At 38.3% G+C, this 72,089-nt stretch overlaps 1 protein-coding gene and 1 non-coding gene across 2 annotated transcripts; both read right to left on the reverse strand.

The window, feature by feature from the left end:
- Positions 1-30,513: 30,513 nt before the first annotated feature.
- LOC130855407 (60S ribosomal protein L10-like) lies at positions 30,514-30,887 on the reverse strand. Its single transcript, XM_057739015.1, has one exon. The coding sequence runs from the start codon at positions 30,876-30,878 to the stop codon at positions 30,576-30,578; it is 303 nt and encodes a 100-aa protein (XP_057594998.1). The 5' UTR covers positions 30,879-30,887; the 3' UTR covers positions 30,514-30,575.
- Positions 30,888-30,935: 48 nt separating this feature from the next.
- LOC130856208 (small nucleolar RNA SNORA70) lies at positions 30,936-31,070 on the reverse strand. Its single transcript, XR_009054500.1, has one exon. It is a non-coding gene; the product is annotated as a small nucleolar RNA SNORA70 (small nucleolar RNA).
- Positions 31,071-72,089: the final 41,019 nt, after the last annotated feature.

Here is a 72,089-nt window from a genome sequence, read left to right on the forward strand (position 1 = left end):
GAAAGAGTTACGTGCTGAGTTAATGACAGGTGACTGTAGTGGAATTGGGATATTATAGAGCAAAAACTTTCTGTTATTTAAATGAATGTCATCTTTTTTAGTGCAAAGATAACATTCATCCTCAGAGCTACATTTTTCAAGATTGGTGATGATTGGTGTGCTAACCAAATTTCCAGAAGCTCATTTAGTTTTCACCAGTAAAAACAGAGAGTGCCTGTGTTCTCACCTATATTGTGCAAGGTGTGTTCCCATTTTCAAGTGTAAGTGAGGCTAGAGACATGCAAGGTACTTTATATGCTACTTTATTTAATAATCTAAATCTGCAAGTATTATTATACATTAGTAAGTGGCTAAGAATGCCTCAGCAGTCAGACAAGACTGGATATCAATTTGGCTCTGCTGCTATTGATTCTGTGACCTTGGGCAGATTCCTTTAAAATCCTTTAATTCTTTTGCTCATCTTGAAAAGAGTGGTAACAGTAATGCCATTCACTGGGATTGTTTTGTGAGTTAAGATAATATATGTCAAGTGTTCACTCCAGTGCCTGGCATAGGTAAAAGCTGAGAAAATGTGAGGTATTCCTATTAAAACTGTTCTTGTTTTATTGTCATAGTTGTTATTATCCATCTGTCCAAACTTTACTAAATGACCTCTTTCATATACATATGATATACATGCATATACATTTCTATATACATTTACAGATCTATGTGTGATTTAGTAGGCAAAGCAACAGCCTGGGAATCGGGGCTCTGGTATCAGATCTATTACCTATTAGGGGCTTTGAATCAGTAATTTGCATCTCTGAGCATCATTTTCCTTATATTTCAACACAGTGTTAGGCTTAAAGATAGTAGTCACGAAAAGACAACCTACCATTCTGAATGGGAGAAAATCTTTGCAAATTATATGACTGATAAGAGGTTAATATCCAACATATATAAACAGCTCGTACAACTCAACATCAAAAAAACAAATAAGCTGACTGAAAAATAGGCAGTAGAACTGAATAGACATTTTTCCAAAAACGAAATGCAGATGGCCATCAGGCACATGAAAAGATACTCGATATCACTAAGCATCAGGGAAATGCAAATCAAAACCATAATAAGATATCACCTCACACCTCAGAGTGGCTATTATGAAAAAGAACATAAATAACAAATGTTAGACAGGTTGTGGAGAAAAGGGAACCTTTGTACACTGTTAGTGGGAAGTATATTGGTGCAGCTATTGTGGAAAACAGTGTGGAGGTTTCTCAAAAAACTAAAAACAGAACTACCGTATGATGCAGCAGTTCCACTCCTGGGTATATATCTGAAAAAAACAAAAACACTTTGTTTGAATATTTGAAATACATGCACCCCATACACACACACACTGAAATACTTACTCAGTCATAAAAAAAGAATAGACTTGGAGGCTATTATACTAAGTATAATAAGTTGGACAGAGAAAAACAAATACTGCATGCTATCACTTACATGTGCAATCTAAATATACCACAAACTAGTGAATATAACAAAAAAGAGGCAGACTCAAAGATATAGAGAACAAAATGGTAGGTAGCAATGGGGAGAGGGAAGGGGGAGGGGCAGTGTAGGGTTAAGGGGTTAAGAGGTACAAACTATTAGGTATAACATAAGTTACAAGGATATGTTGTAAAACACAGGAAATATAGGCAATTTTTTTTTTTTTTTTTTTTTTTAGGCGCACGGGCTTAGTTGCTCCGTGGCATGTGGAATCTTCCCAGGGCAGGGCTCGAACCCGTGTCCCCTGCATTGGCAGGCGGATTCTTTACCACTGCGCCACCTAGGAAGTCCTAGGCAATATTTTATAGTAACTATAAATGGAGTATAACATTTAAAACTTGTGAATCACTATAGGGTACACCTGTAACATAATATTGCACAGCAATTATACTTCAATAAGAATAAAAATAAAAAGAAAGGGCTCAGTTCTAACTTTCTGGAAGACAAATTCTCCCAGAACTAAGCAGTGGTGTTGGCAACTTGACTTGTTAAGCCTTACCAAAGCATCCCAGCAACGTTTCCTCTTTGACTCTGAGCACTGGTCCTGCTCCTGTATACGTATAAATGATTCCATGGAGTAGCACTTAGTCCTCAAAGTAAGGATGTTTTCAGTTTGTCGATAAAACGTAAGAATTCTGGGTAAAGCTCTCTCTACATGCCACGCTGGTTTTACTAAGCTGGTTTTGTTTTTTAATTTAAATCTGCAAAACAATAGAATCTATAGATAGAATAGAATAACTTGAACTTCCTTGTAACACTGTTCAGTTTGTGAAGGGCCCACTGTAGTCTAAAGCTCACAGGGCCTCCAAAAAGGATACGTCTGTGTGTCAGAATGAGAGAGATGGGTCTAGTGGACTGGAGCCTATAATATTTACTTATTTACTTACTTGTTTGTTTGTTATTTTAGATTGCAATGATTATAAACTGTAGAACTGTAATGTTGCATGCACATAAATATGACAAGTATCAGCACTTTTTTTTGTTAAGTATTTTGCCATTTTGTCAACCATGGAGATCTGAACACCATCAGATTATATTACTAGCTGTCATTTAATGATCACCTACTCTGTGCCCATCACTGTGCTATACATACCCTAAGACCCAGCAATTCTACTCCTAGATATATACTTAACAGAAATGCTTATATATGTGCAGCGAAAGACAAATATGAAAAGGTTTGTAGCAGCACTTTTTGTAATCATCTCAAAATATAAACGACCCAAATGCCCATGAGCAGCAGAGTAGGTGAATTGTAGTATGGTCCCACTGTGTGTCAAGCTCATAGGAAATGTACTTTATACGATTACTTAATACAATCCAAAATTCTGCAAGTATTATTATTCTATTTTACAACAAAGCAAGGAAGTTCTGAAGGCTGGCTTGTCTAAAATTATTCACCTAGTAAGTATTGCATCCAAATAAACTCTTCCAGATTCCAAAGTCCAGACTCTTGATTACACCTCATTGCTGCTTAATAGCTGCTGTTTATTAAGCACTTTCTACTTGGCTCCTGGATGCTTTATATATATCAGTGCATTTAATCTCATCCTATTTTAACCTCACAATAACTCTGCAAGGTTAGGAAATTGAAACTCAGAGAAACAAGAAAGTGGGAAAGTTGAGATTGAAACCCAGCTCCTTTCATCTCAAAACCCACATTTGTTCTGTCATGACACGATGTCTCATAAGGTATAAGAAGCATTTTTTTTCTATAAATGAATTTATGAGATTTTTGGTGGAAATTTTTTATGTGTAAAGCCAGAGATTGTGTATAGTAAAAAGGGTTTTGTTGTATTGTAATTTTTTTGTCCTAGAGTGTAAAATTGGGACTATTAAACTTGATAGTCTATTTTGATATTTCTCTCACTTTTAATTAAAAACAGTAATGCAGAAAAAGGAATTGGGGAAGATTGATGTTTCCTTAAAATGAACTTGATATTTTAAATGTTTATGTGCAAAAAATAATAGTAAGATGGCCTGATATTTTTATCTGGAATTTGTTGGGAAAAAAATGGTGAATGTGTTCAAGGTTATTTTCATTTAAAAAAACCCCAAAAATCTATAAATTGATTAAGAGAAAGTGCCTAATATATAAAGATATGAAAATTTTAAAAACATATCTGTACAGTATTTCAAAATTGGGTCTCTAGGTAAGTAAAGCACTGTGCCATCTCTTTAGAGACCCGACAAGGACTCTCCAAAAACCATGGGAGGAATTGAGGTATCAGTTTTTGCCATGAACAGTTCCTGAGACCTTCCTGCATTTACAGCTCAGTAGGGCTGAGGATATAAATATCAGTAATAATTATACCTCCCATTTGCGTGTGATTTCTCAGGCAACACTGCAGTTTCTCAGTGAGTCAGCTGTGCAACTAATATACCCATTTTACAGGTGAGGGAGGCAGTGTTTGAAGGGGTGAAGTGACTTACCCAAATTCTCATGGCTGGTACGTGACAGAGCCAGGAACAAACCCGGATATTCTGAGTCCAACTCTTGTCTTTCCTTAATACATATTACTTATTCTTGCAATAATCCAACATATAACTGCTGATGTTTTTGTGTTTTCAGAGTTGGGGGAAAATGGTAAACATACTGTGTCCTTGATGGCATAATTATTAGCACAGAGTAACTGTAGGACTTAAATCATTTTTGATGCTACTGCTATAGGAATTGATGTATTCCATGGTATACATTAGTGAGTAGGAGATGAGAATGAAAGATAATTTTTTGCATCAATTGTGTTCTAATATCTCCACTAGTTTAGCCCCAGTTAATGGTACACTGAGTGCACAGCAAAATGGGTAGAGAAATCACAGACTATAGGATCTGAAAGGAACTTTAGAGTTTGTCAAACCCCTTACTCTACAAAAGGGGGAAACTGAAGCCTTAGACACGAAGGGAGGGGATACAGATTACACAACTTTTCCAGGGCAGAGTGAGGCAAACTCACCCATTATCTTCAACAGCGTGGGAGATGCAGCCTACCACCCGTACAGTGGATACGTTTAGGAGCTACTGAGATGAGAATCTTAAAAAATTTACTGATATGTTTACTTAATTTTTATTCTCATTGTTGGAAATATATGAAAAAATTAAAGATATTTTCCCAGTAGTTGGCCAAGCGTTGCCTCATCGAAGTCTGAACAGCCTCCATGCTTCATCATTAAGGGACTTTGGATCTGCAGCAGACTGACAATAATCACACCCCCACCCTGTCTGGGGCCATACCACAGAAACCCCAGATGCTTACAGTTTCTCATCCCATTCCATTTCCCACCTTGCTCACAAGGCTGCGTTCCATTCCTTAAATACACCAAGTGCTCTCTTACCCCGGGCCCTTTGTACATGTGATTCCCTCTGCCTGTAATACGTTTATGCCTCTGTCTACATAGCTAGGTTCTTCTTTCAATTTAGGTCTTAAGTTAAATGTAGGGTTCCCGGATAAAATATAGGCTTCCCAGCCAGACTCAAATCTCAGATCAACAACAAACATCTCTTTCGTGTAAATATCTTCCAAATATTGCATGGCACATACTTATACTAAAAAAACGCATTGCTTATCTGAAATTCAAATTTAGTGGGGCACCTTGCATTAAAAAAGTTTTTTTACATAAGTGTAGATTCACATGCAGTTGTAAGAAATAATACAGAGGGATCCTGTATACTCCTCATCCAGTTTCCCCCAATGGTAACATCATGTATAACTATAGTATAATAGCACAACTAAGAAACTGACAATGATAAAATCCACTGATTTTATTCAGATTTCACCAATTTTACAAACACTCTGTGTGTGTGTGTGCATGCGCGTGTGTGTAGTGTGTAACCACCACAGTCAAGATACATACCAGTTGCATCATGAGGTTTCCTATGTTGCTGTTTATAGCCCTAGCCACCTTCTCTCTTCCTCCCTCCCTAAACCCTGGCAATCACTAATCTATTCCCTCTCTATATATCGTTGTCAAGAGATGAGCGTTTCTAATAGTTCTATTCATACTTTAACATATGTTGGAAAAAATGAACACTTTAAAACCATGATTTCAGAGATACTGCTTAGGATGAAGGTAACTTGGGTATTTGAGTTTTGTAAAAGAGCCAATTTAAAGAAACACAGTGAGTAAGCAATAATTCCGATGATGCACAGCTATTACACAAATTGTGGAGGTGGTGGAGGAGGTGTGGGAAACAGAACATTGAAGCAGGATGGAAGAAGCAGGTTGAAGGGAGGGAGATCATCTGTTCACCCCTTTTTAATTCTAAAGGTTACCCTTAAATGTGAGCTGGGCATTCCAAGCCAGTATTTCTAATCCAGTTTTCAGGGCTCAGTTACAAAGTCAGCTAATTATCCCCATACATTTGAGCAGACATAAGTGATTAAGTACAAGATAGCTCAGATATACCCTGGCTGATTCTCTGTGAATAGAATAGAAGTTACCATGTGACAAGCAAAGTCTAAACTTTCAAAGTTTTTGTTAGGCATAGTTTTGTTTTTCCACTTGTAATTCATACTCAGTTCTTAAAGAATCAAAGGGAAAAAATAAGGTAGAAATTAGAATACCTGAGCATATTCCAACATAAGGGCTAAGGAGAAAAGTTTGCGTAAATCTACAAAACTTATTTATATCTGCGTATGCAAAAAAGGGGGAGGAGAAGAAAGGTTGAAAAGATACATGATTGTGTAGGTATTATCATTGCTTGCTTCATTCTTCCTGTAGGTGTGGCAGCAAAGGAAATACAGTTTAAAAAAAGAGCTTAAGTACAGATATTTTACCATTGTCTTCATCAAGGCAGACTTTGTATTAATTAGAATAGATTATCTAACCAGAATGTATTTATCTTCTATCTGGTAAACTAAAACAACAACGGGCAATCTGCAGTGAGTTTTCATCCAAAAGAAATGCAACATCAATTCCATTAAACACTGCTTTCTACCCTCCTGTACACAAAGTAGGCATTCAATAAATATTTGTTGTCTATTGCATTGATTTAATTTAGAATAACTTTTTACTAGTTTTTACAGCAAATCTAAAAGTTACAAATTGTTTCATATCCTAGTGAATTGAATTTTATGAAAACTGTTACCACTAGAGTTATTTTAAATTATTTGTTTTCATTTCCCATGAACTTCTCAACAACAATGAAATTGAATGAAAAATTCTCTTACTCACTGACTTACAATATTAAAAGCAAATCTTTTATTTGAACTAGATTTACTCCACAATTTCAGTATTCTCTAAAAAAATTAATTTAGACAGCTTTTACTGAAAATACACAACAGAAATGGGATGGTGCTACAGTTAGTATAATCTTTAACACAAGTTATTCTAATTCTGGCTCTTAATATAAAATAACAATTTTGTGTTTGAGACTCTTGCTGCATCCTAATTAGAAACACCATGTTACTATATATCTAGAGGCTATATCTGTAATATTTATCACTGCATTAATTCATAGGAGCTTTCCCCTGAATATTATGAAGAGAGGCAGTGCATATTCTCTTTCAGAAAAATGTGTCTGGAGTTTCTCAATGGCTATTTTGGGACAGAAAAAAACTTCATTTCATGTTCTAAATTTTATAAACCAGACTTCTGTAACATTCTTCTTATTGGAAGTTTGAAAAATGGGAAGTGGTTATTCTCCAGAGGAAAAAGTACAGTGAGAATGGCTTAAATGGTGATTTAACATTAAACAGAAGGACTATTATTAATACCAGGGTAACTCTCACTTTTAAATCTGGTGGAGGTAAGGGGAAAAACTTTACTAAGAGAACTAGTAGGGTTACTATTTTTAAAAATTTTATGCATGCTGAGTACTATAGCTATTTGTAAGAAACGAACTCATAGCATTTATTCTACGTGTAGTACCAGAACTATGTTAAGAAGGAAAATGCAAGTAAGACTCTAGTTTGATTCTTCATGGTAATATTAAAAGAAAGGAACCACAGAAAGAAATGGATTCTATTGGATAAATTTCTTGCCTTTTCTATGCTGCTAATAATATGCTAAATATAAATAGATTGGCAAGGCTGAATCCATTTCCTCCCAAGGATGGATTGAACTTTTGGCTGTGTTTATTGACAAAGCATTTGCAAGTCCACTAGACCTGCCAGGTTGTGCCCAGCCTACAGGTAAAGGGAGACTTTGGGTCACATCAACAGCTCTCTGGAGCTGTCACACCCTGCAGACATTACAGCAACACAGGCGGGGCAGTATGGACTATGCTTTTATACACACACAGAGAGACACGCACATACACATACACCCTCGAATTTACTGGGGAAGAGTTAAAAGAAAGTGAACAAGTCCTCTAAAAGGATGAAAAGGGACCTAATGATTTACTCCCTAGAAGTCTGTCAGAAGGCATAAATCAATGACACTCATCCCAATGCAGCGTCTCCCTTGCATTCAACCCTTCCACACCATTACTGTGTCAGAGCAAAAACAAGGAAATGACTAGATCAAAACAGCCAGGGCTGAGGACATTTATCTTAGTCATTAGTACACAGGAAGGTGACATTATATAAGATCAGATAGCTATGTACTCAGAAATCTGAAAATCAATTTCCTCAGATGCATGAAATAGAAACTTGATAAGCATCTATTGCATTTCTGGTCCTCAGTATTTATCCTGGACTCAGAATTACATTCACTTTCTTAAAGAGTTTCTCCATTCCCTACTCATAATAATCCTGATCCTTCCGACCCCTCCTCTCTGCAGCCCTCCAACCCTCCCCACCAACACCCTCACACACCCACCATTCATCCCGATTACCAAATCTCTGCCATTTCCCACCTTACTATATTTTTCCTGATGAGGCTAAATTTGACCTGGACAATACAAATTCGAATTTCTTTAGGGAGATTACAAACCATAGTGAGTCAGGATACTACTCTTTTTACTACTGCTTCATGAAGTCATTTTCCTCACTATTTTAGAAATTGAAATTAGTAGTTTAATTCAAAATTCTTTATTGAATGCCAATTCTGTTCATAGAAAAAATTTCTCTTAGAGTTGAATTTTTTATTGTTTAGTCCTATGCTATACTCGGAATGTGTTCTTTTAGGCCATAAAAAGTCTCCGTGTACCCACTGTACCATGTGTCCTTGGCCATGCCAGACTGCTTTCTCTCTGTAATGAAACCATAGTTAATTCCCTCAGAATGGTAGATCCATGTCCAGGCATTGGTGGAATTTTTTGTTTTGTTTTGGAAGTGGTCTGCTATTTAGCAAGTCCCTGTTGATACTTCTGTCTTGAGAATAGTAGACCAAGAAAGCTGATAAAATTTTCAATTTTTTTTTTTTTGCCAGCGTTTGAATTAGGCATTTTGATATGGAAAAAAAATGGTCTGAGGAGATCCTGGGCTTAACTACTCCTCATTAGCTAATTAGAGAACTTTGATAGTAGAATCAAGTTTCTTGAACCAGCAGCAACTTTTGAGAACATGCATCTTAGGGTCTGAAAGAGTTAAGAATCCAGAGATGCCTAATTTACTCTCTAGGAGTAGTTTGGGCCCTGGGAGAATTTAGACTCATTATAGTTTTTAACTTTCTGTCTGAAGGAGCAATTCACATGGAGGCAGACAGATAGAACAGAGCCTTCATTATAGCAGAAACATGCATTGTGAGCCCTCTTTATGTCTGGCAGAGGCCATGCAAACGAGAGAGCAGTTCTAAATTATACTTCTCACAATACTTCCCAAAGAGAACATGGCAAATGAATTCAATTCTTTAAACCAAACTGAATATCTAAAGGAAAATAAATCTGAACAACCAACCTGATTTTATGTGTTCCTTTTCCATAATTTCACTGCATTCCCATTATTTGAATTGGGTTAGATCAAATTTAAGATAAAATACCTTAACACAAATTTATAGAATGAGTTTTTAAAAGAGAGAGAAAGAGATTTTTTTGAGATGGAGAGATAGCTTTCTTATATTTGAATATCACTTGTATTCATAATGTTTCACTGTCTAGCAATGGTTGGTTTTATTCCGAAAATAAAGTTGAGAAAATCTAAGTTCAAGAGCGAGATCTCACAGAACCTAGTAAGGTATACTCAGATGCCCACATGAAAAAACACAGAGCAGACTAAGGATAAAGCTGTTTTTTCTTAGGCATTTCAAGTTTACTGATAATAATTGAAATTGTAGGGAGATGTATATTTTTCAAATAATGGATTTGGCACAAAATCTACACACACATACACACACACACACACACACACACACACACACACACACACTAGCTGGACAACCAGTCAAGATAGACTCAGGTGAGTTTTATCAATGAGAAAACAGGAACTATTGCCCATTGGAACAGATTTTTGGGGAAAAATTACTGCATAGACTAGAATGACTCAAACATCTAACCAAAGGTTATAAATGAATTCTAATGGGGGATTTTCTGAAAGTGTTTCATTCATCCTGATTTTGGAGTCAACATTTTTTTTATTTCTTTGAAGTTTTTTTCCTATTATATTAATATGCATAAAATCCTCTTAAGAGTGAGTAAATAGTATTTATTTGTTTACTGAAACAAGAAACATGTATTGAGAATGTACTGAGCATCAGGTACTATCCTGGATATGTAAGGAAAGCATGGATTAAAAACCACAGCCACTGCCCTTGGAATCTTACCTTCCAGCAGGGCCACAAGATATAATGAACTGAGGAATAATGTGAGAGTGCTGTGGGAACTGATGTGCAGATGGTCATAGAAGATCAGGTCAGGACCAACTAATTCCTCCTCCATGGGGTAGGCACAGGGGGATGCTTCCACTGGGGTGGGAGGGTGGGAGTGGAAATATTTAAACCAAACTTTGAAGGATGAGACTTGGTACCTGGGGAATATTGGTGCATGAATAGCAACCAGAAGGCAGAGTTAGAAGGGGCTTGATTTAGTTTAAAACCAGGAGCCAGCAATGGCTGCATGGAGGCAAACACAGAGCCTAAAGAGAGGGAGGTAAGAGGGGTGGGGGCAGTCAGATGGGAACTTTCTGTTGGACATGCCTGGCTGCTCCCCCATCTTTTATTATACCCAACATCTATATGGTGACCCCCATAAAGGCAGATGGAGGTGTCTGGCAAATCCACAGGACCAGTGGGAGAGAAAGGCAATCCAAGCAGAGGGAACAGCCTCTGCAAAGGCAAAACTGCACAGCGTAATCGGGAAATGGCAAGTAGCACTGATGACTTGAGTGTGGAGCACAAGCCTGAGGTGCAGTGCCACATCTGCCTGTTAAAAGACCTGTCTGTGGCAGGAATCACCTCCCCTGGATGGCAGGGGCTCCAAGGGGCCTGTGAGAGATCCAAGCCCCTAAAACAATCTGCACTTCTCAAAAAGAGCCACCCTGTTATTTATTTATTTTTGTTTTGTTTTGTTTTATTTGTTTTTTTGGCACACGGGCTTAGTTGCTCCGTGGCATTTGGGATCTTCCTGGAGCAGGGATCGAACCTGTGTCCTCTGCATTGGCAGGTGGATTCTTAACCACTGCACCACCTAGGAAGCCCCCACTCTGTTATTGATGAAACTGCTTCAGTGAGAACTTTGTTGACTTTTAAGCTTCCCAAGCAAATATTTCCCAGATTGTCAAAGACATTACCAAAAACAAGGGTTTAAAAATTGGACAGAACTACTGTTGGTATATCATATCATATAGGCTTAAAATTGTGCAATCTGTGAAAAGGCCACAAGGCAGCCTAGAAAATAGGTGAGAGATAGGTGACTAAGAGATACTAAGGTATGTTTATGAAAGGATCTCTTAGTAGAGGAAATTAAAATGTAAGTATTGTGAGTTGAAGTGTGCATGGACTTTCTTATGATATTTGAGTCAAATGTCTATATAACTTAGTATTCATCAATCTTTTAAAGGACGAGGCAAAAAAGAACATGATTATATGCTGATAGGTTTCAGAGTCACATAAAGTGGTGTGAGAATTCATTTTTCATAAGAGAAATGAGGATTACTGATCCCTTACATGTAACAGGAGTGACTCTAGTCCTTGCCTTGCCTCTGATGGGTCATGTGACCTTGAGAAAGTTACTTAAACATCTTGAACCTCTGTGTCTTTATTTTTTTAATGGAAATGATACTACTTGCCTGTCAACTTAATTGATTACTATGAAAATGAAAAGATGTCACACAGATAAAAGTATATAGTAAACTGTCAGATACATATCAAATATAGGATATTATCAAAATATTTCATATGATAACTTTAAAGTTTCCGTGGAGTTAATTTGAAAATGAATAACTGGGAATTAGAGTAGAACAAAAATGCAAGGTCAGGGTGGGGTAGCGATGGTCAGAGTCCGAAAGAAGCTTGTTCCTTAAACCAATAATCAAAGGACTGAATGCTTCTCTCAGAAAGTACGTCCTCCTTTAAAAGAACAAGTTATCTGATTCATGAGTATGCAGGTCTTATAAAGTGAAAGCAGATCTAGTCTCACACAGTTATTGTGAACAGCAAGCCTGTTGTAAAAACAAAGACCCATAGGTGTGACTTTTGTGTACCTCCCTTGTTTGTTAGCTGACAACACAAATGTGGAGGTGACAGGACAGGGCGTGTTTAATAAATGACACCTTGGAGCAAACACATATGCAGAACTTTTCACTGCCAGATAGTGCATAACTGGACAAATGTAAATATCTGGACCCAGAGGAACCCTCCATGCTTGTCTAAAGATGCTCAATACAAGCATCATAAGGAACCCCAGGGACCATTAAGCTTCTACTTTCTTTCAAATTTATGAGCACGTAGCCTTACAGCTTAGATTTTAGCAGAGCATCAGCAGTATCTTGTAAAGGGGGACTGTTATTTAAAAAATTTACATGCAGTGGTATTCAGTTTTTCCAGTGCTTAGTTCTATGAGTTTTAACAAATGCAGGGATCTTGTGACTATCACGACAGCAGGAAACAGACCAGTTCCAATACCTCTTGAAGTCAAAGTCCTCCCCTGTCCCTAACTCCTGATAATCACTGATCTGTTCTCTCTTCCTACAGTGTTGCCTTTTTCAGGTGTCATATAAATGGAGTTATTCAGTAAGCAGTCCCTTGCTGGTTTAGGTTTTAAGCTATGACAAGTTATTCTAAAAATGCACCTAGACCAGAGCATCAAAAGAAAGCTAAGCTCGGATTCGACTGGAGATGGGATTGGTTTTAGTGGACCATGTGCTTTCTCTGCATTCTTTGTTACATCAGGTTGACAGGATTATGTTCTCATAAACGCTTTTTGCCTTGGGTTTTTCTTCTCTAGGGCATCAGTAGCTTTCTATCACTGACAGAGCCACACATTATTCCACAATCTTTTACTGATCACTTGTTTTTAAATCAGGATGTGGTGTACAGCTCTGGTGATTCAGAGACGAGAGGCCTTGCTCTCTGCTATCAAGAGCCAGGAAGTTCTTCATCAGCTGCTCCTTGGTGTCCAGTGTGTGCTGTGGAATTCTCAATTCTTCTCAAACAACATCTGACTTATTTTTACTTTTACTTATTCAACATTTGAGCATGTGCTATTTGCCAGGTACCTTTCTTGACATTTGGAATAAAATAGTGAACAAATCAAAATTTCTTTTCTTAATAGAATTTCTGCACCAGCTGGTGCAGACAAATAATAAAACATTAATATAACAAACAAGTAAATTAAGTGCTGTTAGAAAGTGAAGAATGATGTGGAAGAAAGATAAAGTGAAATAAGGGAGTGCTAGAGGAAAGTAGAGTTGCTATTTAAATGATTCATTTTTAGAAAAGGTGACATTTACTTGATAAAAATGAGAGGATTAGTCATGAAGTTATTTGGGGAAAGAGCATCCCAGGCAGAAGGCATCTCCAGTGCAAAGGTCCTGAGATAGGAACATGCCTAGAGTGTTTAAGGAAGAGAAAGAAAGACAGAGCAGCAGGAGGAGAGAGAGCAAGGGGGTAGGATATGAGATCATGAAGGTAATTGGAGGATGGGGGATGGGAACATGTGGGACCAAGTATGAAATGATTGTAATGTTTCTGGTTTTCACTCTGAGGGAGATAGGAACCATCCCAGGGTTTTGAGAGGAGGCACTGCCTGACCTAACTTACATTTTAGAAGGATCTCTCTGGAAGTGTTCTGAAAATAGATTGTGGGAAGCAGTGGAGATACAGGGAATCTACTGTGGTGCTCCAGGAGAGAAATGAGGTTGTAAGAACCACGGTATTAGCAGTGGAGGTCAGAAAAGTCGGATTCGGGGTATGGTTTTAAGGTAGATCCAACATGATTCTCTAAGAGTTTGGATGTAGCTTATTTTTTTATTTTTTAAAAAGAGTATTCAAAAATGACTCCATTTACTTTTGACCTGAGGAGCTGAAAGATTGGAATTCCTATCAAATGAGTAAGGGCAAGGCATGAATATAACCTTACTTGGGGAGAGACAATCAGCACATATTGAATGTAAGGTAGGTGTTAGATATCTTTGCAGATTTGGTAGAGAAGTGTGAGCTAGACATGTACATTTGAGAGTTCTTAGCATAGAGATGGTATTTAAAGTCATGTGATTAGATCACACAGAGAAGGTAGCAGGTCATCTTCCTGTGTTGGGTTTAATAGCTAAACGGAACTAGAAACCTGGAACTAGATGAGAAAGGCTCATTCTCTTAGAAATTCAGTGTCTCTTGCAGTTTGGTCTGGGTTTTTCTGGATAGTGTTCCCTCTTCCTCCCTCTCTCTCTCCCTCCCTTGTCCCTCCGTCCCTCCATCCCTTCATCCTTCCTTCCCTTCTTCTTCCACTGTGTCTTCTTATTCACCAGTATCACCAGCTTCCTCCATTCAAAGGAAAGGAAGAGAAACAGACAGAGAGAGAAAAAGGAGGAGGGAAGGGGAAGAGGTTTTTTTATACTGCTGATTTTTGATCATATAATCCCATTTCTCTTATTTTCAAAATGAAATATATATATAGTGACTGACAATAAATATGGATATATATAGCCACAAATGTGTGTGTGTGTATGGATTAGTTAATGATGAAAATGGTTTTTGATTATTCACATATCTAAAGAGCCAAGGAGATAAAATGGACAGTTTTGTTTTTTCTTTAAATGTTTCCGCACTTCCAAATTTCATTGAAAAGCGTGCTGAAGAAATTCCTAGTCTTTGCTGTTAAAGAGAAGGCAGCCAGAGAATTTTACTAAAGAGCTTTTGTACAGCATGAAGAGACAGTTGTTTATTTTTATTGCACTTTCCAATTCTCAAGTGTTTAGACTGTTAAAGTTGCCCAATGGGGTCAAGATTCAGCAATAAGGCAGGCTTTTCATAATGTGATATATGATTAGCTACATTTTACCAAGAACTGCCTTTTTTCCACCTGAGACCAAACCCAACCTCACAGACAAGCTGGGAATCATGTGGAGAGTCTTGCTGTATGTACTGTTCTGAAGCACCTGTTCCCTCTCCACTCCACTCGGTGCCACAGGAACACTAGGGAGGCCCAGGAACAGCTCTCGCTCATAAACTAGCGCCGGGGATTCGCACATCCCACCAAGAAACTGTCACCCCTGACATGAACATGTATACGCCTCGGTCAGGGGGACCTTGACCCTCTGCTTTCGCCCTGTCCATGGCCTCTCTCCAAATTGCTCTCTCTGCATCGCTGAGCCCTGAGGGCTGACCAGTCTACAGAATCTCCCCCGTACTCTTCCTTCTCCCCCACCAGCAGTGATCTCATCACCTTCTTCTGTACCGGCGTGAGTGGGCCCTTCTGGAGAAAATTGCTCACACAGGAGCCCCGTTTCCCTCTCCCCCATCTCAGTTTCCTTCTTCCAAATATTCCCAATTACAACTCTTTTGAAATGAAACTCACACCACTCTTCTTACTTTAAGTGTATATAGATGGGAATGACCAAGGTCTGGTTTAGGGAAGGTTGACAAGGAAAGGAAATAGCCACAATAACGTTCTGTTCATCAAAAAGTGCAAGGAGTAGACTGAAGAGATTAAAAAAAGAAAATTGACATAATAAGTCAGTCATTTTAATAAATAATAGTTATTTTTATGTGGTATGTAAGAAAGTAAAAAATAATCAAGGACCTTTTCTTTAGATAGTAAGCAGAATCTCCTTTTTCATAAAGAACAGAGTGAAGAATGGATAGAGAAATGATAAATGAGCACAGCAGCTGCTACATTGGCTTGAAAGCTAGTAACGCGATAGTAATGGACCCAAAGGATGATGGGCCCTCGCAGGTTGTCCAGTAATGACATATTGAATAAATACCACAGCGATCGCTCCTCCCCACCAGACAGCTACACATCTGTGCAAGTAGCCATCTGGCAAGCTTTGGTAGATAAAATTGTCACGCTTCATTGTCTGAGTTTCTGTGAGACTCCCTAACAAAACACTCGCCAGCCCAGTCATCCCCCAAATGACTATTTTTATCTAAAAACAGGACAATTACCTGGTATCTGTGCTCCACAGAAATATAGAATATAATGTTTGGTCAGGTCATTTCAAAGGTGGTGTTTGGGATTGCAAATTGACACTGTCTCATCAGAGCTCATTTCTTCAGTGTTATTTAGTCTTATTCTGCCAGAAAAATAAAGGTATAGTTTTTGATATTGATAGAGTTCTGTTTTTCCTGGATGCTTGGGGAAGAATAAAAAAGAAAATACCTCAATCCAGGTAGGAAAATAGGTGGAAACTCTTCAACTTTTGTTTAATGAAAACTGAATTTCTTTAGATAAGCTAATTCTAAAATAGCTAACTACCTCTGATTTTTCTCAGAATGCTGCATACCTATTTTGCATGTTGCTGGTTCCAATAATAGTTTAATACAGACTTTGAGAACTTTCCAAAGGAAGGACACTTTTTACTGTTTTCTGTTGTTTGTACGTCTCCTGGTATCATCACTCTGCTTTCCACTGATCTCAAGATAAGAGTTGTATACTAGCAAAGCTGGGAAGCAGGGATTTTGAGTTTGATGCAGACTTCTAAATGGCCCAAAAACATAATATATGAAAGTATTATTTTTAGAAGTTGAGCACATAGTAAACACTCAATAAAAGTACTTTCTGATTTGTTACAAAGGATTCTGTGGTCGTAAAGAAATGGATTTCCTGGAACTATTGATATAGGATTTAAAACAGCATATAAATGATCAATGGAAATAAAATCAGGACTCACAGAGACAGAAATCTTTGTTTCTGTTCCTTGCACTGCAAAGAAGTTTGTGTCTTTAGGACTCTGTGTCTTGCACATAGTAGGTGCTTCCTGGACATTTCTTCAATGAATCTACAGCAGAAAATATTTATAATATTCTCCCTGTGGCTTTCCAAGAGGCAGGCAGTGTTTCCTCAACTCTACTGCTAGAGATTTGAAAGTGCTCTGTGGTTTGTAATGGAAAGAAATTGAATTTGTCAGTTGCCTCTGCAACTTGGGCAGCAGAAATGAGGGCTACAGCTAGTGCAAAGAGTTAGGCAGAGTGATGTGGAAGTGACTCATGAGTTCAAAGTTCATAGATCCTTCACTTGACTAATTAATCCCCCCATCATTCAGGGGTTTATGTGGCCCTTTCCCTCTAGGGTGGAATAGAATTGAGATAGTGCTCCTCAAAGTCATGGCCATCAGATACTTTTATAGCTAATATACATTTGTGCATAGGATGGGAGGTGTCCATTCATTCTCTTGAATGTTCTGGTTTGTTGATAATATTTCAAAACCATTTCACTGCAAAATGAAGCATTTTATAGGCTTAGAGTAAGATATCCTATGTATACTGGCTCTTAAATCTGGTATTTAGTCTTATGTCAAGAACTGAGCCTGACAGTGATGTTTTGGAGCGATGCCTGTAGTGTGCTGAATTCATTACCATCCACACACCCTGAAGGGCAGAGGATTTAGGCAGGTACCCAAGAGATGAGTCTTGACAGGACTGTCTTCTGATATAAAGTGTAATCGTATTGGTGTGTCTTTATTGATACTGCCCTGTAGACTGATATTCTACTTTTAGAATGTTCTGTAATAGCAACTGTACATCTCAGGTTATTACATGATGTTGCTCTGTTATAGGATGGTATTTTGAGATGTGCTAAAGTTTTTGAGAGTGAGTGAGTGCTGGGGTGTATGATGCCTATCACCACTAAGAGTCTAACATAGCATATACTCTATTACTTTCTACCTCTTTGTCTTGATCACTTTCTCATGTTGTATATATTTATTGTTTGTGGTCCCTTGCCCACGCTAGAATGTAAGGTCCATAAGGTCAGGGAGTTTGTTTGCCTATTTACCATTGTAGCCTGGTGTTTAGAACAGTTCCTGGCATGTGATGAGCACCTAAAACATTTGTTGCATTAATAAACGATGCATTCCGTGATGATCCTATATCTGAGCGTGGGTCTGTTTGCTTTAATTTCTTTTCTATGCACTGCTTCAAATTGTTTAGCTGGTTGCTTTGATCTAGAGCCATTCATTAGAATCCAGTGGTGCCATTTGGTTGAATCAGTGGCCTCTATTCTTTCTTGTGTGGCTTCTAGTAAACAACTCCATAAATAGCTCATCCCATTGCCTGTAGTGACCTCAGGTTGGACAAAAGCAATAGCTCCTGTGCTTTAGCTCCGCCTCACATTGGACAGAGTGAATTATCATCTTGTCTTGCTCACACTCCTACACTTAGCTAAAGACCCCCCTCTCCTGGTTTTTAGTTTATCTTTCTACACTGGTTCTCTTGGCAGGCTTTTCTGTACTGAGGGATTCTAACAACCACTTAAACATTATTGAAAGTTGAAATAGCACAGTGAGCAAGAACTCAAGCACTGAATTCGTGCAAAACGTGGGTTCAAATCCTGGTGTCAGCTCTTGCCATTTTGTGCCCGTGGACAAGTTACTTAATCTCCACACCTCTCAGTTCCCTTATCTGTAAAAATGAGTTAATGATAATATCCGTCTCACATAGTGGCGTACAGTAAGCATTCAATAACCATTACCTATTAATGTGTCTAGACATGCCTCTCCAGGCTTAACCAGTTGCTGACTCTACGGACCCTTCTCTCATTTTAAGCTGAGAATCACCTGGCAAAAGCTGAGCTGCATTGTCTCCTCTCCCACATCTCCCACCATGCCCATTAACCTAGGGGTTGCCCACCTGTAGTTTGCATAGGACAACAACATTCAAACAGACATTTTTTTGATAGGGAAAAAAGTTTATAAGAATGCTAATTTTTACTTAGCAATTAATGACCTTTAAAAATACCAATTTCTACTATCGCAATGATTTCACTAAAAAAGTATTTTAATTCCCCCCATATCTAGAAAGGATAAAATCTTGGAATGCAGAATGAACAGTCCTTCTCAAAAAAGAATATCTAGCACCTGTATTTGTTCTGTGCCATCTATGAATCCATATCTTTATCTGTCACACTGCTTTTGTTTTGTTTTTCTCATTTCACTGGAGACCTGTGAAAATTTTGTACAGAAAAGCGCTGGGGGATAGTCTGACATTTGAAATCCCTACTTTATCATGTCAAAACTATCTTAAGCTAATTTAAAATCTTCCAGGGAAGATTCTGTAGCCTCCTTTAAATACTCTTCTAATGGTCACTCCTACTCTCTGTTAGAAATTTTAATTTCATATGAAACCTTATGACCTATATGTTGTGATTTGCTTTAGTTCCCTTTATTACTCCTCACTGCCATCATATAATAGATACATACTTTGCTTATATAATCTACATAGAGTTGGGGCATATAGGCTATATTCCAAAAAAATTTGTTCAAAAACCAGAATTTTTTTTCCCTCTCATTTAGAATTGTGAGACTTCACTCCCACCAGCTAGCTTCACCCAAATGCCCTCAGCCCCAGAACATCCTGAAGAGGTGATGTACTCAGATAAGTTAAATACTGCAAGAGGTAATAACCTTTCAAACAATATAAAGAATGTCACAAGACAGCATATGATTAATTGCCAAATTAATGGCATTGAAAATCTATGCCTCAGTAGCCCAGAATTAGTGAGCACTCGTTGGTGCTTTGAATATCTGTGTTAACTCATTCGTAAAATAGCACATTGCTACCTTCACTACTTTTTTTTCAGATACCTCTCTTTATTTCTATTCCAGCTTTCTGATTCTTGTCTAATTCCTGATCTTACCAGCAATCTTTCTAACCACCATCTCGAGCATCTCCTCTTTACTTATTCTTGGATCCTTCTGACTCCTTTGATGAAGGCTCTCCACTTCTTAAATGTACCTGATACAGTGATTTTCATCAAGCACCACCTTATGTTTGTTATAGCCTCTATAATTTTTCACAGAATCCCAGTTATTGACTTACCTAATGGCCCTTTTCCATCTGGTTTTGTGCCACCATAAGGATGTTGCCTCTCTCTTCTTGCATGACTAAACATATCTCACAGTCAAGCCAACCTCCTAGCTTCTCTCCCCACCACATTTTCCCTTTGTTTCAGATATCTAATCATGGTGATTTTTGGTTAGCAGATTTATGGTTTTTTTAAGAACTAAATTGCAATTCTTAACACTGACATAGGAGTCAGAAGACCAAGACTTGAGTCCTGAAGAGCCCTATACTAACTAACTTTGAACAAGTAAAAACCCCAGAGTGAAATGGTGATGCTAGAAATTGATACTTTAAAAATGTTGTTGCTTAGTGAAATAAAAATAAGGCAACCCTATGAAGTAGGCTTTGTCCCTAACAGCAACAGCAAAAACTGTCTTCTAAATATCACTGATCTATGTAATCCACAGGTCTGACAACGCCTAGGTTAGCAGGTGTGGTGGGAGATGTGGGTAGGGAGACAATGTAGCTTAGCTTTTATCAGATGATGCTTAACTTTAAATCCAGTGGGGCCTGAGAGAGATGTGTCTAGAGAATCAGTGAATGATTAAGCCTGAAGAGGTATGTGTAGACACAAGCTACTAATTATAAGAATAGGTAAGTTATTGAGTATATCCAAACTGATACGTCTGTAAATGAGATGATGAATGTTACTGTTCTTTGTAACCTCTGAGCTTTATGTAAATAAGTCAGTTCTGCTATTCTTCAGATGATTACATCCTACTAATGTTTCAGTTGAGTGCCTGGTGCTTTTGGACAAGCAGTGAAAATGAGTAACAGCATCTGGGTCTAGGTCATGGGCTGATGCTGACCCACTGAAGGGCTTATCCCTGGGATTTTATATTTTTATCTGAAAAATGTGGTTCCTTTTTCCTGGTCTCAAAAATTTAATGATATCTACTACAAATAATTATATGTCAACAAATTTGACAACCGGAAAGAGAAGGATGAATTCCTAGAAACACAACCTACCAATACTGATCCATGAAGAAATAAAAAATCTGAAGTCGTAAGGAGATTGAATCAGTAATCAAAAACCTCCCAACAAACAAAAGTCCAGGACCAGATGGCCTCACTGGTGAAATTCTAACAAATATTTAAAGAAAAATTAAGGGACTTCCCTGGTGGCACAGAGGTTAAGAATCTGCCTGCCAATGCAGGGGACACAGATCCCTAGCCCGGAAAGATCCTACATGTCGCAAAGCAACTAAGCCCATGTGCCACAACTACTAAGCCTGTGCTCTAGAGCCCAAAAACCACAGCTGTTGAGCCCACGTGCTGCAACTGCTGAAGCCCATGTGCCTAGAGCCCATGCTCTGCAACAAAAGAAGCCACTGCAATGAGAAGCCCATGCCACAATGAAGAGTAGCCCCCACTCGCCACAACTAGAGAAAGCCCATGTGCAGCAACGGAGACCCAACTCAGCCAATAATAAAGAAATTAATTAATTAATTAAAAGAAATTAATACCAATCCTTCTCAAAGGCCTTCAAAAAATAGAATACTTCCAAACTAATTTTACGAGACCACCATTACCCTGATACCAAAATCAGGCAAGCATACTACAAGAAAAGAAAATGACAGGCCATTATCCCTGATGAATATAGATGCAAAAATCCTCAACAAAATTTTAGCAAATGTAATCCAACAATACATCAAAAAAAAAATACACCATGATCAAATGAGATTTCTTCCAGAGATGCAAAGATGGTTCAGCATCCACAAATCAACAAATGTTGTGTACCACATTAATGAAATAAAGGTTAAAAATCATATGATTATCTCAATAGATGCAAAAAAGCATTTGCCAAAATTCCACATTTATGAAAACCCTCAACAAACTGTATAGCGGGAACATATCTCAACAAAATAAAGTCCATGTTTAACAAGCCAACATCATACTTAGTGGTGGAAAGCTGAAAGCTTTTCCTCTAAGATCAGGAACAATACAAGGATGCCCACTGTTAGCCCTTTTGTTTAACCTAGTACTGGAAATCTTAGCCAGAGAAATTAGGCAATTAAAGGAAAGAAACATTTTCCAAATTGGAAAGGAAGAAGTAAAACTGTCTCTATTTGTATATGTCATGATATTATATGTGGAAAACCCTAAAGACTCCACTAAAAAACTGTTAGAACTAATCAGTGAATTTAGTTATGTTGCAAAATACAAAATCAATATACAAATATCCATTGTGTTTCTGCATACCAACAATGAACTATCAGAAAGAGAAATTAGGAAAACAATCTCATTTACAATTACATCAAACAGAATAAAATACATGGAAACAAATTTAACCAAAGAGGTGAGAGATCTGTATGCTGAAAACTATAAGATATTGGTGAAAGAAACTGAAGAAGACACAAAGGAATGGAAAAATATACTGTGCTCATGGATTGAGAGAACTAATGTTATTAAGATGTACATATTTCCTAAAGCAATCTACAGATTCAGTACAATCCCTATCAAAATTCCAATGGCATTTTTTCACAGAAATGGAAAAACATCTTGAAATTTGTATAAAATCACAAAAGACCCCCAATAGATAAGCAATCTTGAGAAAGAAGAACAAAGCTGAAGGTATCACAGTCCCTGATCTCAAACTGTACAGTAATCAAAGCTCAAGTAATCAAAAAGCTACAGTAATCAAATTACAAAGCTGCAGTAATCAAAACAGTATGGTACTGACACAAAAACAGACACATAGATCAGAACAGAATAGAGAGCCCAAAGATAAACCCATGTACATATGGTTGATTATTTTATGACAAAGGAGCAAAGAATATACAATGGGGGAAGTAATAGTCTCTTCTATAAATGGTGTTGGGAAAGCTGGACAGCTACATGCAAAAGAATGAAGCTGCACACCACCTTATACCATACACAAAAATCAACTCAAAATGGATTAAAGATATGAAACCATAAAGCTCCTAGAAGAAAACATAGGGATTAAGCTCCTTGATATTAGTCTTGATAATTTTCAGGATATGACACCAAAAGCAAAGAAAACAAAAGCCAAAATAAACAGGTGGACTACATCAAACTAAAAGCTTCTGCATAACAAAGAAAACCATGAACAGAATGACAAGGTAAGCTATGGAATGGGTAAAATATTTGCAAATCATGTATCTGATAAGCAGTTAATATCCAAAATATGTGAAGAACTCATACAACTCAATAGCCAAAACAAGCAAACAAACAAAAAACAAACACAAAAAACCTGATTTGAAAAATTGGCAGAGGAACTGAATAGACATTTTTAAAAAAAAGTCATACAAATGGCCAACAGATACATGAAAAGAGGCTCAGCATCACAAATCATCAGGGAAATGAAAATCAAAATAATGAGCTATCACCTCACACCTGTTAAAACGGCTGTCACCAAAAAGAGAGAAGGTAAGTGTTGGTGAGAACTTGGAAAAAAGGGAACCCTTGTGTACTGTAGATGGAAATGCAAAGTGATACAGCTGCTATGGAAAACAATATGGAGGTTCCTCAAAAAATTAAAAATACAACTACCATATGATTCTGCAGTCTGACTTCTTGTTATATATCCAAAGAAAACAGAAGCAGGATGTTAAAGAGGTATCTGCACTCCCATGTTCATTGCAGCGTTATTCACAATAGCCAAGATACGGAAACAACTTAAGTGTCCATCAACAGATGATTATATGTAAATAGGATTGTATATATAGTATTATTCAGCCATGAGAAAGAAGAAAATCCTGACATTTGCAACCACATGGAAGAAACTTGAGGGCATTATGTTAAGTGAAGTAATCCAGGCAAATACAAATAATGCAAAGTTATCACTTACGTGTGGAATCTAAAAATATCAGACTCATAGAAACAGAGTAGAAAAGTGGTTTCTGTGGGCTAAGGTTTGCAGGAAATAGGGAGAGGTTGGTAAAAGTTTACAAACTTTCAGTTATAAGATGAATAAAGTCTGAAGATCAAATGTAAAATATGTTGACTATAGTTGATAACACTATTGTATCACTGAAATTTGCTGAGAGAGTAGAACTAAATGTTCTCACTACAATAAAATAAATATCTGAGGTGATAGATGTGTTAAGTAGATGGAGGGGAATCCTTTCAGTGTGTACACCTATCAAGTCACCACATTGTACACTTTAAATATCTTACTATTTTTAGTAAGTTATTCAGTTATACATCAATAAAGCTGAAATTGTAAAAGGTTTAATGATATTGATGATAATTTTCAGGGTTTTTTTCAGTCTTCAATGAAAACTTGTTAAAGATTTGTAGCTCTTACTCTGTTTAAATCCCTACTCTGGCATCACTTTTATTTATTTCAATAACTTATGTAACCATCATCCGTGATATCTTTTTGCCAATGAAATGTTAAATAATATAAATGTGCTATTCAGAAATTTTATTTCAATAATGGCAATTTAGCAACATTATAATACTAATAATACCTCATGTTGTGTACCATTTGTCAGCTGTACAAGTGAGTATTCTTTCGCCTTTCAAAAACAGAGGTAGTATTTCAGGGAGATAAGTGATCAATGTTATGTCTATATAACCTAAACATTAGGTTGACAATCTGTAACTAAGGATCCAAATGTTGGGGACAGGGTGGAGCAAAATAAAACAAATTTTTTTGACATTACTTATGTACAAATATATGTAGGTTGTTTTTTTGTTTTTGTTTTTGTTTAGAAAGGAGTGCCATGTAGCTTTCAAATTCATGGATAACTGCCCCCAAGTGATACTTGTCATGAACATAAATAAAACTGAAGAGACCAATTTCTTATATAAATAACCCAAGGGCAGCTAAGTGAAAAATGAACAATTCATCTCACATCTAAATGTGTTGTCTGAACAATGCCAAACATAGGCACATTTTAAATATTCAGCATATGTAGAAAGTTGGGGTTATCCAGTTAAAATATCAGGATTGATTTCTTTTTCTTTTTCTTGCAAGTAATCAACTGGCCCTAGACATAATCAATGAACAATTTACAGGGAAACAAAAATCGTTCTTTTCAACCATATTCACACTTCTGAGAATTGTCTCTGGGTGAACGATGTTGGAAAAAGAACGAGACAGGCTAGGAAGCCCAAGGTCTGGTACCACATTTCTCGAGAATTGATATGACTTTAGGTAAAATGCTTTCTTCTCTATGCATCAGCTTCTCCACGTGTATATGCTTTTAATGAAAGTGATCTTGCTAAAACTCAATCAAATATGTCACTACTCTGCTCAAAACACTCCAGTGGATTTCAGTCTTTGCAGTAACCTTTGAGGCTGTGAATCTGGATGCCTGTCTTGCCTCTGACCTCCACCCTGATGGATTCTCACTAGCTCACCTGGTACCAGCCACATTGGCCTCTGACAGACCGAGAACACTCCCTCCTTCTTTCCCCCAGTTATCTGTGTGATTCGTTTCCTTCTTTCCTTAAGTCTTTACTTAAATGTCACATTCTCAATGAGGCAATCCTGTCTCAATACTCCTTATGACCTTCCCTGCTTGATTTTTCTCCATGGCCCTTATAGCCATCAAACATACCGTACACTTTCCTGGCTTGTTCTGTTGATTGTCTGTCTCCCCTCATAGTGCCACAAAAGCAGGGATTTTTGTCTGCTTTGTTCACTGTTGTATCTCCAGCACCTAGAACCATAGCTGGAACATAACAGGCATTTAACTGATATTTGTTGAATGAGTAAATGAATTGATCATTTATTTCCTGAGCATGTGTAACTTGCTGTACATCGTGCTGGCTGCTGAGGATCCAAACCTAACCCTCAGGAAGGTCAGTCTGCATATGTGAGCCAACTCTTGCCAAACAGGTTGCTTAGTTTAATGAGATACAAGGAGTATTGGTCACATGGAGGTTGGAGCATCAGACTTTTATAAAACTGGGGATGGTTTCATGGAGGAAGGGAATTTCAAGCTGAGATGTGTAGCATTCCATCAATTGAATGAAGCCAGAAGTACTAAAGGGAGAAAGAAGTCAAGTATAGGGGCACTTCTGACATCACAAAATTTTAAAAATTAAAAGAAATAGTGTGTATGGAAGTGCTTTGCAAACTAATGCAATAATAGAGTGCATGTATTATCATTATCTGCTTGTGTTAATTTTTCTTTTCCCATTGGTATGATCTCACAGAACGTTCCATGATACCATCATATACATTTGAGGTTTACTGGAATAGATGATGAAAATTGAGATATTCATATTGGTCAAAGAATATCTGTCAAAGAATATATGAAATATTTAGCATGCCTAAGCATTTTTTAGACCTGTTTTTCAGTAACTAAAAGCTGTTATCTCTAATTTCTCAGGCTGAGTACAAATTAAGTAGGACACTCTGAAAAAAATTAGTCTTAAAATAAGCCATGCTATATTTCTCAAGTGTGCAAATTGTTAATTAGAATTGGAAAGTGAACAGAAGGGGCTTAAAATAAAGACCTTCCATTTCAAATTAAAACTGAAAATGGACCATACTTGGCACTGGCATTTAAAAAACTAAGAATTATAGGGACTGAAATGGAAGTTGAGAATTTCTGAAATATTTAAATAATTTAGATTTAAAATTTTATATTTAGTGATTGAAATATATATTTTGGCTTTTATTTTAGTAGTCAATTTTTTAATATTTTAGAATAAAAATAACTAGAAAACATGAGAAATGGTTTATTTTTGTATTTTTGCATTTATTTTAATTTACATTTTCTATACTAGACTCAAACTACACATTTGAAATCAATTGCATTTTGCTTTTCAATCCTTTAGATCAGGGGTCAGCAGAGCAAATCTGCACCTGTTTTTGTAGTCTGCATGCTACGAATGTATTTACATTTTTAAATAGTTGGGAAAAAAATCAAAAGAACAGTATGATTTGTGGCATGTAATAATTATATGAAATTCTGACTTTAATGTCGATAAGTGAAGCTTTATTGGAACACAGTCACATTCATTTGTTTATGTGTTGCTTATGGCTTCTTTCACATGACAACAGCAGAGTTGGGTAGTGGCAACAGAGACTATATGACCCACAATACTGAAAATATTAACTATTTGTCTTTTATAGAAAAAGTTTGCTGACTTCTGCTTTCAATCATTCCTTTCAATAGAACACAAATTATGTAAAAACCTTGATTATAATAACATAGTGCATCTTCAAGAAAATAACTTATTTATATTTTAAATAAACAATTATCAATCATATATTTTTATTTTCATTACTCTTCTAAATATCACTGGCCCATTAATAGAACATATAAAGACCATAGTTTTACATGTATATTTTGAATTTTGGTTATTTCACTGTATGTCTTTCAATGGTGGAGGAATGAACATATCTTATTTAACAGTTTGTTTACTTGGCTTATAACATTAAGTATTTATATATGTGGTAGGTTAAGCTCCATTTGTACTCTTGCCTCCAGCTCTGCAGTGTTAGGGAAGCTGAAAAACAGAGCAATCACTGTGAAACAGAATGGGTGCAGGAAGTGAGCAGGGTGATGGCCAAGGAACTTACTTGACAGAAGACACTTTTTAAAAATTGAGCAAATTAGAGTCAAAGAAGCGTGCCTATCTCTGAACCTGGTGGGAATCTTTGGCCCTAAGAAGAAGATTAACTCTAGGAAAAGCTTTTTCTTCCCGAGTAACTCCACACATCATGAAGGAGCAAACTGAAGCACAGTAAGATTATTGATCATACTGTTACTTATGATGAGACATGACTAACTGAATCAATCTCCACACCAAGGAACTATTAAGAATCCAGAGGTTATAGGAAAATTTAACTTCAAAATTTTTTATCATAGTAACTTTACATGGAACTTTCAACCTTATGACATTAAAGATGCAATAATTAATGTTGCTTGTGCCTGAGACTCATTTGTCAGTAACATTTCTTGAGTATTTTTTGGGTTCCAGACACCGCACCAGGAGCAATGGCATACAGCTATGTAGTCCAACATGGTGACCACTGGCCACCTATTGGCTATTGAGCCCTTCTGTAGTGGTTGGTCCAAACACAATTGTGATGTGTGTTCTTTTTTTTTAAGTTTGTATCAGAGTATAGTTGCTTTACAATGTTGTGTTAGTTTCTGCTGTGCAGCAAAGTGAATCAGTTATATGTATACATATATCCACTCTTTTTTAGATTTTCTTCCCATTTAGATCACCACAAAGCATTGAGAGAGTTCCCTGTGCTACACAGTAGCTTCTCATTAGTCATTTATTTTATACATAGTAGTGTGTATATGTCAGTCCCAATCTCGCAATTCATCCCATCTCCCTTTCCTCCTTGATAACCATAAGTTTGTTCTCTAGATCTGTGACTAATTTCTGCTTTGCAAATAAGTTCATCTGTACCATTTTCAAAAAATCCACAAACAATAAATACTGGAGAAGGTGTGGGGAAAAGGGAACCCTCCTATGCTGTTGGTTGGAATGTAAGTTGGTGCAGCCACTATGGAGGTTCCTGAAAAAACTAAAAACAGAGCTACCATATGACCCAGCAATTCCACTTCTAGGCGTATATCTGGAGGAAACCAGAATTCAAAAGGATGCATGCACCCCAATGTTCGTTGCAGCACTATTTACAAAAGCCAGGACATGGAAGCAACCTAAGTGTCCATTGACAGAGGACTGGATAAAGAAGATGTGGTACATATATACAATGGAATATTACTCAGCCATAAAAAGGAACAAAATAGTGCTATTTGCAGAGGCGTGGATGGACCTAGAGATTGTCCTACAGAGTGAAGTCAGTCAGAAAGAGAGAAAAATATCATGTAATATCATTTATAAGTGATGTGTGTTCTCAGTGTAAAATACACACTGGATTTTGAAGATTTACCGTGGAAGAAAAACAATATAAGAGTTTTCATTTATAGTTCTTTATATTGGTTACATGTTGAAAAATATTTTAGACCTATTGGGTTATATAAAATATTGTTAAAATTACTGTTATTTTCCCTTTCCCTTTTATAATGTGGCTACTAGAAAATTTTAAATTACATACGTGGCTCCCATGATACTTCTATTGGACAGCACTGGCATGGAAGACAGAAGGAGTGCCTTCAGGGAGCTCATGTTTTAGGCAGACTGAGAAGTAAACAAACAATGGCAGGTGACAGTTGTAAACATGAGCTGCTCTAGTAACATCCAGGCAAATCACAGGGGTCTGTAGCAGGAGATGATGGCCGCACTGAATCCTCAAGTTTAAGCAGGAGAGGAACTTCATGCTGTATTCTTTATATTCCAGATAAAGAATACAGCATGTGCAAAGGCACAACCATTTGGAATAGTGTATCATGTTTGGGAAACTGTTAGTAGTTTGGTGTATTTAAAACTAGGATGGGTTTGTGGGAATGAGAGAAGCAAAGCTAGAGAGGTAGGCAGGGGCCACTGATGAAGGGTTTTGAAAGTAGGCATTAAGGAGAGTTTGGAGGAAATTTGGACCTGGCCTCACATCTAAAAATTTGCCGTCTTCCAATAATGTTGAAAAAGCATTTATAAACTTCAGAGTGAATCTTCTTCAAAACAGCCTAATGTGAATTCTAGAAATGATATTGATTATTCCTTTGCTGTTGATCCATGAGTCAACTAACATATGGCTAGACAACCAGAAGAGCAGTGCTCATAGTATTGCTGTGTGGTGTATAAAATATAAATAATGCTTAGAAAGGTGCTGAAAAGTCAAAAGGCCCTGTTAAGTGACAGAGAAATGGTTTTTTGGAGGATGCAGAAATTACTTAGACAAAGGCTACTTCCTTCGGTTGTAATTCACTAATTATTTATGCAAAAAGCAGGCAATATTTCACTGTCTAGGAGACACTGCAACTTTAGGTGATTTATGCAGTCTTTATGAGAGAGAGACAAGTGGTCATAACATCAACGACTTAGTAAGGAAATCATGTTCCAAGGCCAGTTCTTTACAGAGTACCAATCATCCTGGGATAACTAGCTTGGCTCCTGATGGAAGAGCCTTCTTCTGCCAATAGCTATGCCCACCTGACTCCCCAAGAAAAGCTTCAGCTCTATCCCTCATCCTGGAGCCAGTTGATTCCTAAGTAGAAAATACTTTAGGGACCCCTAATTTAGCACATTATTTGACTAAATATCACTTTATACATGTTCTGAGCTTGGACCCCAGGTCTGGACCCCACGCTTTGAAAAAGCACTTACTTTGAATCTCAGCATCTCCTAAATGGACATCTGCTGTTTTCTTTCATCTTATCCAGGTGCTGTGCTTCATATTCTTGTCTGGACCTTCTTTCTCTCCATGCCTGTGCTACTCCAGTGACCTGTCCTACCTCTCCCTCTCTGTATGCTTGTCTATGTCTATACCTGTGAACATGTCATAGTTCTTGGTCTTGTTCTACTCATGGGCCAGTGCCCAACATTTGAGGGACCTGTACACCCTCTATCTCTGCATCAATAGCTCCAACTTTAGACTCCATGTTGAAAATGCTCCCTGAGAAGAGTACAATGTTTAAGAAGTCAGGAAAGCAGAGGCTTTTGAAAAGGCTGTTTTTGAGGCTTACTATTATAGATTTTAGATGTGATATCTGATAACTTTCATGAGCTTAGACTTATTCTTCACAGGCAGACTACTCCATTGTAATGCCAGAGTTGAATTTTCAAAGGTGGTTGAACTTTTCAATTTTCACTTAATTCTTTTTTTTTTTTTTGGACAGAAAAGGAGGATTTATTCATGGGCACAAGTAAGGAGGGGACAGCGCCAAAGGCTCTCACGAGTGCAGGGCCCGCCATTTGTCCAGGGGGCCACGATTAGGGATGTATTTGACCCCACAGCCATCCAGGATGAGCCACTTTTCTGCCACCATGTTTTCAAATTCATCCGCGTTAAACTTAGTAAATCCCCACTTCTTGGAGATGTGGATCTTCTGGCGGCCAGGGAACTTGAATTTGGCCCTGCGGAGGGCCTCAATCACATGTTCCTTGTTCTGCAGCTTGGTGCGGATGGACATTATGACTTGGCCAATGTGGACCCTGGCCACTGTGCCCTGGGGCTTTCTGAAGGCACCACGCATACCTGTCTGGAGCCTAGATTGGGGACAGCATGCCAGTCATTAATGTCCCTGGAAAAGGGCTGTCTCCACGGTCCCTTAGGGCACCCTGTACAGGCAACAGGCTGCATACACTACCGAGGACACTGCTGTTTGCAGCCATTGCACGCTGGGCCCCCATGGGGAAAAGAGCACAGTTGGCTTAACTGGCTGCAAGTCACTTAATTCTTTTTCAACTCCTTAATTCCGTTGAACCAGGAAGTAGACTTGATTGTGATTGCTGGGGATTGGAGGTAAATTAACTAATTGTTCAGCTGGATTGTGGAAAGTAGCCTGAATAGTTCTGAAAGCCAAGCACTTTCATTGATACAAACAGCCCATTTTCTCCATACTCCTGCTTACTTGCCTGGTTTCCAACCAAGCAAGCTGGACAATTTTAGCCTATCACCAAAGAGCCCAGTGTCTGATCCTGGTCCTCACTCACTGCAGAACAGCATGGCTAAAGTACTTTCTTCCAAGTGCTTTCTTCTTGGTCAAACCCTGGGTTTCACAGGCTTACCTTGGTCAAGGACTGGGCCTGCTTAGCTTTTTCTTTTGAGGATGATTTGTTGTGTCTTACAGACCTATGCCCTATAAGCACGAGGGAGATAAAGTTAAATAGGAAGAATAGGCAGTCCCGAATCCATTGCTTTATTGAGACTTGGGCTGTCAGCTGCTGTCTCAGTCATCTAATTTTTGGTAGTCATTTGAGATGCTGAGTAACTCAAGGAAGTGACTGGTTTTTAAGTGATTGAAGAACAATACCTCTCAGGGGATAATGAGTCATTTACATTGGAGCGATTTTTATTTTTTCATCTGGAACTATATAATGCAAAATTAATTTTGTGTTTTTAGCCTCTCATCATCCTGTGGTATTTAAACTCTTTTGAAAAGTATATTATTAATAAGTCTGCTTCCTAGGAGAAATCTCACTGATTTAGAATTTATAAATCCAAGGAAGGGCTATATGAACCCAAAGACAGAGGAGGAGAGGAATGATAGGGGTAACCATGGCCATCCAGACTCAAGGAAGATGAACACACACTGTGTCTTCTGTCCTCTTAATCTGTCACTGTCTTTGGTCAATTTGCTGCAAGGCTCTGTCAGGTGGGGTGGACTGTGGAGCCAGAGTAGGGTTCGTTTTTAGGAATGATTAAGAGATGAGGAAGGCATGGTGCTGGGAAAATTGGACAGCAACATGTAAAAGAATGAAATTAGAACACTTCCTAACACCAGACACAAAAATAAACTCCAAATGGATTAAAGACCTACATGTAAGGCCAGACACTATAAAACTCCTAGAGGAAAACATAGGCAGAACACTCTATGACATCCATCAAAGCAAGATCCTTTTGGACCCACCTCCTAGGATCATGGAAATAAAATCAAGAATAAACACATGGGACCTCATGAAACTTAAAAGTTTTTGCACAGCAAAAGAAACCATAAACAAGATTAAAAGGCAACCCTCAGAATGGGAAAAAATAGTTGCCTATGAAACAACGGACAAAGGATTAACCTCCAAAATATACAAGCAGCTCATGAAGCTTAATACCAAAAAAGCAAATAACCCAATCCACAAATGGGCAGAAGACCTAAATAGACACTTCTCCAAAGAAGACATACAGATGGCCAACAAACACATGAAAAGATGCTCAACATCACTAATCATCAGAGAAATGCAAGTCAAAGCCACAATGAGGTATCACCTCACACAGGTCAGAATGGCCATCATCACAAAATCTGGAAACCACAAACGTTGGAGAGGGTGTGGAGAAAAGGGAACTCTCCTGCACTGTTGGTGGGAATGTAAGTTGGTACAGCCACTATGGAAAACAATTTGGAGGTTCCTTAAAAAACTCAAAGTAGAACTACCATATGATCCAGTAATCCCACTACTGGGCATATACCCAAAGAAAACCATAATCCCCAAAGAAACATGTACCATAATGTTTATTGCAGCACTATTTACAATAGCCAGGACATGGAAGCAACCTAAATGCCCCTCAACAAATGAATGGATAAAGAAGATGTGGCATATATATACAATGGAATGTTACTCAGCTCTAAAAAGGAATGAGATGGAGCTATATGTCATGAGGTAGATAGACCTAGAGTCTGTCATACAGAGTGAAGTAAGTCAGAAAGAGAAAGACAAATATTGTATGCTAACTCACATATACGGAATCTAAAAATGGTACTGATCAACTCAGTGACAAGAACAAGGACGCAGGTGCAGAGAATGGACTGGAGAACTCGAGGTTTGGGAGGGGGCGGGGGGTGAAGGGGAAGCTGAGACGAAGCGAGAGAGTAGCACAGACATATATATATACTACCAACTGTAAAATAGATAGCCAGTGGGAAGTTGCTGTATAACAAAGGGAGTTCAACTCGAGGATGGAAGATGCCTTAGAGGACTGGGACGGGGAGGGTGGGGGGGACTCGAGGGAGGGTGGGGGGGAATCAAGGGAGGGAGGGAATACGGGGATATGTGTATAAAAACAGATGATTGAACTTGGTGTACCCCCCCAAAATAATAAATAAATAAATAAAATTAAAAAAAAATAAAAGAGATGAGAAAGGCAGAATCAATGACTGTGACATTCTCCCTTTGAAAACAGGATCCATCCAAACAATGAAACCTCCTCAAAGGCAAAAGTATTTTCTTGGGTGATTTGATTTGAAGCTGAAAAAACTGCCTTCAGCAACCCCACACATCTGCATTCTTATCACCTAATTTATAGTATTTAGGGGAGCAGCCCAGGCAGCATTTAAGGTTAATCTCAGTGTCTATGTGTCATCAGTAATTTACTCTGTAGAGCTGGGGCTTGCTGAGCTTTGCCACACCAGGCGATCACTTCCAGCCACAATAAGGTGGCAAGTAGAGGTATTTGGATATAAAGAATAATTCTTCCTGAAGAGAGGTTGTTGATTTTCAGGAAACCTTTCCTGGAGGTATAATATCAAACAGATCATTGACTCCTGCGCTGGTTATTTTTGTTTGTTTTTAACTTTCAAAATACTTGAGAATTGTTACATCCCTTGACCAGTCTCACAGACAAACATTCTCTAAGGAGGAAGAGGTAGTGAATTTGCATCTTTCTGTTGTGTCATTTCCCTGATTGGTGTCAAGACATGGGGCTTGTGAGCACAACCTTGTTTTTATGTCGGGCTTATACTGCACTCTTTGAACTCCTGGCATAGCCCTCCCAGGAAACCTCTGAGCTCTCTCAGGCAGGAAAGGAGGTAATTGAAAGCAGCTCTGGAAGCTGGATCTGTTCACCATCATCTGTTATTATCACCTAGACACAGCCTCTTGTGAAGGTTTTGTATCTGAGAAGTCTGCCTCTAAAGTCATGGTGGCAATTAATAATGTCCACACCTAAATCAAAATTCCTACCACAGCTCTTGCTAGTAATATAAGATTCTTCCTGTTTCTTTCATAAATTAGTTGATAACTGTCTCAGCTTTTCTTTTGAGTGAAAGGATTTTAATTACCCAACGCACAGGAGCACAAAGCTTCGTCTCACGGGCAGCAGACAATGGAGGCTTGTGATAAAAGCACATTAAACCTTCATTGAGGTTGTTTACACATTTGTAACGGTGGCTGTGGTCGTCTGTGATAGCAGGGACGATAAATCAAAACCTTAGGATGTTCTTTTCATTAGCCAACGATTTTATAGCCTGTGGTGGCTTTTTAACTATCCATGCGTAAAATGGAGTGATATAATTTGTAATTACTGGAAATAACTAGTTTTAATTCCCTCAACGGATATTTAGGGCTTTCATATGATTTGGAAGACTCAAGTTGACTTCAAAATAGTGCATTGATAGTCCCCTATTAGTGGATACAACCCACTGTGTACTTGGGGAACTTCTGTAGGCTTCTTTCTCAGCCTTTACTGGGGGTTACAGTAGTCCTGTAACTCAGAACATGGCCACCATAGGGGCAGTGTTGATCCTAGACAGATGACAACAAGAAAAGCTGCCTGGTATCCTGGGGAAAAGATGGGATGGGAAGCAGAAATGAAATAAGAGAAGAAATGCGGGGAGAAATTTCTCTCTGGGAAAGCAGGAGAGATGTGTTCTCACCCTAGCTGTACCGAGTACCAGGTGTGTGGACTTTGACTTGTTTCCTAATTTCTCCCAGCATCAGTTTCCTCATCTGTAAAGTGAGATTGTAACATCTGCCTTGTTCCAAAGACCAAAGAGATGATGCCTGTGCCAGTGCTGTGCACAATTGCTGGTTCAGTAAAAGGTGCTCGGTATGTCTAGACTCCGTTTGTCCACTCACCTGCAGCCTGTGCCAGAGAGTGGTCTGATGTGTCCTTAACTCTTCCAAGAGACCTGTATGATACGTCAGGAGTGCTTTGGCCCATTTGAAGTCCCCAGATATCATCTTTGTATTTTCTAGCAGGGAATCACCAATGAAAATTTGCATTTCAGAACCCTAGTTTGATGCTTAGGATGTGGATTTAATTTATAATTTGAATTCAAATCCCAGTCTAATCAATCAATGTTAGAGAAAATATGGCAGAAAGGAGAAATTTAAAAACCATCCATATCTAGTTTGAAATGCTAAGTCTAGTTTCTTTGAGTGTCAGGAGGTTTCTGGAAATATTTGCATAGTTCTTTCATTGAAAAAAATGCTGTGACAGTTAGAGACAGGCAGTCCTACAATCCTGAGAGCGTGGCTGACAGCACAAATGCCATTTGCAAGTGGGCCTTGGATAGAATAATCTTCCTTCCAGCTCTTGCAGTCTCATCATTACATCAGGAAATAGCTTCCAGTTGCTTTGTTTACCATCAGTTGTTGATGTGTTTAAGGGTGACACATTTTCATTTTATGTATCTCTCTTCTCCAAGTAACTAGTGATATATAGGCCACCAAACCTCTAAATATGACATGTCAGATAGAACTTTCCTATGTCTTCTAGTAAAATATATAGAATCAATTTTGCTTTGAATCTGCCTTAGATGTCATTGTCATACTATTACTATTATTATATTAATATGTAGAACTTATTAATATAGTACTGAGAAATTAAAATATAGTAACTTTATATAACAATATATGATAGTGTACATTAATAATTTTATATTATATATTACAATAATATCTCTATTTGCTTAGCACCTGCCAAGTGCCAGACTTTATATACATTGTTTTAAATCCTCACAATATCCAAGCAAGATGGAAATTGTCCCAAGGTTACAAATAAGGAAAGTGAGTGAGGTTCAGAGAGGTTTAGTGACATTTTCAGTGCCACATAGCTAGTTATTATCAAATCTAGGATTCAAATACAGTCTGGTCTGACTCCAAAACCCAAGCCGTTTTCACGAGATTCTGCTGCATCCCTCTCCTGGGAAGTGGACCACACACTAGTAAAAAATATGTTATATATGCAACAGCAGTCTACAGCAGTTCATAACTGCTCATAACTGCTCATAAGTGTGCATAAGTGTCACTTTCATGTGGGCAAATTATAACAGCCTCATGAACTACATTTACAAGGAGATGCTTAATTTACTATGGGTTGTTTATGAGTGCTTTTGTGTGAGGTGAATCATTTCGGGCAGTTTATTTTCACAGGTACACAAGGGGTGGATTAATAAAATACAAAAAGAAAAATTCCAAGCGAAGAGCCAGCACAAGGTGGACACAGAGGATTATGAGTGCTAGAGAGCTGACCTCTGAGCTTAGCCCTGATTCCTGTTTGTAACCCTGATACAGATATCACTAGTTTGCATTCCACAGGATCAACTTTTTAGTGAATATAAAGCTTTTTTGTTCTGGAAAATCTGAACTGAACTTTATTTACTATAGGTTTGCTTTCTTCCTTGTTTTTTTTTTTTTATCATATTTAATTTAGGCCCCCAAATTTAGAATAATCTTTGACACCTTTTCCATCCAGAAACCCTGCTGGCTCACCTTAAAAATATGTCAAGAGCTTCATTTCTTACCACTTTTGCAGTTATACCCATCATTTCTTGCCTGAATTTCTGTGATAACCTTCCAACTAGACTCTTTACTTCAACCCTGTCCCCAAGGTCTGTTGTCAACACAACAGTCAGAATTATTCTTTTAAAACTTTAGTCAGCAAGTCATTCCTCTTCTTTAACCCTCCCTGCTCCCCATCTCTCTCAGGGCAAAAGCCTATTGTGCGCTGTTGGATTTTCCTGCTCTCATTGTCTTTCTGCTCTCATTTCCTATGATACCTCTTAGTCCCCTGCTACAGTCACCTGGCCATTTTGCTGTTGTTTGAGGACCCAGACACAGTCCACCCTTGGGCCTCCACATTGATTGGTTGCTCCATCTGCCTGGATGGAAGGCTCTTCCCTAAATATCTGCCTAGCCAATGACCTTACCTTTTTCAAGTTTTTGATCAGATGTCACCTTCTCAGTAAGGCCAACCTTCCATTGTCTTTAACATTGAACCTGACAATTTACTCTGTTCTATAAGGTTTTTTTTTCACGTAACAATTATCAACTTATTTATCATGCCCACTGTCTGACTCTGCCAGCTAGAATGCAGACAACATGAGAGCAGTGAACTTTGTTTCCCTAACTGTCCTACTTCAGGGGCATAGAAAAGTGGCTAGCACTTAATAGGTGTTCAATAAATGTTTGCAGAGTGTTGAATAAATAAAAGGGAGCCAGCATAATGAAAGAAAATAATAGTTCTACCTTATATTTCAATATTTGGTAGATATTTTGTAAATGTATGTTTATGCATGTGGATAATTCCATGTTAGACAAACGTGGCATTTGACTAACATTTTGGACCAAAGTAGCACTAGAATCATTGCCTGGTCTCTGACACAAATGGCCATTTAAGGAATATAGTAGACCTATGGCTGTTCTAGAATGCAGAGAACTGACCTGGCTGTACATTTGGAGGGCTTCCTGCTCTCCAAAGGTTGAATAATGTTCAAGAGAAATAGTGATTTTTGCTCCCAGTTATCCTTTTTTTAATGCCTGTGGTTTAACAGCAGCTTTTCAAAGCAGCAGTAGCATGAAATGACCAATACCAATATCAGTAGATATTATAAACACTCCTTAACAAAGAAATAGTCACAGAGGCACACAGAAGAGGTAAAGAAATACCAAGAAAAAATTTAGTCGCAGACCTATACTAAGATGCCATCAATAAAAACAGTAATAAGAGGGTCACCATTTGTAGCTAACCAATTATAAAAGATAAAAGCAAGCAGCAACAACAACAAACCCTAGTATGGACTTTACATATAATGCCTACAATCAGATTTGTTTTTATCTTTTTATATTATTAAGCTGAACTAATCAGTTTGACCAAATTGACCCAATAGTCAGAAATGTGTGCCAATATTGACTATACTCTATGTGCTTCTAAAAGGAATTAAAAATAAACACAAAAGGGGAGCAGATTGCTTTCAAAGATCCTGATTGATCAAACCAAAAAATAATAAAAATCAAGGGGAAAAGTAAAAGATAGGAAACAACAGAGGCTGGAAGATTATCATTTTTTAAAAAAATTAAGTATAAAAATGTAAAGCTAAATAACAGGGTGTATATAGGAATATGCTTTTTAAAACAATATTTTCATAAATTCAACATAACATCTAGACATCAGTTAGGGTATGCTAGGTTATGCTGCAGTAAAAAGTAATCTCAAAATATGAATGCTGAAATACAGTATAAATGTATTTCTTGCTCATGCTGTGCATCCAGTATAGTTTGAGAGTTGCCTCTGCCTCTAATTGGTACGTTTTAAGCCCAAGCTGACAGATTCCACCATTGTTTAGATCTTATCCTTAGCTTTTTTGGTTGCTACAGCCTGGGAAAAAGAGCTGGAGAGTTGACCTTTAGCAATTAATTGCTTTGGCCTAGAAGTGAATCGTATTACTTCTAGTCACCTCCTTTTTTTTTTTGGCAGGGGGGTGGGGGCATAAGAAGTCATATAGCCACACCTGCCTCCAAAGAAGCAGGGAATTATAATCTGTGTATCAGAAACAGAGAGAAATGGATATAGGTGAACATAGTAATAATATCACAATGTAGATCTAAGCTACTTGGCAATGAAGGCAAAAAACTGAAAGTGTTTCAATAGCTCTCTTTGCTTAAGAAAAGATCACACCAGTTCATTAAGAGAAAAAAGCTTTTACCCATATCACTCTTTGCTGTGTTAGACTTTGGCCCTTTTACCAAAAGATGCTGTGTTTTATTTATGGGCATCTCTTATATCAATCTTTGACAAAAATGCCCAGGGATTGTGCCAATTTGTAGTTTTGTAAAGTCCATTTTATTGAGGAGACAGATAATTCAGATATAGAGGATTCTGGCAATCCATTCCAAAGGATAACCAAGTAGAGTAAATCTAGAATAACTAATGTTTGGCATATCCTTCAAAGTGTCTCTCTAGAACGTTAACTATTTACCTAGGATTTTGATAAAATATTATTTCAGATTACTTAAAGTCTCCAAGCAGTATTTAATGATCAAGAAGGGATGTTCCAAATTGGTAGAAAACCCCTGCAATTCTGGATACATGTAGCTTTGTTTTGAAAGTTAGTTATTTCTTTTTACATATATACATAGGAAGGTATATACATTTACACACACACACACACACACACACACACACACACACACACACCCATCCCTTGAGCAGAAAAGGATCGAAGGCAAAGTACAAAAGTACAGTTTGAATATACCGAGTTCTCAGAGAATTGCTCTTTTTTTAGACTCCAGAATCCAATATCTTTGCGCATGGAAGAAGTAACTTCAACACAAAAGATTTTTGAGCATGAGTTAATCATCTACCTCTATCATAAAAATCCCTAAAATGACATATTTTGAGCAGAACTGGTTCTACCAAGGTAAATTAGTTGCAAAATGCAACCCTGAATAATAAAAAAAAAGTTGAATAGAAATGTTCAGCATGGTCTATTTGACCAAAAAATTGTCAAAGATGAAAAATCTAATTTAGCTTTTTCAAGAAAGGGTATCTTTAGAGCATTCTTGACCAATGAATTTAGATGCTTCTTAAGGGTACTATCAAATGATATGAATGATCCAATACATTGAGGTTGGCAAGCTTTCTATGTAAATCTTCAGATAGCAATATTTTAGACTTTGTAGGCCATATAGTTTTGGCTGTAACTATTCAACTCTGCCATTGTAGTGCAAAACAGTCAAGCACAATATGTAAATAAATAGGCACATGTTAATATAAAATGATTATTTACAAAACAGGCGGTGAGCTTGAATTGGCCCATGAGCTGAGTTATATAGTTTGCCAATCCCTGCAATACACCATCATTAGAGTAAGCAGTGCTTACTCTACATAATACCAGGTGATATAAGTATAGATTTTAAAGTTAGTGGACAGGAAAGTCTATTATCTCAGTCGTTGCCATTTTTCCCTAATAGAGCCATTCCTGGAAAAGGAGAGCTATTAGAATCATATAAGAAATAGTTAAATTAATGGCAAAAGATTAGAAGCATTTCTACCATCATTGAAGTAAAGAACATAAGACTGCCTAGCATCACTTCAATTATTCAGTGATGTTTTGAGAATCCTTGCCAATGGAATAGAAAGCAAAAGAAATGTTTTACGGATATTGGAAAGAAGACCAAACTATCATTATTTGTAATTAATATAATCCTTTACCTGGAATATTTAAGAAAATCAACTGAAAAACTTGTATAATTAAATAACTGACCATAAGGTTAACCTAAAACAAGCAAACAGTTGCTTTGCTATATACCAGCAATAACAATTAGAAAATGTAATGGAGAATATTTCCCTCACAAAAAATCAGAAACTAAAAATGCCAAAAAGTAAAGTAAACCTAACAGGAAATGTATAAAACCTAAATGATAAGACTGTAAAACTTTACTAAAAGGCAGAAAATCATACCCAAATAAATGAAGTGGTGGTTGAGTTTCTGAATAAAAGACTCAATAAGAAAATTTTAAATTCTCTCCAAGTATATTTATAAATTCAATGTAAATCCACTCAAAACCACTATAGGCCTTTTCCAGAACTGGACAAGGCGATTTTAAAATTCAGTGGGAAGATTAACTGTGAAAGAAGAATTACGCAAAATGTGAAGGAAAAAAAGAACATGGAGGGGGACTTGCCTTTGCCAATATTAGAACTCTTGTAAAGCTACAGTATTTAAAACAGTGTTGTATGGTTGCAAAAAAAGAAGCAAAAGATCAGTGATACAGATTATAGACTTCAAAGGTAGACTCAAATAAAAAGATATTTGTAATAAAAGTAGTATTTCTAATTGGTGAGGAACACATAAACTATTTGATAAGTTATGTTGATATTTATTTATCCATCTGAAAACAAATAGATATAAATGCATATCTTTTCCTCACACCATATACGAAATAAATTTCAGATGGACTAAAAATCTAAATATATGCCACATCTTCTTTATCCATTTATCTGTTGATGGATATTTAGGTTGCTTCCATGTCCTGGCTATTGTAAATAATGCTGCAGTGTACATTGTGGTACATGTGTCTTTTTGAATTATGGTTTTCTCAGGGTATATGCCCAGTAGGGAGATTGCTGGGTCATATGGTAGTTCTATTTTTAGTTTTTTAAGGAATCTCCATATCGTTTTCCATACACCACCAAATGTAAAATAGATGCCTAGTGAGAAGCTGCTGCATAACACAGGGAGATCAACTCGATGATTAGTGATGACCTAGAGGGGTGGGATAGGGAGGATGGGAGGGAGGCTCAAGAGGAGGGAATATGGAGATATATATGTATATAAATAGAGCTGATTCACTTTGTTATACAGAGGAAACTGGCACAACAGTGTAAAGGAATTATACTCCAATAATGATCTGAAAAAAAATCTATATAAAAATTTATAAATGCATTAGAAAAATATTTTCATAAACTTTGGTTGAGAAATATGTTTCATAGGAAATCATAAAACCCTGCCCAAGAAGGAAAATACTGAGATATTTTACCTAAATGAATGTGTACACACACACACACACACACACACACACACACGCACACACTCATTCATTCAGGACAAATATCTCAGTATTTATATTGGGCAAAGGTTTAATATCCCCAGTGTAGAAAGAGGTCCAAAAATTAATGACAATTTTAAAGCAGTTTTTTTCAGAAGAAAATGAACAAAGTCTACATATGTATTGAGCATATTATTAAATGACAAGGACTATTTTAAGTGCTTTACTTAATCAACACAATTCTGATATATTTTCCCCACATTACTAACCATCATGGAAAGCCATGTTAAAACAAACATTTTCCTCTATCAAATTAGAAAGAAATCAAAGATATATAATATTAAGTGTTAGCAATGTTTGGGGATGTGGTAAAATCCTTCCCCCCACATATTTTTTATTGGAATAAAATTAGCACCTCATTTTTGGAGAATAATATGGCTGTTTGATCACTCTTTAATGGTTATACCTTTTGACTTAGTAATTCAACTTATGGGAAACTCTCTAACATAAATACTAGTAAATATGCATTAAAATAAGTACATAAGGATAATTAGTGATGTATTGCTTCTTACAGGAAAAAAAAAAGTTGAAACAATCTAAATGTTGCATTACTCTGACAAACCAGGAGTAAGGCAGGGAAATATGATGATTCATCTTAAATTGTTTGGAAAAATTGTCCAAGAGTTGGAAATGGGCAAAAGAGATTACTAGATGTTCTTTCAATGGAGTGTAGGTATCCAGTGAACTCTCCCTGGATTGTCTGATTCCATAAGGTGTCTGCACCTTTATATTTCTATTGACTAGGCTATTTTATAACTCTGAAAGAGTAAAAGTTAAGTTGTAGAAGATAGATATTAATGCAAATGATTCTTGTCCATATGAATATAAATGAATTATGTCCCATAGAAAAGTAATTGATTTCTACCCTGTGGAAAAAGATAACCTCAAACATTACATTTAATTGTCCCATGGAATGTTAACCAGTTTTGCATCTATTAGCATGTTCATTTCACCATTCCTGATTGCATATTTATAAAATGTTTGTTTTTCAAGTTCTCCTTTGAACTGGTCTTAACACATTACTGTGATTTCCTTATTAATTTATGAGTTGAAAACAATCTTTGATGTATGATCATTTTATATTTGCATGACAGTCAGGATTATACCTTGTTGAATATTATATGCCTGCGTAATATTAAAGTCATTGCTTTTTATGAGACAGGGAGTTCTTTATTGCATGATCTTTGCTATGGTTTTAACCATCCATTCTTATTCAAAATCAAAATGAATTTTATTATGCCCCAGACAAGAATAGGATTTTACTTGGTGATACTGTGGAACTCTACATTGGGACAATGATGAGACTTATTTGTTGTACACAAAAATAAGGTGAACCAGAGAACATTTCCTGGAGGTTCTGTGTTGTCTTATCCAAAAGTCCTTCAACACAGGCTTCACATGAAATTTATGTTAAAGGAGAAGGGGATTGTGGACACCAAAAATTTCAGGAGTGGAGTGAACTCATTAAAAAAAACAACAGCTCCCATGATAATTAAAAAAATAGTAGGAATACCTCTTGAAAATTTTTTTTTAATATTTTATCCTTAACCTTTTTTCCTTTTGCCAATGTAAAATTCATTGTTGGCATTCAATTTCAACAGAAAAGAACTGTTCCCTGTTCTAATCCATGTTGCCACACGTGGGCTGCCAAAATTGGCGTTTGTTGAGGCAGAAATGAAGGCACAATAATATAGGCTTTGTCATGTAGCCAACTCATTCTTCTTGCCATGTATGCAGTGCCTCAGGGAGGGGGGACAATCAAGGTGCTTAAGGAAGGAAAAAAAAAAAACAAACAGAAGAGAACTCAATCTGTAGAGCTCTGTGAAGTACCACTTGCTTCTTCCCTTCATACAATCAGTTAATCACCTTATAAAATGCCGAAATCATCAGAGCCTGAGCTGAAACAGCGAATTCAATTTTTTCCTCTCCTTTAAATGTCTCCTTTTCAGTTATACAGTATTTTATGAAAAATTGATGTCTTGCTAGTCAACATGATGAATGTTGGGACATGCAGGGAATAGTTTAAAGAATTTGTTTTAACAGTTATGCATTTAAATTGTCCCATTATAGTGGACATGTTTCCTCTGCCAACAAAAAATCAGTTCTTAAAGGTCCAGTTCTCCTAGAATTTTTTTGCTGCCTTCAATCATTTTGATAGCAATCCTGATGAATTCATGAATTAAAATTATTTCATCCAAATGTTAGATTTCAAGGCGGCAGTTCAGGGCCTCTTTTTCTTTTATTGCAGGGCTTTAATACATAATACTGAAGCCATTTAGAGTTTAAAAATATGATACATTCTCTAAGGAAAACCTTTAGATGTCTAGGCTCAGTAGGGCATTTGTCCGAAAGCAATTAAGTTGTGCAGTACGTATCTCTATAAAAGCCATTTCTGCACTCAATGTACTTTTCTTTAAAGTCCCAGTTCTTAGGTCAAGGTCCTAGCCTCTGCTCTTACTCATAGTACATACATAATAAATATTTATTGAACAAATGAGCACATAGAAAACATCATCCATTCATCCATTACTCTATTCCATCAGTGGAAAAGCAAAGGTAAATTGTCCTTTTCTTTCCCTTTGTCCTTCTTTTTCTACTTACCCCTGAATCATGGATTTATAGAACAGCATAGCTGGACCTTAAGAGCCATTAAAGCCAATTTCTACATTTTACAGATGGAGCAACTGAGGCCAAGAATTTTGAAATGGCTGGTGCACTGCTGCACAGCAAGTTAATGGCATGACAGCCAGATAGCAAATCCAGGTATTCCATCTGTAAATCCAGTGGCCTTCTTGTTGTTCCAGAGTGCCTCTCAGATGTGTTCCCATAGTACTGGTAAAGGGTAACCTGGCCAGGCCTGTTGGCATTTCTTCTTCTGGAGGAAAAAGGGACAGGTCCCAAAAGACCTTTTGGTTTTTTTCTTTAAGGGCCAAACCCTTGGAAGCACTTCAGCGCTGGTACCCATCTCCTTGGCTGCCTGTCATGAACTCATCTATTTCAGTTCCTAGCAGGCAGTGTCATTTCTGAGGCTTCAACAAAGCAAGATTAGTAGCAATGCAGTCAGGCCAGTGTCTGAAGTACTATTCTAATAAAGACAGGTAAATACGACCGAAATTTAAGAAAATGCCCTTGACAGAACTCTTCTCAAGGAGTTCTATGATTACAGCAAGTTAGCAAAGACTTTCAGAGCCACAGTGAAGCTTCTGGTAGGTCAGGGTAGTCATGAAGGAGTTTTAACTTGGGGAGTAAAATGTCTGATTGGCTCTTTTGAAAAAGTAACATTGGAAGAGTAACTATGGCAGTTGAACGGTCACCTTGGTGAATGCAAGACTGGATGCTGGGAGAACAGTTAGGAGGGAGCAGCTATGAGCCTGGTGGTCTCTTAGAGGGGCCCCCGAGCTCAGAGATAGTAGAAATGCAGAGATGTGAAAAGATTTGAAAGGTATTTGGAGATAGGATAGTCAGGACTTGATAACTGATTGAATGTGATGGAGGGGAGCGTGTGGGATCAGAAGACTCAAAGACAATTCCCTGGTTTCTGATTTGGTTGACTGGGCAGATGTGCCATTAAAATGGAGACGTCTGGAGAAGGGCAGGTTTTGGGGGGGATGTGTTGAGTTTTTCTTCCCGTTGAACTTGAGTACCTTAGGGCACCTAGGTGGAAATGTGCCATCGGTGGTCAGATATACTACCTGGAACTTAGGCATGTAGAGGATCATCACAGAAGCGTGGAAAATATGTTCAGGCTACCACACAGCTCAGAGAACCTGTTCCTGCTCTAACCTCATTTTCTAATGCCCACCCACCCCCACTCCACCCTGGCTACACTGGCTTCATTGTTGTGGCCCTAACACAACAGGCACATGCAGCCTGAAGACTTTTGCAGTGGCCATTCTCCCTGCCTGTGATGTTCTTATCCCCAAATCTGCATGGTTAACTCCTTCAAGGCTTTGCTCAGATTTTTCAACGTGGCCTTCCCAAGACCTCACCATTGAAAATTATGATCCCAGTTCCCCTCCACACACATTACTGATCTTCCTTTTCTTGCTCTACTTACTCTTTATTCCATAATCTTTATCATTTTGTTTTATATTGTGTCATGTATTTGTTCATTATATCTCTTGGTCATTGTCTCCCTCCCTCTGCAGGAATGGAGCTTCCCTATGAGTAAGAATCTTGGTCTGTTCACTGTTGTATTCCAAATGCTCAGAATACTGTTTGAGACACAGTGGGCACTGAATAAACATTTGTTGACTGAATGAATGTTTCTGTAGCACTTACATGCCCTATCTATTGACTTTCTGAAGCGTCAGAATCTCTGTATGGGAGCCCTGATCCTCACCACTCCAGGAGTCCAGAAAGCAAGGGGGTCAGTATGGTCCAGAAGAGGTGACTGGGATGGGCCTTGAAGAGAGGAAAAGATTTGGATAGGTACAGAGAGGATGGAGAGCACATTTGGTAGGGGAGAGTACTATGCCTGTGAGAATTGGTTGAGAGGCAATTCGTTAAGAAGTATTTGCTTTCTTTCCTATTCCTAGTATCTATTACATGCCAGGTGCTTTATGTATATTATCCTAATCTTCCTATCAACCTGTAAAATGGTATTGTTCTCTCCTTTTGACTATGTAGAAAATTGTGGCTCAAAAGAGTTAAATTGCTGGACTCTTTGAGGATGCAGTAACTATTTGAAATTCAGTGTGACCCCGTCTGGCTCCAAACTCCTGCTCTTCATTTTCCAGTATCATGCCTTTCCAAAGTGACTGAGTCTGATTGTGGGGTCCTCTGCCCACCAGGTACCTCCAGCCTCAGAGTAAGTTAGAATAAGCCTAACGTGGACTCTGGAAACAGTAAACAGTTAATGGAATGCCACTTTATCCTTTGCTCTTCCATCTTTCCTCTTGAAAAGGAAAAACTCTATTCCTTTACTCTCTACTACCACCACACTCAGCAAGAGTGGTGGAGGCTTTTCTTACAACAAACAGTTCTCCAGTGCTCAGTGGGCACCAAATGGGCCTCCTATAACTTAACTCATTTTTGACATTAACTACCCATAGTGAACACAGACCTCAGAGGTTAAGGGCTCAATCCTACAAGACTGCCTGCCCCCCAGCTTCAGACTCCAATCATAAGTCCACATTGTCGGACTTCCTTGGTGGCGCAGTGGTTAAGAATCTGCCTACCAATGCAGGGGACCTGGGTTCAAGCTCTGGTCCAGGAAGATCCCACATGCTGTGGAGCAACCAAGCCTGTGGGCCACAACTACTGAGCCTGTGTGCCACAACTACTGAAGCCCGTGTGCCTAGAGCCTGTGCTCCACAACAAGAGAAGCCACCACAATGAGAAGCCCACGCACCGCAACAAAGAGAATCCCCTGCTCGCCCCAACTAGAGAAAGCTCTCGCGTGATGACAAAGACGCAATGCAGCCAAAAATAGATTCAAATACATAAGTAAATATATAAATAAAAATACATTAAAAAAAATAAGTCCACGTTGTCACCTGTGCTTCTGACCGACCAGATATAAATTGGAGGTTACCATGACCCCCTCTCAGGTTCAATAATTTACTAGAATGGCTCATAGAACCCAAGAAAATGGTTTACCTACTAGGTTACTGGTTTATAATAAATGGATGCAAACCAGGAACAGCGAGATGGAAAAGATGTATGGGGCGAGGTATATGGGAAGGTGTGTAAAACTTGCATACCCGCTTTATGCACACCACCCTCCCAGTACCTCCAGGTGTTCCCAACCTGGAAGCACCCACCCCAGCCCCATACTTTAGGGATTTTTATAGATGCTTCATTACCCAGGCATGATTTATTAAGTTATGGCCATAATTGATTAACTCAACCTCCACCCTCCCTCTCCTCCCTAGAGGTGGGGAGGTAGGGCTGTCAGTTCCAAACCTCTAATCATGTGATGGGTTCCCCTGGCAACCAGCCCCCAACCCATTATCTAGGGTTTTTCCTCATAAACAGAAACTCAGGTGTGGTTGAAAGTGGCTAGTTATGAATAATGAAAGATACTCCTTTCACCTTTCTGAAGCTGTTTCAAGGAACAAAATACCTAATATAACAGAAGATGTTCCCATCACTCTTTATTATTTAGAAAATTCCAAGTGTTTTAGGGGCTCTATGCCAAGAACTGGGACAAAGACCAAATATATATTTCTCATTATAAATCGCAGTATCACACCTCAGCTCCACTCTTAACTCACTTTTCATTTGGGGTTCCTGTGTTTGAGACGTAAGCACGTAATACGCATCTCTTGGGCATGGATGAGAGCAGACTCTGGACTTTTAGGTCTTCCCCATCCTCTGTTAGCTCTGTGACTCTGGGCCAGTTGGTTAACCTCTCCAGAGCTTGGAGGACTTATTTATTAAATGAACATTATGCTAGTATTTACCTAATAGAGCTGTTGTGAGGATCAGAAGGGATTATGCCTGCAAACTTCCTATCCTTATACCTGCAAACCTCCTATCCTTATACCTGACACGTAGTAGGGGCTCAATAAATGCTGGTGCTCACAGCCCTTGTCTTAGAGTATCTAATGTGCCTTTTGTCTGTTCCCCCACAAACAGTGGGATATCTTACACTTTAAGCAAGTGTAAGATATACATTCTTTTATTTCCATACTTAATAATATTATACAAATAAGCAAATGAACAAACTGTAATTTCACTTTCAGTAAATATCCAGAGTTCTCGTACATGCTGAGCTCTGCATTTGGTGATAAGAAGCTGTACAGAGTTAAAAATACATGAACCGTGCCTTGAGTGATCCAGACTAAGTGTGATGGTAGTTCAATGTAACCAATGTTGAATGACATCTATTTGTTGAATGAAATTATTTTAGATATTACTAATACAAATAGCTACCATTTTTTTGCCTTCTTGTTATACATCCAGTACATGCATAATTTGATTTAATCCTCACACCAACCATAGGTGATAGGTACTATCAGGTACTAAAACCAGGGCTCAGATCCAGGGCTGTATGACTCTAAAACTCATACTCCTTTAATCCTCCTTTCTGCACATATTGTGAGTTACTTATAGACACATCTCTTGAATAGCCAAACATTTATGAATGTGAGAGTCCCTCACACACATGGATAATATTGTACCTAACTGAGGAGTCATGAAAGACCAAGGGCCAGTGACTCTAAAACTGACAGAAGCCCAGTGACAAGGAGTAAAGATCCCATGGCCTACCTGCTCTATCCATTCCTTAAATGAGCAAAGAGGGCATAGGGATAACCAAGAAGTGTCTCTGTAGATACGAAAATTACTGTAATTTTGTGTTAGTTAATTAATTATAATTTAACTATACATTACAGTTATATTTAAGTTAAATATACAATAAGAGTGTGGATGATTCTTACTTTCACTGCAGCACATACCTGTCAAAGAGTATTGATTGGAAAATAACAGGTCAAAAATTACGTTGATGCACCAATATACACTGAAGGATTAACTAAGTAATCTGAAACAAAACAAATAATAGCCTTTAAAAACTGCTAATAAGAAACCCTTAATTCTTTATTAAACTGAAGTCTATGAAGTCACACGTCATTTATCTGTAACAATAAAATGAAACACCTGCATGTTTGACCTGGTTCTCAGGCCATTATCTGGACTCTCCTGATTTGGCACTGGGCCACAGATCATACACTGAGAATTACTCTCATATGACCCTGTGACAGCAATTAAAATTGAGGTCTGTGGTCATCAGACCCAAAAGTCACTTTGTAAAACTCAAGTTCTTGAACCAGACACCATTCATGAGGCGTGAAGACCAAGACTATGACACCTTTTATTATAGGGAAAATGAAGTGCAGTCGTAGAGGAAAGTCTGGAGTTGAAATAAAAGAGAAGAGCGAGATGAGGGCAAGAAGTGAGGCCACTTATCACCTAATACAACTATCAAAATCAACTATCAATTATCAGATGCTTCTTACATACCGGGGATTATGCTAACTGCTTTGCATATTTTATCTTGTTTAAACCTCAGAACAAACCAATAACAGTTACTGTTATAGCTGAGGAACCGAGGTGTAAAAAGAATAAGCAGCTCCACTCAAGATCACTTAATTAGTGAGTGCTAAAGCCAGACTTCGAACCCAAAGCTGATGTTCTTAACCACTAACATTTCCATGACTGCATTCCAGATTTAATATCCTATCAGCTAGTGTCCTATCAGAGATCGGACTGCATCTCTTAACCTAAAGGTTATTGCTCAAACAGATACTTTTTATGGTAAAAGGGGGCACTTTTTTATTTGGCATTCTCCAGGATTGTGAATTCACAGGGACATATGATCAGTTCATATCCTGACATGATACATATTTAGCAAGAATTCACACACCAGTATGTAACCGTAGTTGGGAGTACAAGCTTAGATGGCATACCACACGCACCTGCAGGGTAACCATTATGATATACAGCAGTGTGTTAACAGACCTCTAGTGCACTTGAAGAAAATCTATTTTCCTGCTTTGAAAAGGACCAATCAATTGCATGGGTCCAAAATGGTGCTTTGGGGCTATGTGGAGCACGGTTGCGCTATGAAATTTCACAGAGGCAAGAACTTTTGTGTCAGTGATGAAAGGCTGGGACCTAGTTACAAAGCCAGCTCCCAATGCCCCCGGCCCAGGAGGAAGGCAGTTCTGCTAAACAGGACAGGCACAGCTGTAGCATCTGCATGTATAGCCTGGATCCAGGCTGGACTAGGATGTCAGAGCAGAACCACAGGCAAGAGAGGTGGAGACAGAAGTTGGAATAGGGGCAGATAGAGCAAAATGAGGCTGCAGAGCTAAGCTGGGACATCCTTCATGTTAGTTGTACAGATTCCTTTCAGATATTGGTCTTCTGAAGTAATTATTTTTATGAACTGAAAAAAGAATTTTCTAAACTCTTTTACTTGGATATTCTTTTAAACCATCATGAAGCATGTGGCACTTATCTCCAGGAGCTGAAAATTTCTACATTCACTTAACAGATATTTATTGAGTGCCCATCAAGTATTTGGGAGGTCTTGTAGGAGCTAGGGTTGTAGCAATGAACACGACACATTCCCTGACCTCATTCTTGAGTATGTCTACGTGCTTTTATGGAAAATGGCACTTTACAAAGGTATTTATATAAACAATCTTTTTCCAAGTCATGATAATTATATCCCCTCTTTAGCCATCAGTTTCCTCAAGTGCAAAATGAGGGCACTGACCTAGATGCCTCCCCAGACCTCTTCTGGCTCTACAATCCCGTGACCCCATTGTCATATTCATCAGGTTGGTGTGAAGGGCAATCTCTTCAACATTTCCTTTCTTTCTTCAACTTTTCCATTCTTAATATTAAAAATCTAAATCCATCTCAAATTTGACATTTTTCCATACACTGAATACAAATCAAAAAGTTAAACACGTAAATCAACTGAGGAGTTAATCAGGAAGCATGGTTATGGATCGGACATGAAATAAACCTTTTTGCTGGCCTCTGGAAGGTGCATCAGAAAAGGCTTTTGCTTGCTCTCTGTGGGCCTTAAGTAAACCAACACCCCAGAGAAGCCATGCAGTGGCGTGGCACCACAGTTACAGGAGACATTTTATTTTCCTCCTTATTATTCTTGGTTCAGAAATGAAGAAGTAGACTCCAACGATAACTGCCCTTTTCCAGAATAAGATGAAAACCTCACAATTTCAAGGTCAGGACTGGCAGCAATTGCAAGCTAATGTGGGGAGAGGAGAGAGAAAATGCACACTAATGCTCCTATTCTGCGTGCCAGCACTATGCAGTGACTTAACATGACCTCTAAACCTCACAAGAGGTTTGTCTGGTAAGCTCTGTTGGCTTCCATTTTAGGATGAGGAAACGAGAGATGAGCGAGGCAAAGCAAACTTCATGGAAGTGGCAGAGCTGAGATGTTCCTTGTGTCTAGAGCCATACTCTTTCTGAGCAACTCCTGTGTATTTAATGCAGTTTAAAGACTCCAAATTAATTGTATACTCAGAATTGTAACTGCTGGTTCCTCAGAGTATAATTATACTTAAAATAACATATGGAAGTGCTTCTGATTAAAGAAAATTTCTTTAAAGTCTTTGTCAGATAATTTTGACTTCTGTGTTGTGTTGTCATTTGCGTCTACTGATTGTCTTTTCCCATGTGATTTGTGATTTTCCTAATTTTGTATGTGTGTGTATGTTGAGTAATCTTAGATTATGTTCTGGATATTTTGAACATTATGTTTTGAGGCTCTGAGTCTCATTTAAATCCTTTGGAGAATGTTGATATTTTCACATTAGCAGGTAACTGACCCAGCTGGGTTCAGGTCACAAGTTCCTACCAGCCTTCTGTGCATTATGGTTTCAGTGTCAGTCTGTTGTTCCCAGCCCTCCTGCATGTGTGCCACCCAGTTGTGCAGATATATGTAAATTGCACCGTGGCTCAAATATTGCTAGCTGTTCTTAAATGGTCATAGCCCATGTCTACCTAACTTGGCTAAATTGCATGATTGAGGACTGATTGGTTTTGAAACCAGAACAGGAATTAGGCCAATGAATGAGCAAACTGTTGATCTGGCATCAACATGGTGAAGAAGAATGAACAGAGTCTGTAGATTCAAAGACTTAACTTGAATACCAGTTTGGACACTTAATAGCACATATTTAAAAGCCTGTTATGTTCCAGACACTGCTGTAGGTTCTGAGAATACCACAGTAGGAATAAAAAGATGCCTGCCTCATACAGCTGATGTTTTCCAATGTGACTTTGGGTGCGTTACTCCAACATCCTCTGTAAAACCAGATAAATATATATTGCAGGATATTTTTGAGGATTAAATAAAAATATACAAATTAAATATTGAAATTAAAATATGTAAAACCCCTGGAACAATACCTGGCATCTAGTAAGTACTCAATAAATATTTTTATTATTATGTCAAGAAAACATGTACTTCAATAATAAACTTATTTAAAAAAAGAACAATATTTTCAATGCACATGCCAAGTCTACTTTTATTTTGTTTTGTTTTGCTTTACAGATATATTTTCAGTAGGGAAAGATGCTATAACGGGCTAAAACCTTCCAGGTGCAAACAGAGTCAAACTGATGTCCTCCGGGATTTCACATGATCTAGCCCCTCCTATCTCTCTGACCTTATTTCATGCCATTCCCCCTTTATTTACTATTCTTGGACCTTGTTAATAGCTTCCCAAATTCTCTGGTCCCCAGGACCTTTGCATCAGCTGTTCCCTCTTTCCCAAAGTCTTCACGTGGTTTCTGCTTCCTTATTAGTTGAGTCTAGAGCAAATGTGAACTCTCCAGAGAGGCCTCCTCTGACTACCTCATTTTAGATCATGGCCCCACTCCTACCCATCACTATCCATCCTATTATCCTGACTCATTTTATTCACAGCAGTTATCACTATCTGAAATTATTTTAGCTATCTATTATTTAGTTTCTTGTTTGTTGCCTATTTTTACTCAGAAAAACATCAGCTGTGTGAGGCAGGCATCTTTTTATTCCTTCTGTGGTATTCCCAGAACCTACAGCAGTGTCTGGAACATAACAGGCTTTTAAATATGTGTTGAATGAATGAATAAGCAAACTTGCATTTTGTTGCCTATAATTTCTTGAAATTTTTTACTTTATTTAGAAGAAAATCTATAAATATTATTTGTCATTTAATTGGACTTTTTTCAGTTTCTGGTACCCCCCCCCCCCAAACATTCAATAGTTTATTAACATTCAATAGTTTATTAGCATTCAATAATTCATCACATTTAAGAAATAGAAACTCTGCCATGTTTCTGGCCAACTTCAAGCCTTCTGTGGCTGAAAATGAAGAAAGGTTGGATGTGGATTTCAGGCTAAGACAGCTCACCTGGCACTGGCTGTTAACATGTGTCATATTTCAGTCTCTTTGGTCCTCTTCATCTGGCAGGTTTGTTCAAGAGAGGTCTTGGGGGTCATTTATCCTGCTCAGTAATGTGCTCTTCCTCCACCAGAAAAACTCCTCCTAAGCTGGGGCCTGAAGACTCTGGAGGGCCATTCAGAGCTTGGGAGACTGAATTGACAGAAGGAACTTGGGATTCAAAGCCACCCATTGAGAAGAGTCATAAAATCAATGGGAATCTCATATGCTTTGATGCCTCAATAAAATAAGTATTTTTTTAAATTTTTAAATTAAGATTTGTTTATGACAAGCATGCAACTTATGAAGTCCTGAAGGGTGGGAAATGGGTTTAAAAATCATCTCACTTACTTCTACAAATCTAAATTTCCAAGAGATAACCACTATTCTAAGTTTTCTTGGCATCCTTATAGAAAATTTCTAGGAATGTATCAACATATATCTGTCTATGTTAATGCCTAGGTAGATAGTTAAATAGTAATAGGATCAATCAATGAGTATGATTCCTTAAATTACACAGTGTGGTGGATTGCAATGATGGCCCTAATTCTTCACTCCTTCTTGTAGCTTTGGAGTGCACCCCTGTTGTGGGTAGTTGACCTGCTCCATCTTTGACACTGGGCTCAGCTACGCCACTTGATTTGACTAATGTGATGATAGGGTATTTCACAGAGCAATGGTTTCAAACAGGGTTGTACATTGGGGGTTGCTCTTTTGAACCTGTGACACAATCTTTTTTTTCTCTTCCAGTTTTATTGAGATATAAATGACATACAGCACTGTATAAGTTTAAGGTGTACAGCGTAATAATTTGACTTACATACACTGTGAAATGATTATCACAATAAGTTTAGTGAACATTCATCATCTCATATACATGCAAAATTAAAGAAATAGAACAAAGGTTTCCTTGTGCTGAGAACTCAGGATTTATTCTCTTAATGGCTTGCATACACAGCATACAGCAGTGTTAATTACATGTGTCATGTTGTACATTACATCTCTAGTATTTGTTCGTCTTATAATTGGAAGTTTGTATGTTTTGACTCCATTCAATTCCCACTCCCCCTTCTCCCCTTCCCCTGCCCCCCATAATCACAAATCTGATCTCTTTTTCTATGATTTTATTTGTTTGGGTTTTTTTTTTTTTTTTAGTTTAAGTGACCTACAACATTGTGCTAGTTCCTGTTACACAACATAGTGATGTGATATTTCTATACATTTCAAAATGTTCATCACAATAAATTGTTATGATGCATCACTATGCAAAGATGTTACATAGTTATTGACTATATTCCTCACACTGTACATTTCATACCCATGACTAGTTTATTTTGCAACTGGAAGTTCATACCTCTTAATCTCCCTCACTTATTTCTTTCCTTCCCGCAACACTTTCCACCCTGGCAACCATCTGTTTGTTCTCTGTATCTAAAACTCTGTTTCTGTTTTGTTATGTTTGTTCATTTGATATCATACAGTATGTGTCTTTCTCTCTGATTTATTTCACTTAGCAAAATACCCTCTAGGCCCATTTATGTTGTCACAAATGGCAAGATTTCATTTTTTTTTTTATGGCTGAGTAATATTCCACTGTGTGTGTGTGTGTGTGTGTGTGTGTGTGTGTGTGTGTATATATATATATATATATACCACATCTTCATCAATTCATCTATTGGTAGGCACTTAGGTTGCTTTCATATATGGGCTATTGTAATTAATGCTGCAATGAACATAGGGGTGCATATATCTCTTCTAATTAGTGTTTTTGTTTTCTTCAGATAAATACCCAGGAGTGAAATTGTTGGATCATATGGTAGTTCCATTTTTAATTTTTTGAGGAATCTCCATACTGTTTTCCATAGTGGATGAACCAGTTTACATTCCTGCCCACAAGGCATGAGTGTTCTCTTTTCTCCACATCCTCGCTGACACTTGTTATATGTTATCTTTTTGATAATAGTCATTCTGATGGGTGTGAGGTGATATCACATTGTGGTTTTGATTTGCATTTCCCTGATGATTAGTGATGTGCATCTTTTCATGTGTCTGCTGGCCATTTGTATGTCTTCTTTGGAAGAATGTCTGTTCAGATTCTCTGCCCTTTTTAAAATTGAATTTTTTGGGTTTGTTGTTGTTGTTGTTATTGAGTTATATGAGATCTTTGCATATTTTGGATATTAACCCCTTATCGGGTGTATCACTTGCAAACATCTTCTCCCATTCAGTAGGTGGCCTTTTCATCTTGTTGGTAGTTGCCTTCACTGTGCAAAAGCTTTTTGGTTTGATGTAGTCCTCTTTGTTTATTTTTGCTTTTGTTTCCCTTGCCTGACGAGACTTAAAAAAAAATCACTAAGACTTATGTCAAAGAACTTACTGCTTGTGTTTTCTTCTAGAAGTTCTGTGGTTTCAGGTCTTGCATTTAAGTGTTTAATCCATTTTGAGTTGATTTTTGTGCATGGTATGAGAGACTAGTCCAGTCTGATTCTTTTGCATGTATCTGTCCAGTTTTCCCAGCACTATTTATTGGATAGGCTTTCTTTTCCTTATTGTGTATTTTTGCCTCCTTTGCTGTAGACTATATGCCTATGTAAGTGTGGTCTCATTTTTGGGTTCTCTATTCTTTCCCATAGATCTATGTGTCTGTTTTTATGCTAGTACCATACAGTTTTGATTACTGTGGCTTTGTAGTATAGTTTGAAATAAACAGCATGATTCCTCCAGCTTTGTTCTTCTTTCTCAGGTTGTTTTGACTATTTGGGGTCTTTTGTGTTTCCATACAAATTTTAGAATTATTTGTTCTAGTTCTGTGAAAAATGCCATTGAAATTTTGATAGTAATTGCATTGAATCTGTAGTTTGCTTTGGATATTATAGTCATTTTGACAATATTACTTCTTCTAGTTTATGAACACAGTATATCTTTCCATCCATTTGTATCATCTGCAATGTCTTTCATCAGTGTCTTATACTTTTCTGAGTAGAGGTCTTTTACCTCCTTAGTTAGATTTATTCCCATGTATTTTATCCTTTTGGATGCAGTTGTAAATGGGATTAATTTCTTCTTTTTTAAAAAAATTCATTTATTTATTTTTGGCTGCATTGGGTCTTCACTGCTGCAAAAGGGCTCTCTCTAGTTGCAGTGAGTGGGGACTACTCTTTGTTGTGGTGCACGGGCTTCTCATTGCAGTGGCTTCTCTTGTTGCAGAGCATGGGCTCTAGGCATGCAGGCTTCAGTAGTTGTGGCACACAGGCTCAGTAGTTGTGGTTCTCGGGCTCTAGAGCTCAGGCTCAGTAGTTGTGGCACATGGGCTTAGTTGCTCCGCAGTACGTGGGATCTTCTTGGCCCAGGGGAAGATCCTCTGTATTGGCAGGTGGATTCTTAACCACTGTGCCACCAGGGAAGTCCTGATTATTTTCTTAATTTCTCTTTCTCATGGTTTGTGTTAGTATATAGAAACACAACAGATTTCTGTATATTATTTTGTATTCTGCAACTTTACCAAATGCATTGATGAGTTCTAGTAGTTTTTTGGTGGCGCCTTTAGGATTATCTATGTATAGTATCATGTCATCTGCAAACAGTGACAGTTTTACTTTTTCCATTCCAATTTGGATTCCTTTTATTTCTTTTTCTCGTCTGGTGGCTGTGGCTAGCACTTCCAATACTGTGTTGAAAAAAGCAATGTGAGAGTGGGCATCCTTTTCTTGTTCCTTATCTTAGAGGAAACAGATTTTCACTGTTGAGTATGATGTTAGTTGTGGGCTTGTTGTATATGGCCTTTGTTAAGTGGGGAGAGTACCACAAACCTGAGATGAAAAGCTCAACGTGCCTCCTACTCGCTGCGTGATCTTGAGTGTAGTCAGTTCACCTCTCTTCACTTTTTTTCTTCTCTTATAAATGGAAATATGGCTCCTACCTTGCAGGGCTGGTGTGAAGCACCTAGCACAGGGCCTGGCTCACAGTAGGCATTCAGTAGTATACTTAGTACTTTTATTTGCGTGACTTTCATGACCATAAATGAGTGGTTGTTACTTTCCCTCATTGTTTTCTCCTACAGTATTTTATCTGACTTAGGGAGCCCATTCCTCACATTTTAGCATCTCTGATAATGCTCTGTGGCTTAATATCAGTGATATTTTGTAAGTCAGCCAGGCTGCAGTCATAGTTTGATTGTCATTGCCTGTTCATCAGGGAATTTGGTGACATGAATGGACAACTAGAACCTCTCAGTGTCTCAGTTCAGAGACCATTTAAGGACCAGGACTAGGATTTCTACTTATCATCTGAAAACTGGTTATTTCCACCAGTGCCATTATCATTATCATCAGTTAAACCCAGCATTTTTTAAGCATCTAGCAGGTGAAGGAAACTGGGCTAAGACCCAGAAATGCAAAGCCCTTGAGTATCTTACAATATCACCAGGGAAATAGGACACAGACATAAAACATTAACTGTACAAGGCAGTCTGTGTCTGGTGCCAAGAAATAGTACCGACACTATATAAATGCTTCGGGAGGCAAAGAAAAGAGATGACTGTGAGGGTGAGGGTTCAGAGACAGCCTCACAAAGAGGAGAATCATCATGAAGTTTTAAATGAGGATAGAACTTAGGAAAGAAGGGGGATCTCTCTGGCATGTGGGATGGCTGGAACAAAGGAAGAGTGGGAAAACTCCGAAAGATATGAAAACCTGTAAGTAATCTCTTTAGGTTGAAGCATCAGGTAAAAGGAAGGACAAAGTAGTGTGGTCAGTAAGTTAGCGACAGGGTAGATTGTGACCTTAAAGTCACATTCTATATCAGTTTTTGTTTTTAATTCATAAGTTAATGATGTAAATGTTCATGGATGATTGCCATTTAGGCCATCCAGAATAGGAGGAAAATTTCTTCTTCATGGATGATTTGATCTGATTGTTCAGAACTAGAAGAGGTCTCAAAAGACAATTTGTCCTGCTATCTGACTATTACTGGAAACAATGGCATAATTATCAACCACTCAAAAATGGAGATCATTATTTTTTGGCAGATGTCCTTTAAATGTAATTGGTTCAATTTGATAACCCCAGGAAGCAAGTCAGTTCACTTGGTTACCAAAAAGCTTTGTTTAGACATTTTTATAGGCATGGTAGGCAATTGGCAACACCTGCTTTGAAGATCACACAAGTCCATGTCATCCTGTCCTTCTGGTGTACAACTTTTAAGATAGAGCAATTATTTGTTGAGTAGTAGATCAGGTCATTTCGCAAAACAAACCTACTTTATGCTTAAAAAGGGACCCCATCAATCTAAGTGAGGTCCTCACCTCCTTAAGGTCCTTTAAGGATAAACCTCACCTTTTCAGTTACACTTGAAATCTGGATCAATCTATTAAAAATTGCACCCTGCCCCCCTTCCCACCACAACCCTACACTCTAGACCCCTTTCCCTGCTGTGTTTCTTGCTGCAGAATTTGTCATCTTCTAACATGCTGTAAACGTGTCTACTAAGTTTATTGTTCATTGCATGTCTTATCTGACTAGAATGTATGCTTCCAAAGGGTAGGGATTTTAGTCTGTTATATTACTGCATCGCCAAAGTCTAGAACAGTTCCTAAAGTCTGAAAATTCCAAGTATTTGAAAAACTATTTCTTGGATGAGTGATCTCAACAACAAAAGCTTGGGGTGTTGTGGAGAGGACTGTCACACATTCTGGAGATCAGTTCCACATCTTATTCTGTGGCTTCCTTGTTTCTTTGTCTTTGGAATCTGTGACATTAAACTACAAAAAAAGGAGAACCACTAAAGTTTAAACATTTTTTACATATTGGTTGAGATGTGACACATGCGTAGCAATGTGTCATCAGTTGTGTCTAATGATACCAGGGCAGGTCTCTTCACTTGATAAATATCTGGGATGGAGTTTTGAGTTAGAAACGGTGACAGAAGAATACCTGAATATATTCTTTTCTCTCTCATTTATGAAAACCGACTCTGCCTATTGTTCTTAATTGCTGGAATTTGTGATTGAGATTGTATATATTGTTTTGGCAAAACAACCAAATTAGATACACCAGTTCATTTACTGAACTTCAGCTTTTACAAGGAATTTCTAACCAGCCACCACCCACCCCCCTAAATTAAGTTCACACTGAGTCCACCGCATGTTTCTCTCAAGCCCTTTTAGGGCACTAGTAAGTCATGTTGCAATTTTATCAGCATATGACACTTCAGAGAGGGGCTTGTGACAGAGAGTTAGATGCAGACAGATTCTTCCATTGCTAGTTGTCTTCTGAGAATGCATGCCATATATTTAGGTGAGAGTTGCATTGTGTTCTGTTATTCAGTTGCCGAATTTAAACTCTCAGGGTCATTCTCAGCATTTTCCCAGGTGGGAAAAACGTCCTGTAGACCTTTTACCTGGCATGGCTCTCCATCTACCATGTGCAGACAGTAACTTGCCAAGCAGAAATCTGAGTGTGGCTTGTTCAATGTCATCATTGGATGACTACCTAGGGGATGGAAAGAGTGGCAGCATGTTACCTGCGTACCCTTTGACTTAGATTTTTTGGAAAACTCTTAGCTTCACAAAAAGTCTCTCAGTTTATATCATTTTTGCTAGATACATCCAGCAAATCCTTTGCTCTATTCAACAAGTTATAGGCCAGAAATAAAGGGCACCCAGTACTTTGAATCCAACTCACCTAATACTGGTGGATTAATTATTCTTCTTCTTTTAAAAATCTTTTATTGAAATTTGTTCTTAAAAAATGCTTCAGCTTATATGAGCTTACAGCTCAGTGAGTTTTCACAACATGAACACACCGTAAAACAACACCCAGATCCAGAAGCAGAACATTGTCAGAAGCTCAGAAGCACCGATTTGTGATTCCTTCCAATCACTACCTAACCCCCTCCAAGGGTAATCACTATTTTGACTAGTAAGTAACAGCATGCATTGTCTCCATGCTTTTTTTGTTCTTTATATAAATGGAATCATACAATATGTGTTCCTTCATGTTGCCTTCTTTCAATTTTTCTATGTTGATGATATTTTTTTCATTGAATTTAGTTATAGATCATTAATTCTCATTGCTATGTAGGAATCCACTGTGTGAATATACTACAATTTATGTATCATTTCAATGCTTGATGGGAATTTGGACAGTTTCTAGAGTAAGGCTATTGCAAATAATGCTGTCATTCACATTTTAGTACACGGGTTTATGGTGGAAATACGTAGGTAATTCTGTTAGTTATATACCTAAGAGTAGAATTTCAGGTTCTGATGCTTTTCTGTAAGTGGACAGTTTGTTCTCTGAAAAGGAAAGCATACCAATGCATGGAGGAGAAAAGAACATGTGAAGGCAATAGAATCCAGTGATAGCTATAAACTTGATGCTTTCATAAGACAACTACAAAACAGTGTCCTATACTTCTGCTGCCATGAAGAATTCAATTACATGTCCTCAGCACCTTTCCTTGTCTCTTCCATAGAGGAATAAGGTGAAGCATAGATACTTCTATCACCTCAAAACACACAAAGAGTTTCACTCCTCAAAATCAAAGCGTCTATGTGATAAGTTAGACCATTGCTTCTTGTTCGAAGAAACTATCCTATTTGTATCTGCCAAGGAGGGCAGGAAACCGTAATTAAAATTCACACTTGCATATCACTCTCCATCTGCAAAGCACTTCATAGATATTAACTAATTAATCCTCCACCTTTCTCCTCCTGCTCTCCCACCATTCCTCCCCACCATGAAGCAGGTGGCATCTCCATATTATGTCGCTCATTTGCAAAAAGATAAACACAAGAACAGGTTATGCCATTTCCTTGATGAGGTCCAGGAGTGTAAAATAAATACTTTGCTGCCTGGGGCTTTTGTGAAATAAAATTACCACATACTTTAAGCCTGCAGATCTAAATTGCATAAATAAAGCCTCTGAAGAATTTTTGTCACATATGACAGGAAAGATGGATTTATCGTCGTGTTTGTTTACTAAACTGTCACAGTGGTTGCTCATGAATATCAATGATGCCATAGCTCCTGGGAAGGCTGTGTATGAACCCTGAGAAGGAAAAATCACTAAATGTTTTCTTGCATGGGACCAAGAAAGGCTATTAAGGTGGTTTTTGTCTTTTGTTTTTTTTCCTCCCAATCCGAAGAGAAAATAATTTAAATTGGCTAGAAAAGAGACCATGGGTGAAAGAACATTTAAATTTGTAAATATATAGAAAACAAAGTGGTGTCTCTTCCTTTATATGTTTGTGATTAGAAATGAGACTTTTGTTATGAATTTTTTCTCTTTTTAAAAAATAAAATATCGCATGTTAAGTTCTAGATGTCTATATCCAGATATTAACCATGAATCAAGTTTGGTTTATTATTTTCTAATAGGAAAAAGCCTAGGCCTGTGGAAATTTTCTGTCGTTTTATGTCTGTGATTTATATATATGGAGTAATCTACTTTAATTTTAGATACAACCTACATTTGTAAAACCAGGAGCCAGGAAAGTCATCAAAACTAGTAATTATACCAGACAAAAAAGAATTCTCCCTGAGGCTACATTCTACTCTGGTTCTATGCATGCAGCTTGCTCTGGTTTCCTGGGACTTTCTTATGCATATTGAGGGCACTGTAGGCTCCTTAGGGCATTGAATAGAAAAAAAAATTAAGGAGGGGAAATAAACGGCAATTAGGTTTGATAAGTTTGTTCAAAGGAGAAATTAAGGTGCTTAATATTTGCTTTTTTTTCCCTATCCATTCGAGCACTGCTGGGGTGAAAGCCCCATATCAGAAACTACCTAAGAAGAATAAAACAGAGCACTGCCCCAGGGGGGTTTCCATAGAGTGGACGAGATGAGTCCAGCAGGCTTGTGTCTAAATTACGAGCTAGACCAAGAGAACAGTCTGCAACGGAGTAGACTGAACTGCTCAGGAGAGGCTCCACCCCAGTGCTCCCACAACGTATAGAAATGTCCCCCAAATAATAACGTGTTTAACAGAAATACAGAGCAGTGCTCCAAGCAAGCAAAGGATATGTTGAGATTCTGGAAATGAGGAGGGAACTCAAAGCTGGGATGATAAGTGGGATTCGAAGCCAAAGCCCCAGGGAGAAAATCGACCTTAGAGCTGGGACTTTTAAGGCTAATTTGAGGTCTGTTGAGTGTCTCCTATGGAGAGGCTTAATGAGAGATCAAGAAGAAAATGATTCAGGGAGGAAAACGAAATAGCGTGAGGAAGAACACTGAAGGAGGTGGGAGAACATGGGTAGTGAGGTGGGCAGAGCAGACAGGGCTGAACTGTGAGCGGGGACAGTGTGGCCCGGGAACAAGGGGCTGTTTTCCAATTCTGGTTTCCACTGCAGGTTGCACTGAAGTCTGAGAGGCCATTGGGTTTGACAATTAGGAAGTCTTGGTGGTGTTTGGGAGAGTGGTTTCAGTGTATGTGTGAGGGGGTGGGGTCGACCTCTAAAGAGAGTGTGGGCTGCGAAGGAGCAGAGGTAGCTGAGGAGAAGGAAGAACAGAAGGTGGAAAAATGAGGGGAAGCCAGATTGATCAAGAGTTTCATTTGTTGGCGGTTGTTTTGTCATTTTAAGGTAAAAGAGATTTTTGTATGTTTGTAGGCAAGAAGTCATAGAGAGAAGGAAAGAGACATTGAAACTCAAATGGCAGTAATAGATTGAGCAAAAACCAGGAGGAGGCAGGAAAGATAGCATTCACAAGTACATGGAAGAGTTGACATTGGGAGGGGCTAGGTAAAAGCAATGACTTTTTATTGAGTATTACAAGTTATTTTATTACCTTCAGTCATTACTATTGCTGATGAGAAGTCTGCTCTTAGTCTGTCATTCCTTTGTAGGTCATCTGCCTTTTTATTTTGGCAGTATATTAATTTTCTGTTTTTGCATAACAAGTTATTCTGACAGGTGGTAGCTGAAAACAATGAACATTTGCTATCTCACATGATTTCTGTGGATCAGGAACCTAGGGGTAACTTGGCTGCGTGGTTCTGATTCAGGGTCTCCATATGTTGGACCGAAGGCTTGCTTGGGGCTGGAGGACCCACCTCCAAGTGGCTCACTGGCACACCTCCTAAGTTAGTGCTGGTTGTTGGCAGGAGGCTTAGGAACTCCACGTGGACCTCTTCACAGGGCAGCATGGCAGCTGGCTTCCCCACAGCAGATGATCTGGGAGGGAGAGGGGAGGGAGGATTGTAGAGAGGGAGAGGGGAGGGAGGATTGTAGAGAGAGAGAGAGAACCAGGAGGAAGTTACAAATCCTTTAATGACCTAGACCTGGAAGTCACACACCTTCATGTCTACCACATTCTCTTTGCTAGAAGTAAGTCCCTAAGTAGAGCCCACACTCAAGAAGAAGGAAATCGGGCTCTACCTTTTGAAGAAAGGGGTGTCAAAGTATTTGTGGTTATCTTTTTAAACTACAGTTGGTAGTTAGCACTTGAGGTGGATGCAGTTAAGAAGTTTGGGGAATCTCACATTGGAAATGTTTCACTTACTTAGCTGAGCTGAGATTCATTAGGTGTGAAAAATAAAGTGTCTACATACCGTGTCATGTTATTCGGCTCTACATGCCTGAGAAGATCTGTGTAGTTCTGAGCATGATATCACTAAATGGTATCTGCTGTGATACCTTAGCTAGAAAAGGTGAGGGCTTGCGTTGGTGATGGAATGGATGGATGACAGGAGAGGGAGTGGAGGCATCCATCGCTCCATTTGTTACTTCATCTCTTTGCAGATCTCCTCAGGGAGTGCTCTTGTGTTGTATTTCACAGGAGAAACAATACTGTTAGTCACAAAGTTTCTGTAAGTCCTGACCTTGCCTGTCCAGCTGGTCAGAGCAGGGCAGCCCTGTGTGAGTGGAAAGACCCAGGTTTGAGGTGAAGTTTCTAACACAGATACATTAAAAAGAGAAGAATTTGCCCTCAGTTTTGTTTCCATGTTCCTTCAGTCAGCTTGGAAGGAAGAAGGAATTAATGAGACTCATTATGTATGCAAGGGTAAGCACAGTTTGTGTTGAGCTAAGTCTAGCAGAAGCTGAAAAAGCATATCTGGCATGGCTAAGTAATTAGACTTCACATTTCTTGAATTTTGTAAGGAAAAAAGTCTTTAGTGGAAAGTGTCTTTAAACTCATTTTCCACAGACAGAGAAGGCTTTCTCAGCCCAACCTCAGGCTTGATCCTTTGTTGACCACGTTTAAAATAAAGGTGGAAATCAATGTCATCATGGTTTAGGTTGTTTGTATGCTTTGCAAGAAAGAGGTGACTACTTGAGGAAGAAAGAGCATGGCTGATGCTGTGCTAGAATTGATTCTTGCCTAGAATTGAAATCCAGCAAAATGTGTGTCCAGATCAAATGCAGGAACCAGGGCAGGGATGAAGGCGCCCACTTCCGTTCTTCTCAAATGATTGGAAATATCTAGAAAACAGTGAGTGTGTCTTCCATATACTGACTTTTGGAGCCAGACAGCCTGGATTCAGTTCTGGTTCTGCCACTTAGTCTTTGTGTAAATTAACTTTATCTTTCTCTGTCTCAGTTTCTCCATCTGTGAAATGAGCAAAATATCAGTACCTACCTCATAGGGCTGTTGTGAAGAAGAAATAAATATGTTACAAGAAACAGTGACTGGTGCACTATAAAGCTATTTCTATGATGATTATTAATTATTGCCTAGAATAGTGGGATGCACAGAGTGGCTGTTGAGTGAATATTTGCTATTTGACCTGAACACCAAGATGGAAAATTAGAGCAGGGGCTGTGGGGAGAGGTTCCTCCCTCATCCTCACCCTGCCCCCCACTACAGCGTTAGTTACTCCACTCCCCATGCTGGGTTAAGAGTTATAGCACTGCTCTGTTATAGCACTTTTCACACTGCATCCTAATTGTGGTCCATATCTGCCTCCCCCACTTGAACTGCTAGCATATTAAGGATAGAGTGCATGTCTTATTTATCTTTTTATCACCAGCATCTATCTTAGTGCCCGGCATATGATAGGGGTGCATAATGAATATTTGTGGAGAGAGTAATTGATTAATTAATTTAAATTAACTAGTAGATATTTGTTAAGCATGCACTATGTACCCAGAACATTGCTAGGTACAGGAATATAGCAGTGGCCAAGACAGACAGTGTCCTCGCTCTAATGGAGTTCACCATGTAGTGGAGCTTTTTACGGAATCCTGGACCCCTCCAAGACACTGAGAGAGAGGAAAGAGAGGCAAAGAATAATATCTGCTGACTCCTGCTTCACATCAGTGAGCATCTATTAGACTGCAGATGTTGGGAAACCCAAGTGGCTTAAACCTTAAGGACACATACTTAAGACCACATACTCCTGGTTAAGAAACAGGAATTCTGGAGTTAGGTTGTTCTGAACATGGTTCATAGTTTCCCAAGGTCAGGATTATAGGTTAGTTTAGCAAACATTCTATCTGCTTTCCCCTCAAGGGAGGGAGATGGCTACCAAAGCTCCAGGCATCATATCCTCACACCATCATCTCCAAAAGCAGGATGCAGAGGGGTTTCCATGTGCCTCTCTCCTTTTAATAGGGAGATATTATCTTTCCCCAAACCTCTCCATCAGATTTTCCCTTATATATCATTGTCCAAGGTGGGGTCACATGGCATCCCTACCTTCAAGGGAGGCTGAGGAGTTGAGGTTCTAGTTTGTGCAGCTTATATAAGGAGAAGGGACAGAGTAAAGGGAGGTTGGAAATGGCTTTTCAGTGGTCAGCCAACATGTCTGACACTCTCCAACTACCCCTGCTCTTCTCCTTTCCCTTGACCTTGAGAAGAAAGTGTGAGCAGGTATTCTTTGGTACTCTGTCCCCTAACCTCATCTTGTCCTCCATCTATAAAATGATGGCAATAGAGTGGATGATCTTAAAGAGTTCATCCTACTTTGTTTTTCTAGAAGCAGTTAATCCATGACCATGAACAGCAAGGCCTGATCACCATCAGCTTGCACTTCTGTGTGTAATCACTATACACCCAGTACTCTGCACACTTTCCCGCATTAGAACAGAATATTTGGAGTTCAAAGATTTTAGTTGCAGCCTTGGAATTGGGCAAGTCACATGTCTTCTCTAGGTTTCAGAGTTCTCATCATTTAAATAGAGATAATTATACCCAGCAAGGTTGCTTTGAGGGTTAAATGAAATATTCAGTATAATTTGTATTTTACTTGATTATAGTCTGCTAAGTTTGAGGAAGAATTTGAGGTTTTTTCTTTTATAAGCTGTTGTTGTTATTACCTCTTTTTTATCAAACAGATTTATTGAGGTATAGTTGATACATAAAAACTGCAAATATATAATATGTATAATTTGACACCCATGATACCATCACCACACTCAAGATAATATACAAATCCAACACCTCCCAGAGCTTCCTTATGTCTCTTTTTCCCCCGCTGTGGTAAGAAAAATTAACATGAGACCTACTCTCTTAACCAATTTTGAAGTATAGAATAGTTTATTGTTACTATAGGCACTATACTGTATAGCAGAGCTCTAGAATTTATTCATCTAGCATAATAACTAAAACTTAATACTCAGTGAATAACAACTCCCCATTTCCCCCAATCCCAACCCCTGTCAGCTACCAGTCTATTCTCTATTTCTATGAGTTTGACTCTTTTAGGTACCTCATATAGGTAGAATCATGCAGTATTTTTCCTTCTGTGATAGACTTATTTCACTTATCCATGTCCTTGGAGTTTATCCATGTTGTCACAAATGGCAAATTTCCTTTTTCTGAAGGAAATAAGATTTCCTTGTATGCATCTACCACATTGTTCGTTCATCTGATGTTAGGACTCCTACGACTCACTAGCAAAAAAGTAATAATAATCTGATTAAAAGTTGGGTAAAAGACTTGAACACGCATTTCTCCAAAGAAGACATAAAAATGGCCAACAGGTGTATGAAAAGATGCTCAGCCTCATTATCAGGGAAATGCAAACCAGAGCTATGAGATATCACTTCATACCTATTAGGATGGCTGTTATTTAAAAAAACACAGAAGTTGGTGTTGGTAAGGTTACGGGGAGAAGGGAACCATTGTACACTGTGGGTAAGAACATAAACTGGTTCAGCCACTACGGGAAACAGTCTGAAGAGTCCTTGAAAAATTAAAAATGGAACTACCATATGATCCGGCAATCCCACTTCTGGGTGTGTATCCAAAAGAATTGAAATCAGGGTCTCAAAGAGATATTGTCACTCCATGCTCATTGAAGCACTATCCACAATAGCCAAGATATAGAAATAACCCGTGTCCATTCACAGAAGAATGGATATTATCACCACTTTACACAGCTCTGCTATCAAAACAATCATATCAGAGAAATAGAACACTCAAAACAAGCCCCCACTACTCCCCCCTGCACCCATAGTGACAAATGCTAGCCCCTGTGGGGAGCCTTAAGATCCTTGCCATCAGAGTTGTGAGTTTTCTGACTACAGGTGCTAGCACGTGAGCGCTTGTTTTAGCGTGTTCCCTTGCACTTCTGGGATCTTCAGGATGATTAAATGCGAACTGGGAAAGGCAGGTGAAGAACTTTGCCTTAGGCACCTCAGAATTTCAAGGTTCATTCATAACAGAAGGTACATTATTTCAGACATTATGCATGTAAATGTAGTCTTGATCTTGCTAAATATTTGAAACATGCTAATCAGGCCATGTTTGTGTTCAGTTATGCTCTCAGAAATGCCACACATTACATGATGTCATCTCCCCAGACCGAATGTGTGCCACTTTTCACACCAAACAGGTGCAAGTTTCTCTCATATCAGACTCAAAAATCCTTGGAGATATTCGAGGGGAGGGTGTAATAATTTCCTAAATCTAACTCAATTTCTTTAAGAGCCAAGTTTATTGAATCATATCAGCCAGCAGGAGATAACAGACAGCCAGGCCAAACGGAAGAAGAGCAGATTAGTCCTGTTTGCATGATAAAAACCTCCTAAGCTTGTGTCTTAACTGATGGAATCTGACAGCCCAGCCTGAAAGCTTCAGCTGGAAAATGATAGAGAAGCGAAAGCTGCCGGAAATGCTCTACAGGTGTGGCCACCTTAAGTAACCCCTCAATATTATAAGTAATTCAGTCAGCTCTGGTATCCAAATAATAGTGTTGGAATTTTCCACACATCCATGCACATTCTTGCACAGAATTTCTTTAATCTTTCCCAACCTCTTAAGATAAACTCTGTGTAGAGAGTAGCAGCATAGGCATCGCAGTCAAGCAGACCTGGGCTCGGATCCCTTCAGCACCCATTCGAGTGATATTTACTTCTTTGCACACAGTTTTCTCATCTGTAAAATGAGAAGTACAGTTGCCTCACCAGATTGCCTTGAAGATTAAGGGAAGTAATCCCTAGAGAGAATCTAGCAGACAATCTGCCTTCATCATAAGTGAGCAATAACACTTCCCTTCCTTTTCCTTGTCGACGGAACTAGAGGAGCTTTGTACCTTTTCGTGGCTGCACTTTCTTTTTCTACATGTTGATGGCTAAAATAATTAATTTTTGGCAAAACTGATGAACACTCCAGTTATTTTATTGGGCCTTAAATTTGCAGGGTAGAGTCTATTGTGACCACATTATAGAACATTAAAGAACGGTAGGGACCCAATTTACCTGAAAGGTATTTGCAAAAGGAATTAATTACCAAGAGGGCAAGTGGCACATTTATTATGTGAGCAGTAGAGCTTATGCACCAATACAGTGGAATGAGATTTTTTTCTGACTGTATGTCAGTTTGCCTCCTGGTCAGTACATATGACATGTGTCAGGTGACTCATGGGGCCATCCATCTCTAGGGTCCTTTGTCTGTTTTCTAAGAATTTCTAAGGCGCTGTGATGTAAAATGATCCATGGTGAGCATGACCAGTTTCCACCAGTTCTTAATCTCAAATTACATATATCCATTGCTATTGATTTATTGGTAATAGAAATACTGTTCATCCTTTTCCACCCTTATCTCCTGTGGCCCTTTGCTAAGTTCATACTGTAACTTATGAGACTACCAAATCCAAGCTCCTTAGTATATAAGGTCTTCCTCTACCAGGTCCTTGCTCTTCTCTTGAGTCATCGTCATTGACAGCCCAGGTATCCAATAGCTTCCATTCGCACTGACTACTTAAAGAGCCCTAAGAGTACGTGCTATCTCTCATCTACATGCCTTTGAATGTGTTCTACCTTTAGCCAGAGTTAGCCTTTCCTGCTTTGTCTATCTGGCTAAGTCCTCCTGTGAGCATCCTCAATTATATAAAGGCTCCTCCTGTAGGATTCTTTCCTGTCTTCTTCTTTATTGACATGTCCTGGCCTATGGCTGCCTCAGGACTTATTCTGTGAATTATAGGTTTTCATTTCACTCTAGACTCTGAGGCCCTTAGTGTCAGGAACTGTGGCTTCTGTTCCCTCACCTCCACCTCTTTGGTTCCTGGCCTGTGGAACATCATCAGTAAATGTGAGAAAAGGGAAGGAAAGAGGAAAAGAGGAAAATTAACCTCCCATTTGTCTTTCAAAAGTCTACTTTCTGTGAAGGGACTCCAAAGACATTCTCTTGCCTACCCTTAGCTAAAGGGCCATAAGCCTGAATTCTTGATCCAAGAAAGCCCATAGTGGAGAGTATTTTGGGTACCAAAATTAGTTTTATGAGAGAAGATTTATGTTTAAAGTTTCTGATACTGAAATCATGGAATCTTTGAGGAAGACAGATTCTGGGGAGAAGTAACATAGTATAGGCATTAAGAATGCCAGTCGTAGAGCCAGACTGCCTTGGTTCACATCTCAGCTCTGCTACTTACAGTCTTTATCAACTTGGGAGAATCGCTTAATAGCTCAGTTTCTCAAACTATAAAATGGAGATAATAATAGTACTTTATAGGGGTTGTTGTGAGGATCAAATGCTTTGATGTATGTAAAGTGCTTAGAAAAGAGCCTGGCACGTAGCAAGCACTATATAAGCGTTTGTTCTCATTCACAATTGTCTAGATCAGGATTTTCCTAAATACTTAGCTCCAGTTTATTTTACATAGTCTTACATGGAAGCCCATGTATATAATTTATAAATGCAGAGCTGTCTTATTGAGATAGGGGAGGAGGCTGGGGCAAAGTCCAGAGCTCCTCCCTGCCTACTCCTTAGGGGTTGTTTGGAACCCAAGGGCTGTAGAAGCCTAGTTGAGAAATTCTGATCACATTCCAAAGCCCTTCATTTTCTGGAAGGAAGATTAGGGCCAAGCCTTGACCTGAATAGCTCCCTACAGCTGAGCAGCAGAGACCCTCTTGGGATTCAGGTCATCTGGTCCTCAATCCAGAGCTCTCTCCATCCGCCTTGTGCCCACCCCACCAAGGGACTCGCAATTAGGACAGAAGGAGCTGGATTCCACTCCTCTTCCTGCAGTCATTTCTGAGTGGCCCCTCAAAATGTTGCTCCATGGTGCAATTGTACCCCCTGTCTTCTGCCCAGTGAAAGAGTATGCTTCTGCAGACTCCAAGATTTATATCCTAGAGCCTGAAGAAAGGGGGACAACGAATGAAGATGTGATTTTATTGTGCAATTTGCCATGCCCATTTTGGTAACATTAGAAAGAAATTCACTCTTTCTTTTGCCAGTATCTTAAGAATTTCTTCACTGTTCATTCATCACATTGTCCTGAACCAGCTAGAGGCTATGGCTATACTGTATTCAATTACACTGAGGAATTAAACCAGAATTTTTATCTTATTATATAGCCAGACACGTATATAAGCCAACCCAGCCTTTCCTGGAGTCCCCAATGGTTACTTGGTTGACTCAGCAGACATATTTGAAGCAGGTTAGCATCCTCATTCAACTCAATGGCTCCTTTACTAGTAACTAAAATTCACTTTGATAGAGAAAATATTATATCTTTATTTTTTAGAGCACTGCTCTCTGACCGAGTAGCACACTGTAGAGCTGTGTAGGCTATTTCCTCAAGAGACAAGAGAGTTATCTTTATATGGCTGGGTCCAGAGAACGATACTCATCCTCTTTGTAGGGCAGGAAACTTTAGCTTTCTTGCTGCACGTGAGATAAGTGGAGTGGTTACAGAAAACCCGTCTTTCCCAGTAGTTGGTTTTTTTGTTTGTTTGTTTTGTTTGTTTGTTTTTGCTAGACTCTGACAGAAAGAGGGGTCTTGAAACAAAACACACACACACACACACACAAGTGCATATTTATAATTCCTGGGAATATGTGCTAC

This window comes from Hippopotamus amphibius, chromosome 6, assembly GCF_030028045.1.
Source record: "Hippopotamus amphibius kiboko isolate mHipAmp2 chromosome 6, mHipAmp2.hap2, whole genome shotgun sequence".
In the NCBI taxonomy this organism is placed as follows: domain Eukaryota; kingdom Metazoa; phylum Chordata; class Mammalia; order Artiodactyla; family Hippopotamidae; genus Hippopotamus; species Hippopotamus amphibius.

What these genes read in the sequence shown, in the direction of transcription:
- LOC130855407 (XM_057739015.1), bottom strand. Translation starts at nt 30,878, where the DNA reads ATGCGTGGTGCCTTCAGAAAGCCCCAGGGCACAGTGGCCAGGGTCCAC.